The sequence below is a fragment of the Carettochelys insculpta genome, chromosome 2 (genome assembly GCF_033958435.1).
Source record: "Carettochelys insculpta isolate YL-2023 chromosome 2, ASM3395843v1, whole genome shotgun sequence".
Classification (NCBI taxonomy): domain Eukaryota; kingdom Metazoa; phylum Chordata; order Testudines; family Carettochelyidae; genus Carettochelys; species Carettochelys insculpta.
In genome coordinates this window covers 141,726,640-141,798,728 of record NC_134138.1, presented here as the reverse complement: position 1 = coordinate 141,798,728, position 72,089 = coordinate 141,726,640, and positions in this window count along the sequence as shown.

Genomic DNA, 72,089 nt, shown 5'->3' with positions numbered 1-72,089 from the left:
ACCAGGCCATAAGCTCTAAATAGCACAACTATAGAGTCCTATCTTCAAATTGGATAACATTTTCTATTAATAAATTATCAAAATTAAAGGATGCAGTATGTATAGATGAAGAAAACAGTAATGTTACATCTTAAAATTACAAAAACAAGGATGCTAAGAACTAACATAATATCCAAGAAAATCCATGCATATCTATATTAGCACACAGAATTTGGGTAACTGAAGAGATTAATATACCATCAGTGGTGTCATGAAGGAGAATGCCATTTTGAAGTGTGTGCCATTCTGCCTCCAACTGCATGATCTTGCACATCATTCGTGTGAAGTCACACTGGTGGGAACAGAGAGGTGCTCTCTTCATAACTGTGTACTCCGTCATGTGTAATTTTGCGCGTACCATGCCTGTGAAGTTCTACCAGTTGGACAAGGTGATCTTCAACAGCGTACATGCAAGGTCATGCCATTTTACCCAGAAATACAGGCATATCCAATATACTAGAGATGCGTCTGCAGCAACACTAACATGCAAGTCTGAAGTTGCAAACATGGTATCCAGGCCCACAACTCACTACCCTTCATTCTTAACTGATCCCACTGTGCAGTTCCATTGTACAATGTCACTTTCTTTGGCTCATATTTCATATTTCAGTATTTTATCAAAAATGCCATTCCTCACGGCTGCTGACAGGGAGTGGGCAAAGGGGGCACAATGATACAAAAGGGCCTGGAGCTCCCAGCCATTACTGGAGCCTCAGACCATTTATATCACAGCTGGAGTGCCATGCCATAAGCTTCAGGCAGTACTCAAGACTGCCTTGGGGAGGTGCAATGCTCTCTGGGCAGTGCCAAGGGCTGCCTGATACGATCCCTTTTGGGGGTACGCAGCAGGCCCTCCCCCACCTTTCTCAGGGGCCCAGTGAGGCTGTTGGCCCAACTGGCCTTAGGGCAAGTGACTTAGCGGAGATAAAAGCCTAGTGTAACAATGAATGTTGCATTACAGTTATGTCAGACTAGTCAGATTATAGGGAATATCTCATTCCAGAACAGGCTGATAGGCCTTTTTCAGTGTGAAGTCATGCAGACAGGATCACTGATTTTTAGATAAATCCGAACTCTGGACACTGTAACAGTAACTGACCAAGATTATCAGAAATTACTTGTGATTTCAGATGTCTCAATTTTCACTTGCTCAACCTGATACAATTATAGGGAGCCTAATTTTAAGTAACCAGGGCTACGTCTACACGTGCACGCTACATTGAAATAGTCTATTTCGATGAATAACGTCTACACGTCCTCCAGGGCTGGCAATGTCGACATTCAACTTCGACGTTGGGCAGCGCCATATCGAAATAGGCGCTGCGAGGGAACGTCTACACACCAAAGTAGCACACATCGAAATAAGGGTGCCAGGAACAGCTGCAGACAGGGTCACAGGGCAGACTCAACAGCAAGCCGCTCCCTTAAAGGGCCCCTCCCAGACACAGTTGCACTAAACAACACAAGATCCACAGAGCCTACAACTGGTTGCAGACCCTGTGCATGCAGCATGGATCCCCAGCTGCAGCAGCAGCAGCCAGAAGCCCTGGGCTAAGGGCTGCTGCACACGGTGACCATAGAGGCCCGCAGGGGCTGGAGAGAGAGCATCTCTCAACCCCTCAGCTGATGGCCACCATGGCGGACCCCGCTATTTCGATGTTGCAGGACGCGGATCGTCTACACGTGCCCTACTTTGACATTCAACTTCGAAGTAGGGCGCTATTCCCATCCCCTCATGGGGTTAGCGACTTCGACATCTCGCCACCTAACGTTGATTTCAACTTCGAAATAGCACCCAACACGTGTAGCCGTGACGGGCGCTATTTTGAAGTTGGTGCCGCTACTTCGAAGTAGCGTGCACGTGTAGACGCAGCCCAGGGGTGACTGCTCAGCACCTTCCATATTGAGTCTCTTCTGATATGGCTACGGTCTGAAGAAGTGGGTCTATCCCACAAAAGTTCACCACATAATACATTGTTTTGTTCTTCTTTAAAGTGCTACTGCACTGCTTTTTTGTTTTGTTAGTATATAGACTAACACAGCTCTCCCGCTGTTACTATTCACCTTCCAGCAGTTCGAACAACGTAAGGTGTACCAAAACTCAGTTGCTTTTTAAAAATCTTGGCCTTCACTTTGCCTTTTAATTTTTATACACTTAAATATTTTATTCTGGACAAATATATGTGCCATACAGTGGTGGATTGCCATGTAAACCATCCTCCCAACAAGCTTAAACAGCTTACTTTTGTTGAAAAGCTTTTCAAAAAATTCAACCAATACTTGTCTGAACTTCTATATTGGGATGCTTTCTTTAGCTAGTGAGATCCTCAGCCACTGTAATGCAGAGATTTACACCAACTGAAGATCATACAGTGCGATTAGTAGCCCATGTATTTCAAAGTGGATATAGCACAATGTTTCTGCAGCCATTGATTTTAAGTTCTGAATGTCCTTGGTTTTTGGTGCATGCGCACGCACGCACACACACAATATCAGCTTACGATTGTATGTATTTAATTTCCTCTTTTGGTTTATGGTTTCTCAGAGATAAAAATACATTTTATTTAGAAATAAAATAGAGATGACAGATAGCCCATATCTTCTACAATAATCATTTGACAATTTTATGTCTCTATTTTTCCATAAAGTTTTATTACTATTTTTATAGCATGTACTATATACCCAGTGAACCACAGCAGTCTGAATCCTTATAATAGTTCATTTTGATAATGAATATTTAAATAACTCTTAAAAGCACATAATGTTCAGTGATTGAAAACCTAGGTCCTGACCTTGCAAACAGTTGTATTTTTGGTGAATAGTCCCATCAATTCCAACAAGCTCAGCAAGTATGAATCAAGGTTACTTATGTGAGTAAGGCTCAGGCTATACAGGGCTCCTCCACTATCGATGTCAGTTAAAATAAGTCCAGTGTTGCCAAGTTTTCATATGCAAGCCTATTTCACTGATTACAAAGTGGTAGAACTATAGAAAACAGCATTTACTCTTTCAAAAGCTTGAACAATGAATAGAATATTTAAGCTACACTTAGGAATGCTGCAGATGATACAAGTTTACATGAAATGCAGCATAACCATAGCAAATCACTTTATTTACATGGCACCAGTTTATGGTAGCTTCTACACTGACAAGTCCTTCTGGAAAATCAGGCCCTCTTCAGAAAGAACATGTGGAGCATCCACACACAAAATGCACTCTTTAGATCAGGAATTGAAAGAACACGAATCTTCTTCTCAAAGCCATCTTCTTCTCCAGGATCAGGAAGAGCACCCTTTTTTTAATGATTCTTTTGGGAAAAAGCCTGTGTAGACTCTCTGGGGGCCCTGTTTGTGAAAGAGCAGTCCTCATGGTGCTGGAGTTTTTGATCCCTGGTCTCTGCTCTCAAAAGAGCGGGGTCTGTGTGGACGCTCTCTTTCGAAAGAGTTGATTGCTTTTTCAACTTGCTTTTTTGTGTGAGGATGTGATCTGTGGCTGTGTCTACACATGCTGCTTCTTCCAGAAGCAGCATGGTAATAAGCTATTCAGAAGATGCTAATGAGGCATGGATGCAAATTTTCCATGCCTCATTAGCATATTGGCATGTGGTTTGGGGTCCAGAAGAAGCTGTTCTGGAATCCCAACTACACATGCAGATGCACAGCCTGCAAGGATCTTCTGGAAGGTAACCCTTCTTCCGGAAGTCCCTTCTTCCCCAAAATTTTGAGGATGTCCTACTTCAACTGGTCATCTGCATTGGGGACCTTGACATTGTCTTTGTGGGGTTCAAGGAGCTTGGCTTATTGAGCTGCTTTGGGGCTCAGTATGGAACCCACATTGCCATCTATGCCCCAGAGCACAGCAAAGGCACCTTCATAAATCATAAGGGGTACCACTCCTTGGTGCTCCAGGCTCTTGTAGATGCCAAGGGGCAGTTTATGGACATTTGTGTGGGGTGGTCTGGGCAAGCCCATGACACCCTAATATTCTGCAACTCATGGCTCGGCTGCAGGATGCAGAAGGGAACATACATCCCACTGCAGGAGCTCCCTATTTGAGATGCCACCATGCACCCTGTGTTGTGGATGACGTTGCATACCCCCAGCACCCATGGTTGATGCATCCTTACTTGGGACAGATTGGGCCCAGCCAGGACATTTTTTAATGAGTGCCTAAACCAGGCCCGCAAAGCCATCGAGCGAACATTAGGGTGGCTGAAGGGGTGCTTCTGCTGCCTCCTCTCAAGGCTGGAGGTCGGCCTCCCCAACATGCCAGATGTGGTGGGTGCATGCTGCATGCTCCACAATGTTGTGGAAGAGAAGCACAAGACCTTCATGCTGGGGTGTGCAGCCAAAGCTGGCCAGGGTTATAAGCAGCTGGCTGCTGCACTGTACTAACAGGCACAGTGGGATGGGTTGCAGGTCAGGAGGTACTTTGAGAGGCCTTTGCCCAGGGGCCACTGTGACCCCTCACACACACGCAACCACCACCACAATCACTCTACCGCACACCCACCCCTCGCTGCTTTCCCAGCACGAACCCCCTTCCACCTCCCACCACCCGCAACATACACTGGGGACATGGGAGTGGTGACAAATAAATTATTTGCTAGAATATTGTCAAAGATTACAAACTGTTTAAACTGAATAATAAACTATTTAAAAGGGGGTTGGGGGTGACTACATACAATGGGGTCCTGGGAAGGGGCTGGGGACCACAGAACTTGGAGGGGGTCCAGGGGAGGGGTGGGGGGAGCATACTGTTCCACGAGGGTGGAGGGCCAGGATCCATGCTGGGTACAGGAGCCCCAAGAGCCCCAGGTCTGGGGTCCCCGATGGGGCTGGGATGGGGCCAGGAGCACAGGGAGGTAGGGGCATTGGAGGGATCCAGCAGCCCCCAGCAAGGGCTTGCTGGTGGCCACAGAGAAGGAGGAAGGGGTGGGTGTAGAAGAAGGGGCCATCTTGCCCTGGCCAGGGCTGGCTGTCAGCCACTGGGCCACTGCTAGCTAAAGGTGGGTGGGAGGTTGGGCAGGAGCAGGGCAGCAAGGCCTTGGACTGCAGGGGGAAAGTTGCAGGGGTGAGCTTCAGAGGGATCTGCAGGAGTGGCCGGCAAAGGAGCAGGAGGCTGGGCCAGGTGGGGGGTCACAGTCTGGGTGAGACTGTCCAGGCTGCCTGCCACCTGATCCCAGGCCTCCTGTTCCTTCACCAGTCAGTTCTGCTTGGTGGCTGTCATGTCCCACAGGCCAGTGGTGTCGGTGGTAGCAGTGGCCACCTCCTCCTCCATGTGGTGGTGCCAGCACACACCCCACAGCAACCCTACATGGGCACCCAGGGAGGTGTGGTCACAGCCCCTTCATCCTCTGGTGTGGTGCTCCCTGGCCCTTGTACAGAGTTTAGCCAGTCCCTGGATGGTGGACTTGTGGAGTCAGAAGGTGACAGATGGATGGGCCATCAGTACCGTGACCTGGCCCTGGAGGCCATGCCCACCCTTCCCCATCTGATGGCTCCAGGTGGCTGGGGTTCCCTGCACAGGCGGGGCACATGCAAGCATCAGTCAGCCCCCATCAGGTGCACTGTCAGCAGTGCTGTCTATGGGGGTGGGTGCTAAGCTTTGTGTGTGGTCCCCACCAAGGGCCAAGGAGTGCAGCCAGCCAGGGCATATCTGGACTGGAGTTGGTGGCTATTTGTCTGGCCTGCTGCTGGTTGTGGCAGAGATGGGCACTCCCTCCCCATGTGCCAGGATGTCTGACATGCACAAGACCTACCTGGGTGTCTATCCAGAAAATCAGGGGAGGACCAGGTGAATGGGGCCTGGCTGGAGACTTCTGAGGACAGAGCAATGACGAGGGTCCCATCACTGGAACCCCATCATCACTCTGGGATTTTGTCTTGGTGCCTGTCAGGTGGGCGCTACTGCCTGCTGCTGTTCCTGGCATCTCCTTGGGCCTGCTGTCTGGCTCTTTGTCCAACCTGGACATGTTGACGATGTGGGTCAGTGATGCTACCTCCTTGGGCCCCAGGAGGCAGTTGAGCTCCTGGAAGTGGGGGCAGGTGTGGGCCACTGCCTCTGAGTGGCTGGCCACATCATGGGCCTGACAGCAGGTCTGATGTAATTCTTTAAATTTCCTCTGCACTTGGTCTTCTGTGCGGGCAGGGTGGCCCTGGAAGCCAGCTCTTCATCCTCCCATAGAGCCAGCAGCTCCTTTACCTCCACCTCAGTCCAGGAGGAGGCCCTCTTTCTTGGCCCCTGGATGGGGTCCTGGGAGCCCTTGGAAACCTGGGGGACCGTGAGGTCTGGGGTCTGTGGGGCTCTTGGCTGCTGGACATGCTGCCGCAGGTTTGCTCATGGAGCTCTGCTGTCTTCTGGAGGCCATGCTGGTGGGAGGTCATGCTCCCCTGCTGACAGAATGTTCTCAACTTCATGCCACAGGGTTTCTGGGTTCATGCATCTTTAAGTGCAGGGGGATGTGCCAACCATAAAGCTCTGCCTGCGCTGCTCCGCAGACAACACCTTCTTTCAAAGAGCAACATGTGGGACATCTACATATGTTCTCTTTTGAAAGAGCCATTTGAAAGGAGGTGCTCTTCCTGCAATGGGAAGGGAAGAGTGTTTTCGAAATAAGCATCACATTCTTTCAAAATTCCTTTAGACGGAGCACATTTTGTGTGTAGACACTCTGTTGGATATTTCGAAAGGACATCTCCTTTTGAAAACTATTTTTCACTAGTTCACAATTTTCCAGGACAACAGTCTAAATGACATAGCTGGCATGATGATTTTCTTAAGCACAGAACCATGCCAAGGTACAATTTGTGCTTCAGGGAAAAGTTTAAAGAGAGTTAATGATGGAAGACCTATGCCATTGGTTTGAATCCTGTGGAGGCCAGGGACTGTCACCAGCCTTCTCCTGTATCTTCATTCCCTTCCAGACCCTATTCCTGCACCTTACCAATGACCCAGACTCCCCATTCCCCGACTACTCTTGCCCTCTACCTCCTGCACAGATCCCACAACCCCACCCCAGCCCACTCCCTGACAGCTCCCTCACTTGCTTTGAACCCTTCATTTTTAGCTCCACCCCAGAGCCTGCGGGGGCACAAAATATATTACCCTCAGTTGCCTTAGGCTCTGGAGTAGAGATTGAATGTAGTGAGGTCCCCTTAACTTTGCCTAGACAGTACTTGCTCCTCTCATGAGTGCAGGGACAGAACTTGATGTTCTTTCCACTTCAGTGATTCTATGGGCCTATAATTATTAATCACCATATTTTAAAAGACTTTGTTGAACATTTTCACACACAAATCTTTTCCCCCATGAAAAAGGCCATAAAAAACACTGAAAATGTTCATCCCAGAATCGTCAATATCTTCAATTTTTGTTTCCATTTTTCCCCAATTTTTCCACATTCTATCAATTTCTTTAATTGACTTTTTAATCAACATGGTTATGAAACATTTTTATGTAGTGGGGTAAGTGAAAATATTTACTAAGTATTTCAAATGGTTTTTTGTTATCAAAAATAGAGGTTTTTTTCAGTATCTATAAAGATCCATTTATAGTGTCAAAGAATTCCAATAAAAAACATGTAAACACAGACAAAATGTTACAATTTCTCACAAATATTGGGTCCAATTAAACCCTGAAAAGTACACATATGCAAATTTTTTTGTGAAACTGGTTTATCATTTTCTGTCCGTCTTTGAGAGTGTATAGAAAAGTTTTGACAAAAAGTGTCAATTTTTGCAAACCACAACCTAAAATTACAATAGTTTCAAAAAATGGAAATGCAGTGGCCTAAATTTTCAGAAGTGACTAGAAATGTTCAGATAGTCTAAGTCTCTAAAATTCAAAAAGTGAGAGCAGCAACATTCTGTAAATGACTTCTTTAAAGCATCTGAAGTTAGATCCTCAAGATTTAAGGAACTCCAAACCATTATCTACTTTTTTTTTGGAATGTGTGTATGTATACTACTTAACTCAGCCTTAGCTCTGGCCCTGTAACTAGTGCCCCAGTATTGCACATGCACACATACATATCTAACCAGTGCTAAATGCATATTTTAAATCCATCAGAAGTGTTAAAGTTACTGTTTGCAACATATCTACAAACAGTGCTTTTTTTTCTGCTGGAATGCAACAGAATGGAGTTTCAGCACCTTTTCTTCCAGTGCAGCCATTTTTTAAGGTGCCCCTCCCTTCACTCCATACATGCACTGCTCCAGCTGGGGGCCGCTCAGCTCCTTTGATCCCAGTGCATCACCTGCAGCTCCATCAGCAGCTGCATGGTTCCTGCTGCCCCAGCGCATGCGGCTCAGAGTGGCCCCGGAATGGCCCTGATGGCCCAGCGCAGCTGTAGTCAGCATGGCCCCTGCAGAGGCAGGGAGGTAAGTCATTGACATTCAGTTGGGGGGGTGGGGGGCTGGAGGTACCTGGCTCTGGGGAATGGGGGAATATTCACTGGGGAGGTTGGGGTATCTGGATTTGGGGAAGGGGCAGGGCATTCAGTTGGGGGCCTGGGGAGCCTGGCTTCATGGAAGGGGGAGGACATTTATGGGGGAGGGCTGTGGTGAATGTGCAAAGATGACAACCACAAGTGTGGCAATCTTTGATTCACTATTGGACGCTACTGCTCTAAGGAGCCATTTGCAGTTCCTGCCACTGCTGCTGCTACTCTCTTCCAGCTCCCTGCCTGTTGCACTGAAAGAGGACTCTTTAATTTGTTTAAGTTGAGTCCTATTCTTTCAGCGTGACAGACTACTGGGAACTGCCCCTGCTGTGCTGAACATGGCAGAGAGGGAGCTGAGCCTCTGTGAGGGAAGGTGAGTGACTCCTGGGTTTGCAGGGGTGTTAAGCTGGTGGATGGCGGTTTGGGACTGTAGGGGATGGCTAACCCAGTGGGGGCAGCTTGGGCCCCCCTGGGGGGCAGGTAAGCCACTTGGGGAGGCAGCTCAGGACTGACCTGGGGGGTGGTTAAGCCACCAGGGGGTAATTAAGCCAGGGTGGCTTGGACCCTAACAGGTGGCAGATAAGCCACCCGGAGGTGGGAGCAGTTCAGCTGCCAGGGGATGGGTTGGGCCCCACCAGGGACAGTTAAGCCACTGGGAGTGGTTTGTCCCTGCTGGGAGGGCCAGCTTGGTTAAGCTGCAAGGGTGTGGTTAAGCTACAGCAGGAGGGCAGCTTGGGCCCGGTGCGGGGGTGTTAAGCTGCTGGAGGAGGGGTTGGGCTTGGGGTGCGGGGGATGGTTTGGGGCTTGAGTTCTGCCACATTTTTTCCTCGAAAGAAAGCACTCTACGGCTACGTCTACACGTGCACCCAACTTCGAAATAGCTTATTTCGATGTTGCGACATCGAAATAGGCTATTTCGATGAATAACGTCTACACGTCCTCCAGGGCTGGCAACGTCGATGTTCAACTTCGACGTTGCTCAGCCCAACATCGAAATAGGCACAGCGAGGGAACGTCTACACGCCAAAGTAGCACACATCGAAATAAGGGAGCCAGGCACAGCTGCAGACAGGGTCACGGGGCGGACTCAACAGCAAGTCGCTCCCTTAAAGGGCCCCTCCCAGACACACTTTCATTAAACAGTGCAAGATACACAGAGCCAACAACTAGTTGCAGACCCTGTATATGCAGCACGGACCCCCAGCTGCAGCAGCAGCAGCCAGAAGCCCTGGGCTAAGGGCTGCTGCCCACGGTGACCACAGAGCCCCGCAAGGGCTGGAGAGAGAGTATCTCTCAACCCCCCAGCTGATGGCCGCCATGGAGGACCCCGCTATTTCGATGTTGCGGGACGCGGATCGTCTACACGTCCCTACTTCGATGTTGAACGTCGAAGTAGGGCGCTATTCCCATCCCCTCATGGGGTTAGCGACTTCGACGTCTCGCCGCCTAACGTCGATTTCAACTTCGAAATAGCGCCCAACACGTGTAGACGTGACGGGCGCTATTTCGAAGTTACTGCCGCTACTTCGAAGTAGCGTGCACGTGTAGACGCAGCTTACATGTCTAACTTTTCATGAGGCACTGCAAAGGAAAGGTAAACCAGCAGAGGGAGCACAAGTTAACTAACACTGACCTGAAGATGAGCTCTGTCCTCTGTCTCAGCTTTTTTCTTACCACCAGAAGTTCATTCAATAAAAGATATACCTCACTCACCTCATCTCTCTAATCTAGTTCACGAATTATGCAGTCATAACTGATGATATAATGGTGATAGCAAACAAGGTAACAAAAGAGTCACAGAAACCTTAGCCTGTACTCTGTATGAGTGAGAGAAGTTGTATACAGTGTTGTACACAAGAAAGGAGAATATTCATAGGGAAAATATTAAGTTTGTAAGAACACACTTCCAATCATATAACTTAAAAAAATATAAATAAATTAAAAATGCATAAAAAGATACAGTGTTTTAGCCTGTCTTTAAGTCCATCATTGCTGTCTAACCTTCCCAGGTACACAAAGAACCATCCACATTCATTGTCTCAGTAATCGAACATGTACCCAATCAAATAGCAGTATCCTAGGAGAATACTGGCATTTAAGTTATTATCTATATATTCAGAGGAATCAAAGAAATGGTCATCTTTCTCTGGGGAAACATGTAGAAGTAAAATACAATTACTTCATAAATGAGATGAAATTGTTTCATGTGAAACTTTAAAGCCTGGTATTATTTTTCTAACAAGATTCAAACTTGATTGGCTTACAGCTTTTCAGCAAATCAATGCTCTGATTACTGTTATCTTCTGTTTCAAACCCTAGGCTTTCTTTCCACTTCCCCTCTCCCAAATTAAGTCAGCAAAAACATGACCAGTAAATGTTAACCTAATGTAAAATGATGCAAAGATGTCTTCCTGAGCGTGAAGAGAGAATCAACAACAGCCCAGAAAGTTTTGAACAGCCCTTTATTCGTTTAACTGCATTGTTAATGCAGAAGATAAATGATTATGCTTTAAATGTCAGCAGTTAGCTAATACACTGCTGATGAACGTAAACAAGAAAGATGAAAGAGAATGTGGTTTTAAAGATATGCAGTCAGAGAAGTTTCTTTCTGGATGGATTTTAGGAAAGCACCACTGCTCCCTCTTCCCTGCGTCCACACCCAAACTGTTGATAACTTCAACAATTTATATTATTTTCCCAGAATGAAGCTCAGCATGTCACCCTATTCAGAATCATCAAGCTGTGCACACAGCTAGTTTATGCTGCCAGTAAACTCCATTACCCTGTCTTGGCCCCATCCCTTCTACTGCACATTATACATTTATTATTTATTGTATTAATCTGTAGGCTCTTTAACACCAGGAACTGGTGAAAACTTCTGGAATTGTACAAAGACCTTTTTTTCCTCTCCTGAAAATATTAGGGAGATTATTTCATATGTTGACTTATTTTCTGCAGCTTTTTAGTGTTGGTGTGTGTCTTTTCTTTTTTCTAATATACAAAATAAGGAGAAGGACTTTCCCCCCTTTTTGCTCTCAGTCAACATAAATTAAAATGGGAAGGGGGAGCAATGAAGAGGGGGAAAAAGGAAAAGGAGAATAGGGAAGAATAAAAGTGAAATAATGAGGGGAAAAATAACAGGTATGTCTACTATAAATGATGTGTGTGATTGCTGCCCATCTAGGCATCTTGGTAGATCAAGTACTGCTACCAAAAGAGTTGCCAGATTACAGCATTCAATATGGGATGCCCACCAAGGACCTGAAGTGCAAATGCACTCAGAAAGATTGTGCTGAAGTGCTGAAGCTTCATTTTTATTAGTACCTAAACTAGCTAGATTACAGATTGCTTGGATATGCAGCATATGTAGAGAATCACACCTCCAACTGCAGAGTAGGTGGAGGGAAAAATATTTAAGGCAGTCACTAATTTTTTGAACAAATAGTGACAGAGAGGTAGCCATGTTAGTCTGTATCCTATCAAAACAAAACAGCAGTCATGTAGTGCTTTAAAGACTAACAAAATTATTTATTAGGTGATGAGCTTTTGTGGTGTTTATCACCTCATACATTATTTTGTTAGTCTTCAAAGTGCTACATGACTACTTTTTTGTTCTGTTTGACCAAATAAAGCATATATTTTTGACCAGCTCTAATAGGTACCCCATCTTTTTATGTGTTTGTATGGAAGAGGACATATGGGGGTCCCCTTACTCCATGAAATGCCTGAGAGCACTCCTGTAACCCACACACCTTCTGGCTTTTAGTTCATGCTTATGCATGAAGCTCCAGTGGTCTCAGGTTCAATTCTGCCCGATTCTTACACTACCTCAATAAAAATGTTAAATAAACCTGCTGTCCATTTAAAGATCTTCAGAAGGAAAAACATTTTATGGATTGATTCTCTGTAATAAAGAGTAAAGTGGAGGATCATATCCTCCTAGCAGGGAAGTGGTGCTGCAGTGCCCAGTCCCTTTTCAATATGACCTGTTAATCCTTTTAGTGGAAATCTATTACCAAATCAGAAAAACACAAAAGAGTGAAATAAACAATAACAACAATTGATTAACTTTCAGGATAGACTGAGATCTGACATGGGGTTGTGGAGAAGATGACTCATGAAACATAAATCCATAACAATAAAATAAAATAAAATAAAAATACCCTGAAGAAAGCTGAACCAATTCTATGTGCAACAGGGAAAAAAAAGGATCTCTCTGTTTGCTCACATATAACCATTTTCTATATATTTGACTGATAGATAGGACAAGATTTTCACAATGGATGCCTCACACATTATTTGGAAGTTTTAAGTGGTCAGAATTTCAAAAGTGCAGAGCACTAGCAAGCTACCAGTGATTTCAATGGCGCTACACCAGGAAGTAAATTGTCCATTGTGTTAGCTCAGGGGTGTCCAACCTTCATTCATCGGGGATATGACAATATTTTACATGTTCTGGGGGGCTAAACACAAAATAGCTCCAAACTCACCCCCACATTCCCAGGCTTAATCCTACGCAGCCCCAAATCATGCCCACGCCCCCAGGCTTAACACGCCTCAGCCATTAAACCAATTAAATTGAGTGTTATGCTTCCAGTGCAGCAGGCAGAAAAAGTCAGATGGCAACAGTGTGAGCCACATGCAGCTCAGAACAGCTCTGCCACCTTTTAAAATGTTACCACTGCTGACTCCATAGGCCAGATAAAAAGGCTACGCAGGCCATATTCTGGCCTGGGGGATGCTCCTGTGTTAGCCCAAGCTGTTGGCTCACACTGTTTGAGGTGTTTCAAGTTCTGGATGTCTATATTTAAAGTTATTGAGACATCTATAAGTATATCTATATAGCTATTATTGCTTTCAAACATTTGGTCCTCCTACGCCTAATGTGGCTATTTTAAAAAAAAAGCTCTGGTTTATCATTCCCAGAGGAACATCATTTATGATGGGCCCCCATCCTCCTTTTGATTTATGATTCAGATTTTGCAATCACAGGTCATGATGAGGTATCCCCTGAATTCCAGAAAATCACACAGGAGGCTTTGGGGCTTAAACAACATTATCAAGCAGTATGAGTGACATAGTTGTGTCACCCAAATGATAAATGACCTTACAAATAACACCCAAATTTGTTACTCCCATACCCAACTTTCTTTATCAGTTTTGGCACTACAAGACCTTCCTGAGGACTCTAGCGACCTTAACAAGAAAACTCCAAAGCCTCCTTCCTAAAGGACTTGAGGGAAAGAAGAGGAGGAAATGCACTCTCAGGAGACATTTGATAAGACACACATGAAGGTTTACTTCCAGGGCTGCCCCTACTAATATACAAAATACACAGCTGCATAAGGCACCACTAAATTTGGGGCACCAAATTTTCCCGAATTTTCCCTAGGCAACTGTGTGCTACAAATGTGGCAAAGACAGCTCTTGAGCCAGCACCCGTGCAAGGCTATCCCCAGCAGTCTGGGACAACTGCCTGCTCTACACCACTCTGCCCCTTCCTGATCTGTTCCCCGCCCCACCTGCTGACTCCCATTCTGCTCTTTCCTCCAAGCCTTGTCCCCCCGAGTGAGGAGGTTCTGGTGTCAGCAGTAGAAGTAGCAGCCCCAGGCCCTTTGAATTGCTGGGCCTCAGAACAATTGCCCATAGTCCCCCGCACCACCCAACAGTGGGCCTGGCATTCACACAGAGGGAGGAAATACCTGCATCTTGGACTGGGGGCTGCTCTGAGGAGACAGAGGATACTAATGCAAGTATCTCCACTGAAACCATTAGAAACCGAGAAAAAAATGAGTGGTCAATTCAAGCTGAGGAAATGGTGGTGGCAGAGGAAGCAAGAGTGAGATGAAGCGGTGTCAGACTTCCTATTAGTTTAACATGAAACGTCTCCATCAGTTAAACATGTAAAAAGGGACTCTGACAACTTATAACAAACACATTTATTTTGACCATTCAAAAAATAAGATGAACGAAAACAAGATAATTGGAGGCTATTTACATCCTCGGGCTAATATTTGCAGATTTTAATTTCATATTTAAGGACCTAAATATGTCACTTGACTTTCCAAAGAGCCAGGCATCAGCCACGGAATGACTTCAATGGGTGCTGCTGAAATCCAACAGTGATGTTGGGTGGTCAACACTTTCAGAAATGAGACCAAATAACTTAGAAGGCTAAATAGGGAATTAGGAGGCTAACCAGGAACTATAAATCTCGACTTTTAAGAGTTAAAAGTGCACCTTTATCCTGTGAAGGATTTCCAGCTTACAGGATGAAACCTAACGAATAATACTGAATACCTGTGAAGAGGAGATACAAATCCTACAGGACAAGAGAACTCAGGGACAATAACATGTGAATCTTTCTTTTGCTAAACTTCTTCTACGTTACATCTACCTTTCAGACATATTCACAAAAGGAAATAAAAGAGTAAATGCCAGTATAGCTTAATGGGAAAGCTATCATCAACTCCAGAATTCCCTTACAGGATTTTTTCCCCCTTTATAGAGCGTGCTCTTATTAAGTATTCTTTTCATAGGTAGGAACTCCTATTAAATCAACTTTTAAATTATTTTTTCCCACTCTCTTCCTCGAAGGCACATGCCAGTGCTAATTGAGAGAAGCTCTTTAAAAAAATTGATACCCTTCATCCCAGAACAAAGATTATATACACAGTAAGTTGTAATCCTTGGCTTTGCAATATTGTTTTACAAGGTTAAGAAGATGAATGTTCATTGCTTTTAATCCCCACCATGATTTACGAGGCTCTGGGTATCCTTTCCCCAGAGCATCTACAACTGTGTGGTTGTTCAGCCTGCTGCTTAAATTACAGCGACATCTGCAAAGTAAATTATGGATTGTTGTCTTACAGCCAAGCTGCCTCTCCATCTCTCCTGTAGTATTTCTTTGATTGTAACAAGAGAATTTTACATTTTTACTTGTTCAGTCACTCTTTTTCTGCCAGACTGGATGATATTATGATGACCTGGATTACTGCTTGTCATGATAACTTTTAAACAATGCTATTTCTGCTGGAAAAGTCTGGGAGGATAGTAAATGGGTAGGAGCTGAAATCACACTGCATTTTTTAAGCTTTTCAAACTTCACAAATCTAAGGTTTATGTTCCTAAACGCAACAGAGAATTCTATATTAAAATAAACACTGCAGCTGTGTCTATACTACATTCCCCTTTTGAAATGGGAATGCAAATGAGGGAGATTGAAAATGCAAATGAAGTTTTGGTTTACAAATCTCATGCTTTATTTGCATAATATTGCATGATCACACTTCTGGAAGAGACTCTTTTGAAAGCAAAAACAGTCATGTAGACAGAGTTCCTTCGAAAATTAATCCTGTTTTCAAAAGAACTCTTCTTCCTATTTTGTTTCAGAAAGAAGGGTTCTTTCGAAAAAGGGGTTTATTTTTGAAGAAACCCTGTCTACATGGCTGTTTTCGCTTTCAAAATGTCTCCTCCGACAATGCAGTTGCATGAGATTATACAAATGAAGTGTGAGATTTGTAAATCAGCACTTCATTTGCTTTTTCGATCTCCCTCATTCACATTCCCCTTTCGAAAGGGGAATGGAGTGTAGATGCAGCCTGCACCTATAATATGCACCCAAAGCTTTCTGTTGCCTTGACTGATCTCATTTGTAATTTCATGATTAGAATTACACACATGAACCATTATAGCCCCACTAATAAACTCGTCCAGCAATGCATATACACATATTATATGTTTGTGTATGTTTATGTGAATATATATGTATATAAGTGAATGTATAACATATGGTGAATAGTTGAAAACATGCTATTGACTTTTAGGTATCTACAAGTCACATTTGGACACCTAAATAATTGACTTACTTTGGCAAGATGCTGAGCACCTGCACCCCTTCTATATGACAATTGTGGGTACTCAATATCTGCCAACCAACTTATTTCAATTCATAAATATTGATTTATAGCTTAATTTTAGGAATAAAAACATTATACATTTGTTGTGATGAATAGACAAATTTGATTAACTTCTCCTAGCAGGCTTAAGTGGACTGAAGTACACAATGATTCCAATCTCTAGTGCTAGCAATCTCCGTACTGAAACAGTTAATTGCTCTCCCCATTCCCATTTATTCTTTATTTGTGTTATCCGTTGTGGAAGATGAATGATTCCTGATAGTAAGCATGCACTATCAAGACTTGACAAAAACAGCACTAGAAAATGTCTAGTGCCATGTCCTCTGCCAACATTTCCTAAGAGGTATGATTTGTATTTCCAACTCTAATCCCACTGTCAAAAAAACTAAGCAGGCAAAGTAAAGCTACATAGTAATAGGTTATTGAGTGCAGTTTCATGTGGCAGGAAATGTATTTTCAACAACAGAGCATGCTCCTGGAAAACAAATACCAAAGAAACTAATCAAGATGTTGATGGCACTAAAAATCAGAGGCTCAAATTATGCTTCAGGAAAGAGAAACATCAAGGTCTGAGACCTTTGTATCATATCACCAGGTCTCTTTTGATTTGTAAAAAACCGTACTGTTCCATGGGGAGATACAAATGGTAGGGACACTTTCCAATTGTATTATAGTCATTTGCCAAAGGATTCTAAATGGAAAATGGGCCAGAACCAAAATCAGAGTTCCAGGGCATCCCAAATTTGGAGCGTCTGGGATTTTTCATCAAAATTTTGTTACCCAGACTCACCTGTGAATTCAAATATTTTACATACCAAATACAGTAAATGCAAAAGAATATTGAAATGCAGCTGCCTCAGTGGCTGAGCATGGCATCAGTAACACAATTACCACGGAACTATTTTAGAGAGAATGTGAAGTACTTCCTAAAGACTGACAGTTGCAAGAATTATACAAGATATACAAAATGGCACCGCACAAGAAGGAATTTGGACAAGCCACCATGACAGATATCTTACTATGAACACAGTTACAGGGATTATTTAATTACAACCATCAGGACCTTAATTTTGCATCCCCTATGAACAGTGGAACATCCATTATCACTTTGAATCATGAATATTACTTCCCTCTGCATGTAGGTTTTTCTTGACTATAGTCCATAGACTGCTGACCTGGTTCAACTTTACTCATTACGTTGAATAGAAGCACAAACCAAGGGGGTATGACTTCACATTTCTAATGTTAAAAATTTCATTCAACTACATTTCCCCCACTCCTTTTGCAGAATGAACTGTTTGCTAGACCAAATGGCTAGTCTAAATTGATTATTATCTCCTGGGGATTGAAAAGCAGATGCTAAACTTATTTTGATTTCATGGTCAAAGCTATTATATAACTTATGATAGCAGTTCTTAAAATCAGCTATCACTATCTGATCTGAACTTTAAATAGGTTGGGAACATTATCAATGGTTCTTGTTCCCAAGGATTAGATTCCTGACATCAATACAGGAAGAAAAGCTTGGAGCTGGATTCCCTAAGCAACAATTGATCTAGACAGAAGCATATTAATATTAATAAACATGAGCAAGCCTGTGACATTGTCTTCCCTTCTGAAAGAGTTTTTACTGAGGTATGACTATGAAATGAGACATATCACATTTGACAAAAGTAATACCCTGCTATTATGAGAAAGAAAAGCATTATAAAAGCAGAGAACAAAAAGAGAAAATGAATTTCTGGCCTTTAAGAGGCACCGAGTAGGCTGTAAAAGATCTTTCATTTCCTCCGATCTGCATATAAATTGAAACACAATCTGAAATTCATGATATCAAATACAGACATCTGTAAATATAGTTCCATGAGCAAAACTGGTCACTTGTACAAGACTCATGTTTGCACTGAAAATTTCTTTTGAGACTTCCACCAAACACACTGTTATTTCTGCATTCTTCCTCCTTGATTTTATGTGGCAAACATTGTCTTGATTTTATATAAAAAGAAATTTGAAAGCAATTGCATTTTATACTACAAGTTAAATGGATTTGTTTTAGAAAGGATAATTTCATTCAGCTCACATTTGCAGCATATGAAGCTGAGACCTATGAAACAGAAAAACCTACCTGTGATTATGGCATCACATCACCCAAGATCTTAGAAAAGTACTGTTCAATCATTGGCAGGCCTAATTCTTCAAAGACTTCACTTGTTTGGTCACTAAAATCTGTCAAAGCAAACATACCAGAGTAAAATATTTAATGTCAACAGTTTAGGCTCACAATTTTAACACATCAAGAAAATATAAAGTATTTGATTGGAAAACTCAGTCCTCAAGAGAGTGAACACAAACAACATACAGAAGCGTTTGTCTTTTAGCTCTTGATGTATGATATAAGCATGAGGGCAGTGTCTCCTTCAGGCATACAGCTGAGAAAACATGCAGAAGCATTGACATGCCCATGTTTCCAGCAAGCTGCCTAAAACCCCATTGGATTTCTGTTGTCAATGCCCATTTCTGAAGATCATAATTCTAGGAAACCTGTGATAATTTGGATTCACTATTATGTCTCCATTTCCCTCATGCCAAATATCATTCATCTCAGCAAGAAAATAAACATACAGGCTGCGTCTACACTAGCCGGCTACCTCGAAGTAGCCAGTACAACGTCGAAATAGCATGCGTTGTGTCTACATGCACTGTGTGCTATTTCAATGTTCAAATCGATGTTAAGCGGCGAGACGTCGAAATCGCTATTCCCATCAGAAGATGGGACTAGCGCCCTACTTCGACTTTGAACGTCGAACTAGGGTGTGTGTAGATGATCTGCGTCCCGCTACTTTGAAATAGCGGGGTCCGCCATGGCGGCAATCAGCTGAGGGGTTGAGACGTGCTGGCCAGCCCCTGCGGGGCTCTATGATCTCTGCACCCAGCAGTTCTTAAAGCCGCACGGACCCGGAAACCCCATAGCAGGAAGCTGACAGCGTGCGCGCAGCAGCCATGCCACGAGGTGTCCCTGCACAGCCCAGAGGGACACCATGGCACCCAGCCACCCTCCTAAGTACCCCCAGAGCTCCCCCTCTGGGCCATCCCAGGGCTCCCAGGCCTCCATCCGGCGGGGTAGGAAGCAGGGCCCCTCCTGGACTGACCCTGAGCTCCGTGACCTGCTGGGGCTCTGGGGGAAGGAGGAGGTGCTGCACATCATTGGGAGCAAGCGGCGGAATGCGGAGGTGTTTGCCCAGCTGCCCAAGGGCCTGGCTGCTGGGGTCACCCTGTCCGCACTCCTGACCATGTCAGGAGTAAGGTCAAGGAGTTGCAGCAGGGTTACGCCCGGGCCTGGGACTCAGCCAGCCGGTCTGGGGCTGCCACCGCCGCTTGCCCCTATTACTGAGAGCTCAGGGCTATCCTGGGCCCCCAGGGCACCTCCTCCCCCTCATCCACCCTTGCCACCATGGCCAACGAGCCCCAGCCAGCCTCGGAGCCAGGGTCAGGTCCGGAGGCCAGCCCTGCCCCCCCAGGGCTAGAGACGGGACCCTCCACCCCAGCCAGTGAGTGGTCCAGGGAGGAGGGGGAGCTTGTGCTGGACATCCCATCCCGCAGCTCCACCCGGGTGTCTGCTAGATGGGCATCTACTGATCCTGGCAGTGCACCGTCAGGTACGTACCCCACAGGGCACAGACCCCCCTGAGCATGGAGCAGGGGCACCACATGACCGGGGGCCCACACATCCCCACAACACCCCAGCCTGCCATGGCCCGGGCACACCATGGCACAGGGATGGTGCCATAGCCACCAGTGCCCAGAAGCACCTCCACCCATGGACAGCGCCGTGCCCCACCCCCGGTGGCAGGGGAAAGGGGCGGACCACTGGAAGGGGCCACCCACAGGATCACTGCCAGCACCAATGGGAGATGGATGGGGGGAAACACAGGCCCTTGGGGATTGGGGGGTGGGCCACCGGTCAAGGCTGTGTACTCACGGCCTCCCTTCCCCCTTTCGCCCTATTTCTGCAGTCGCACCATCTGTGGTCCCAGACAGCCCTCCGAGACCACTGGAACACCAACGCCCGGGGTCACCGCCTGGCCCAGGACGGGCCCACCCCAGCTGGGGCCACCGCCGCACTACATATGATCCTGAGGTGCCTGCGGCCCTCCGGTGCCAGGCGGACCTCAGGGAGTGGAGGCTCCAATTCAAGGAGCAGGAGGCTGCCTGGTGCCGGGAGGCCTGGCGGGAGTTTATGGCCACCTTTGAGGAGCCTTTGAGGAGCTGCTGGCCCATCTGCCCCCCCGATGTCCTCCATTCTGCCCTCCCCGCCGCCCCGCCTGCTGATGTCCTGCCTGCTGCCCCACCTGATGTCCCGCCTGCTGCCCCACCCACCAGCTCCTCAGGGCAGGAGCCACCCAAGGCTGAGGACCTGCCTCAGCCATACCACCCCATCCTCCTGGCCCCCAGCTGGCCTTGCCGAGGACCCCTGCTGAGAGGGGGACCGGCCAGCCGAACGTGGCGGGCCTCGCACCCTTCTACCCCCACCCCAGAATGATGGGCCAATGTGTGGCCTGCCCACGTCTCCCTCCTGTACATAGTTGTCCCCACCCTGTATATAGTTATTTATAGTTGACTCCCCATCCATAGTTTATTAGAGATGTCCCCACTTGTACATAGTTATTTCATTGAATCTGTTTTATTTGCTAATATTATATGCCAAAAAGAGGCGACATTTTTGTTTCTATGTGCTTTTGGTGAGGGTGGGGTGTGGGTGCTGGGGCGGGGTGCAGGGATGGCTGGGGGGTAGCTCACTGGGCCCCCTGGTCAAAGTACTCCCTTAGGGCCTCCCGAACCTGGACCCCATCCTGGTGGGCCTGGAGGCTCAGGGTGGCAGCTGGCTGGGGGTAGGCTGTTGCAGCCTCCTGTGCCCAGCCCTGCACGAAGGCCTTCCCCGTGCTTTCCACCAGGTTGTGGAGTGTGCAGCAGGCCCCCACAACCTGGGGGATGTTTGGGAGGCCCAGGTCTAGGCGTGCCAGGAGGCAATGCCAACGGCCTTTCAGGCACCCAAAGGCTCGCTCGACCACTTGTCGGGCATGGTTGAGTCGGGTGTTGTAGCACTCCTGGCTATCAGTGAGATGGCCTGTATAGGGCCGTATAAGCCAGGGCTGGAGGGGGTATGCTGCATCCCCCACAAGGCAGAGGGGTATGTATCTGGGGGATGTAGGTCCCCACCTGCAGTCGGTGGCATAGTCCCGAATTCTGGAAAATGCGGGCGTTGTGGGTGGAGCTGGGCCATCCCACGTATATGTCCTGGAATCGGTCATGGTTGTCCACCATGGCCTGCAGGACCACAGAGTGGTAGCCCTTCCTGTTGATGTAGCGGTCACCACTGTGGTCTGGGGCACGGATGAGGATGTGGGTCCCATAAAGGGCTCCAAAGCAGTTGGGGAATCCCATGGCGGCGAATCCCTCAACGGCCGCGTCCAGGTCCCCAGCTCGGATGACCCTCTTCAGCAGCAGGGCATTGAGTGCACGCACCACCTGTGGGGGGGGAACATTGGTGCCTGTGAGGGTTAGCAGAGTGTGACCCTCTCACCCAGGCCCCCCTCACTCAGGCCCCCCTCACCCAGGCCCCCCTCCCCAGGGGGTTCAGCCCCAGGCCTCCTTACCTGCATAAGGACAGCGACTGTGGCCTTTCCCACTCCAAACTGCTGTCCCACGGAGCGGTAGCTGTCTGGAGTGGCCAGCTTCCAGACAGCTATTGCGACGCTCTTCTCGAAGGGGAGGGCACACCGCATCCAGGTGTCCTGGTGCCTCAGTGCAGGGGTGAGCCACTGGCAGAGCTCCATGAAGTCTGCCAGCTCATGTGGAAGTTCCGCAGCCACTGGTCATCATTCCATTCCCCCATAACCAGGTGCTCCCACCCCTCAGTGCTAGAGGGGTAGCTCCAGAGTCAGCAGGGCAGCAGGTGGCGGGGGGAGAGGAGGGCCCAATGGTCAGGGGCGTCTCCTGGTGCTCCTCGGGAGGGCTCCCACTCCAGAAGCTGCTGGGCGGCAGCCCAGGCAGCATCTAGAAGGGCGCCTGCTCCACAGGAGGTAGCTTGTAGGGCTTCCAGCTGCTGCTGGACGTGCATGTCTGCGGGCTTGAGGTCTGCGAGGCTTGTCTCACCAATGCAGGGCTGCTCATGCAGTGCAGCTGAGTGTGTCTGGGAGGGGCCCTTTAAGGGAGCAGCTTGCAGGTGCCCCGGAAGGGCTAGTGTGCTCTGTGACCTGGTCTGTGGGCTTTCCTGGCCCCTTATGTCGAAAGAGGGGGGTTGTGCGTGTGGACACTCTGCGTTTCCTTCCGGGGCAGCTCTTTTCAATGTTTCCTGGTGCTACTTCGACGTTGAACATCGACGTTGCCAGCCCTGGAGGACGTGTAGACGATAATCATCGAAGTAGCCTATTTCAATGTTCTTACTTCGAAATAGGCTACTTCAACATAGTGTCCTAGTGTAGATGTAGCCACAATGTTTTCTCTAATGGGTGGCACAGTTATGACATGAGTTAACTGTATACCTTGTGCAAAATGCTGTTACAGTCTGATTGTTTTGAAATTAAACTATGCAACCGCAATGGTTTAACTCAGAATCACATACTGACCTAACAAGTGTACCACTAGACTGAACGTACTATTAAAAACCAGTAATTGAGTAAGTAATGCACCCAGGCCATGCAAATGATTATCTCATTTTTTGTAGCTCTGGCTTCAAAGCTGTGAAAAAAAATGACGAGATCACAAATTAAATATTTTAGGTAGAGGTTCATGACTAACCAAACTATTACCAGATTGTTACTCCTACCAAATTCATGGTCCATTTTGGTCAATTTCATGGTGATAGGTGGACTGGGACAAAAGAAATCTGATGAGGTTCAACAAGGACAAGAGAAGAGTTGTGCACTTAAGATAGAATACTCCTGAGCACTGTTGCAGTCTGGGAGCTGACTGATTAGGCAGCAGTTGTACAGAAAAGGACTTGGGGATGACAGTGGATGAGAGCCTGGAAATAAGTCAACAACGTACCCTTGTAGCCAAGAAGGCTAAAGACATATTGGGGTGCATTAGTAGGATGATTGCCAGCAAATTGAGGGGAGTGATTATGTATTTATTGCATCCAATTTTGGGCCCTAACTACAGAAGGGATGTGGACAAATGGAGAGAGTCCAATAGCAGGCAATGAAAATAATTAGGTGGGTGGACTGCATGACTTATGAGGAGAGACTGAAGGAATTGGGTTTATTTAGTCTGCAGAAGAGAAGAGTGAGGGAGGGGATTTGACAGCAAACTTCAGCTACCTGAAGCGGGGTTCCAAAGCAGAGGGAGCCAGGATGTTCGCAATGGTGGCAGATGACAGAACAAGGACCAATGGTCTCTAGTCGTGGCAGCGAAGATCTAGGTTGGATATTAGGAAAAAATGTTTCACTAGGAGGTAGGTAAAGCACTGGAATAGGTTACCTAGGGCAGTGGTTCCTACCTTTTTCAGTAACACAGTATACTTCAATAAGACAAACAATTCCATGGTGCACCCCTTTGAATTCATTGTTGAAGTGATTGCATATAAACCCCACATTTACTTACATTTACTACGGTTACAGTCTTACTAAAGAGATTTGCAACATAGTAATGCATCCAATGAGCTAAACAAGTATCAAATGCAGTAACATTTCAAATCCACCACAGAATACACTGTCTTAAACAGCGAGCACAGACAGATTCTGAAAATCTGCTCTCAATGCCATACTTGGGATGTGGAGTAAATGAGTAACCACTGAAAGCAGGCTGCCCTACCTGGCAGCCTGTTGGTGTCTGGATGCAGGATTTAAACTGCATCTCAACTTCAACAGACTCCAGCCCTACCTCCCTCCCCCTTGCCACAGTCGGTAGTTGGGGAATACTCCTTGCCAGCTCATTCAGGCTGGGAAGCAGCATTTCAGCTTCCTCCTGACAAAAACAGGGTCAGGATTTCCACTAATGGTGGCTCTCCAAAGAGCCACCAGATGCAGGCAAGGAGGTTACAAGATTTCACAGCACACTTTGACAGCTTTGTTGACCTCTCTGAAAACTGATGATAGGGGAAGGCCCAGTGGGGCCCTGTTGTTGCTATCCTGACAGCTTCTGGTAAATTGGTCCAGAGTCACACAGCGGAAGGAGGAGTCATCCCACAAAGCCCCAAACTGAAATCCTCCCCTGCTCCAAAAGCAGTGCCTACTGCATGAATGAAGCAGAAAGGTTTTGGAATGGTAAAAAGAAGAGAGAGAGAGAGCATCTAAGCACTTTCCAGCGGATACCATCAAACACCTAACTGAAATCAATGAATTTAAACAAACTCCTGAAAGGCAGGAAAGTATTATTACTATCTCTTTTTTTGGGGGGTGGGCATGCAGAAACTGTGGCACAGTCTAATTAAGTCCCACATCCGCTGTCTTTTTAAACCAGTGGAAAGACTTCCCTTAAGATCTAGCCTTAAATAATGTGTCCAATGTCATACTGGATGCCTGGGACAGGTAAGCTATTAAGAAATCCTCAGATCTTCGCATATCCAGCAGTGGGGACCATAGGGCACTGGCTGCATTGAGGTAGGAATAGCATCCTGAAGCCTGTATCTCCCGCAGTACAGGAGCTCAGAAATGAAGTTACACTTGATCCTGACACAGAGCTAGGGATGGCCCTGACCCAGAAACAGCAGGTAGCCCAGCCTCTCTGTGCCAGACATACCAGCTCTGACTGGACAGTCTCAGGAAAGCATGATCCAAGTGTGGAGAGACTTAGCATGGGGGGATCCAGGTGTGGGGCAGTCTGTGTGTGTGCAGCTCAGTGAGAGATCTGGATGCAGAGGGGCTCATTGTGGGGTCCTGTGTGCAGAAGCAATAGGACTCTAGTTGGGCTGAGTGAAGGGCTCTTGGTGTAGGGAAATGGGAGATTGTGGGGGATGCAGGTGCTGGGGAAGTGGGGCTTGAGGGGTCCGGTTCATGGAGGTCCAGGTGCACCTTGCTGGGGCCAATGGGATAGAGTTCTGGATGTGGGTGGACTAGTTGGATAGGCCCAGATATAGTGGGGCACTGCTTGTCAGGGTGTGGGCAGCCCCAGCTCCTCATGAGGGGATACTGCATGCACAACTCCCACTTCACTGTGTGCTAACATAAAGGGGAAAGGAATTCAGGAGAACAGGCACTATTTAAAGCAGTTTGATTGAAGGCATATGTAGGGAATGTGGCAGAAGGAATGCAGTGCTGCTGAAGGCTGGGAGGAATGAGTCTCCCAGAGGTCATCTGCATGAGAATGCAAAAGGTGTGCATGTGTGATACCTTTTCAGGCAAAGCCTAATGGGTAGCAAGTAAGCCATAAGATTTGGTCTATTGTAAACATGTAGTTGTACAATCACAATTTAAGCTGACACTTAATGTGGGAGTTGTGAGATCTCACCAATGCTCTGGGTTGTTGTGGGGGACAGGGCAGTCGCCTTAGCTGTGTAAGACATTGATTACACAGGGCTCCCTGGTTTAAAGCATTGTGAGAGAGAAGGGGAGGGGTACTGGTTGAGCCAGCTTGCTGAGTGCCTTGGCCCTGACTGTCCCTTGGCCATATAGTTATAAACCTGGCTTGACCAACCCTCCCCACCTGTTAAAAGAGAGAGCTGGATATTATGGTGTTTGCGAACCCCCCACTAGAGATACTGAGAGCTGAAATCACAGAGTGGCAGCTGAGGCCACACAGAGCTGAAATCAGTGGGTTCTGCCTTAGGGCAGTCCCAAGCAGTGGAGTTAGGTCTGGTAGAAAACAGCAGGACCAGGGGGTGGCCGGTAGGAGCAGCGGTAGACGACGGCGACTGGCAGACGGCTGGTGACAGCAAGGGGAGGCTACAGACAAGTGTACAGCTAGTATTGCCCTGGTGCTGTATCTGTGGGCTTTGAGTTTGGGACTGCACCGCAGAGGGTACACCCTGTAACTGTGTGTGTGTGGAAAAGGGCCAACACAGGCAGTGGGTGCAGTGGAGATGATCTTCCCTTATACAGCACCTTCGAGAGTGATTCTGAAGAGAATGAGATTCCCATGGAACACCCTAGAGTGGGAACCAGATCCCAGAGTCTATTGCAGGAACCTGGGGAAAGGGCAACACCTTTGGCGCTGAATCCCAGAGCAGAAGTGTTTAGGCCCTGGCCTGGGGACCATCCTTCCACAACAAGACTAGTCTGGGATGATGAACCTGCCCCAACTACCGACAGTTTGGAGGAGAACCAGGCATGTGCAGATACACCTTCATTAGCTGATGGAGACATTTTTGTCCAGGATATCCCAGTCTGTGAGCAAGAGACACAAGGACCAACGCGGGTGGAGGGGGAGTCCCCAGGTGGATGCTCCTTGCCCCTGCTGCTAGAGGAGGACCCTGCCCCTGTTATCCTCAATAGGCAAGATAGAGCCATAAAGCCCATAAAGAGACTAACTTATGAGGCACCTGGAGTAGTTGGGGAGGATGTAATACATCTGGCACACAGACTTGTAGAAGCCATAGGCTATGTCTACACGTGCCCCAAACTTCGAAATGGCCATGCAAATGGCCATTTCGAAGTTTACTAATGAAGCGCTGAAATGCATATTCAGCGCTTCATTAGCATGCGGGCGGCAGTCGCGCTTCAAAATTGACGCTCCTCGCCGCCGCGCAGTGCGTCCAGAAGGGGCTCCTTTTCGAAAGGATGCCGCCTACTTCGAAGTCCCCTTATTCCCATGAGCTCATTGGAATAAGGGGACTTCGAAGTAGGCAGCGTCCTTTCGAAAAGGAGGCCCGTCTGGACGCGCCGCGTGGCGGCAAGGCGCATCAATTCGAAGCACGGCTGCCGCCCACATGCTAATGAAGCGCTGAATATGCATTTCAGCGCTTCATTAGTAAACTTCGAAATGGCCATTTGCATGGCCATTTCGAAGTTTGGGGCACGTGTAGACACAGCCATAGTGAGCTTTCTCAGGCCATTAGAGGGGAATTCATGTGGATGTTATAATCGAAACAGTGTTTTGCTGGGATGTCAAATTCTCAGCTGGGGGGAGGATGTAGGGAATGTGGCAGAAGGAATGCAGTGCTGCTGAAGGCTGGGAGGAATGAGTCTCCCAGAGGTCATCTGCATAAGAATGCAAAACGTGTGCATGTGTGATACCTTTTCAGGCAAAGCCTAATGGGTAGCAAGTAAGCCATGAGATTTGGTCTATTGTAAACATGTAGTTGTAAAATCACAATTTAAGCTGACACTTAATGCGGGAGTTGTGAGATCTCACCAATGCTCTGGGTTGTTGTGGGGGACAGGGCAGTCGCCTTAGCTGTGTAAGACATTGACTACACAGGGCTGCCTGGTTTAAAGCATTGTGAGAGAAAAGAGGAGGGGTACTGACTGAGCCAGATTGCTGAGTGCCTTGGCCCTGTCTATGCCTTGGCCATATAGCTATAAGTCTGGCTTGACTAATTCTCCCCACCTGTTAAAAGATAGAGCTGGATACTAGGGTGTTTGTAAAACCCCCCACTAGAGATACTGAGAACTGAAATCACAGAGTGGTAGCTGAGGCCACACAGAGCTGAAATCACTGGGTTCTGCCTTAGGGCATTCCCAAGCAGTACGGTTAGGACTGGCAGACAACAGCAGGACCAGTGGGTGGCCTGTAGGAGCGGCGGTAGATGATGGCGACTGGCAGGTGGCTGGTAGGAGTGGCGGTAGACGACGGCGAGTGGCAGATGGCTGGTGACAGCAAGGGGAGGCTACAGACAAGTGGACAGCTAGTATTGCCTTGGTGCTGTATCTGTGGGATTTGAGTTTGGGACTGCATGGCAGAGGGTACACCCTGTAACTGTGTGTGTGGGGAAAAGGGCCAAGAGCCCCAGCAAGAGACTGGGTTCTACTGCATATGGGGATGGTATCTGGGTAAAAGGGGTTTTGTCTCTTCTGTGCTGAGATATGCTGCATCTGTCGCTGTAACCTTGGGGTAGGTTATGGTCATTAAACAAGCCATTTCTATCTCAGACTCTGTGCTTGCGAGGCGGGGGGAGAACCACCTTACAGGCACCCAGCACGGGGGTGAAATTGTCCCAGGCCACTGGGTGGGGGCTCGAGCCGGTTGGTTGTATCCTTGATAGGAAAACCCCACAAGAGTTGAACCCGGCCCTTCTGGCAGGCATCTGGCGTTAACAGAAGGGTTACACATAGGAACCAGCTATCTGGATGCGCAGTAAGAAAAGCAAATTTGGTAAGCAATCAGCTTAGCTTACCAGAGAACTCTTTGGTGAGCCTAAACACAAAAAGGACTCTTATAAGAAGTGAAATCTTGGGAAGATGATGGAGGAGGAGTAAAAATATATTTCTCTAGAATGCAGGGGCATAATCAGGAAGGTGAAATTGGAATTTCAGGTAGCTAAGAAAGTGAAGAGTAACAAGAAAGTTTTCCTCAGTTTAAAATTAAGAGGGTATGGGGCCCTTACTGGATGAGGGAGGTAACCCAGTGACAGATGATATAGGAAAGGCTGAAGTAGTCAATGCTTGTTTTGCCTCTGTCTTTGCAGACAAGGTCAGCTCCCAGACTAGTGTACTAGACAATGCAGTATGCGAAGGAAGTGGGGAGGCCTCCACGTGGAAAGATAGGTTAAGAATTATTTAGAGAAGCAAGATACAAAGGCTGTTTCTACACACGCCACTTTCCTTCAAAAATGGCATGCTAATGAACAGCCCGAAATATGCTAATGAGGTGCAGATGCAAATTCCTGGTGCCTCATTAGCATAAGGTCACGTGACTTGGAATCCAGAAGACGATCTTCCGGACTCCAAAACAATGTGTAGAAGCGCGGCCCCCCCAGGGGATCTTCTGGAAGGCAGTCCTCCTTCCGGAGGCCCCTTCCTCCTGAAAATTTTGAAGCACTTGGAAGTGGGGAAATGGAAAGGAATAGTCAACATGTTTTTACAAATGGCATGTCATGCCTGACCAAACTGATTAGCTTCTATGATGAGGTAACTGTCTCTGTGGACAAGGGGACGTCAATAGATGTGATATACTTTGACTTTAGCTAAGCTTTTGATACAGTCTTCCACAATGTTGGGGACTGCAAGTTAAAGAAGTAATAAATGGATACATGGTCTGTAGGGGGAAAGAAAGCTGGCTAGATTGTCAGGCCCAATGGGTAGTGATCAATGGCTCAATGTCTGGCAGGTGGTTGGTTTAATTAATGACTTGGATGAGGGAATGAATTCCACCCTCAGGAAATTCACACACTACACTAAGCAACGGGGAGAGGTAGATATGTTGGAGGGTAGGGATATGGTCCAGAGTGACCAAGATGAACTGGAGGATTGGGCCATAAGAAATCTGATGAAGTTTGAGTACAACTGCAGAGTCCTGCACTGGGGATGGAAGAATCCCAAGCATTGTTACAGGCTGGGATCCAACTGACTAGGTAGCAGTGCAGCTAAAAAGGACCTGGGGATTACAGTGTATGAGAGCTGGATATGAGTCAACAGTGCACCCTTGAATCCAAGAAGTCTAGTGGCATATTGGGGTTCATTAGGAGGAGCATTTCCAGCAGGTCTAGAGAAGCTGTCATTTCTCTTTATTTGGCACTGGTGAGGCCATATCTGGAGTACTGTGTCCAGTTCTGCCCCATCTCCCCAGTACAGAAAGTATGTGGATGCATTGGAGACTGTCCAGCAAAGAGCAACAAAAATGATCAGGGCACTGGAGCACATAACCTATGAGGAGAGGCTGAGGGATTTGGGCTTATTTAGTTAGCAGAAGAGAAGACTGGGTTTGATAGCAGCCTTCAGCTTCCTGGGGTGGGGGCTTTAAATAAGAAGGAGAGAGGCTGATCTCAGCGGTGACAGATGGCAGAACAAGGAGCAATGGTCTGAAGTTACAGAGCAGGAAGTGTAGGTTGGGTATTAGGAAAAACTATTTCACTAGGCTGGTGATGAATCACTGAAATGTGTTACCTAAAAAAAGTGGTGGAATCTCCATTCCTAGATGTTTTTAAGTCCAGCTTGAAAAAATCCTGTCTGGGATGATTGAATTGGGGTTGACCCTGCTTTGGGCAGGGAGCTGGACTAGATGACCTACTGGAGTCCTTTCCAGCTCTAGGAGTCCATGATTTCCTATTGCCTTTTCTTCTCCATCCCCTTCCCCTCACTCCCCTCCATCTGCCCAACTCCACTCCCCATTCCTCCCACACTGCCTCTTCCCCACCCCATCACCTCCTCAACCCACTTCCCTCATTTTCCCCCGGGACATGCCCATCCCATCCCCATCCCCACCACCAGACCGGAAAACAGGAAGGCTTCCTTCCCAGCACACACATATGGGAGAAAGATGAGCATTAGGACCCAGCCAGCAGGGTTCCTTCAGCTGCTGAGGACATAGAAGCCCTGACACAGTCTTCCAGCTGGGCAGCTCAATGTTTGCAGAGACGGTGTCCTTGAGCAGCTCCACTGCAAACTTCACATGTGGTTCCCTCTCCTCCCTCCCTTCTTTCCCCTTTGCTTCTCTTCAGGTGCTTATATGTGGTCCATGCAGGTTCCAGGGCAGGCAGCTGAAGAGGTTCTCTGCTATTCAGCCTTCCTTGCTACACTGGAACCCGCCTGAACCATAATAAAAAGATCAGAAGCCTGGAATTAGGCATGGATTTTTGCTGTACTTCTGTGGCCCTATGTGGGAAGGCAGAGCTTCCTTTGGTCTTACTGACCTGCCACCCTGCACCCACTGCACTGATCTTACGAGTTATTGTGGCTGATAATGTGGAACAGGGACACGTGTATTATTATTATTATTAGACTTGAATTCTGAAAGCCAGAAAGTACCTGGATTTTTAGTATTAACATTGAAAGCTTCCATTGTTTTAAATACTCTGTGTGCATTGTCTGCTTAGTTACACTGTAAAATACTCATGATCAGAGGAACATACAGAAAAACATTTACAAGACAAAATTAATGCTATCAAGATTGTTATCACCCAAGAAATTGAAGGAAAACCCCTTTTGAATCAAATGATATAGAACTTGCATGTTTTGCAAATATTGTGATATTTGAGTTAGAGCTATGTTTCAAAATAAGATAGTTAACTGTGGGTCATCTACCTTAGACGAGTGGTGTGTGTACGCTAGGAACTAACTTCAAAGTTAACTTAGAAGTTAGGCACTACATCGAAGTAGCCAGCAGAGAGTCTACACACGTTTTCACTTACTTCAAAGTTAACTTCCTACTGGAATTAGTTTTGGAGTAGGGAGTTAACTCTGAAGTAAGGGAATTTGTATTCCAGTAGGGAGCCCAACTTAGAAGTCCTTACTACATTGCCAGGAATGAAGTAGTGCCCTAATTAAAGTTTAACTTTGAAGTAGGGTATGTGTAGATGCTCAGCTTTGCAACTTCGACATTATTTTTGCGGAGTAGACACAGACTAGATTAAATTACATTTTTGTAATCTATCCTTTTTGCTTGACATATCTTGAACGCTACTAAAGCTTAAAGTTTTCTCTTCTTGCTGTTAACAAGAGCTGGAATGTAATCAGGGTACATACTACAACAGAATAAATAGCAAGTAATTAGGTAGTAGCAAAATTTGAATCTCTGATAAGCACCTTTTAAAATGGTATCAGTTGGATTCCTTAATATACACCAACTATGATTGTTAGAGTGCAACTGAAATTGCAAGAAGACTGTTTCTTTATTTGAATGAATACCAAACCTTATGTAAACTACTTTTTAAAAAATGTAATGCTTCAGAATGACCTGCAACACAGTAGAACTCGTGATCATGTATGTCTGGCATGAGCCCTGGGGAGATCGATGTCTGACATAATGGCCTGGTGTTGGATATCTACTCCCCAGTTTCTGTTGTTTCCTTCACTTCAAGATAAAACAAACAAAAACAGTGGCACTGGCATTTGTATTCCAGTAATTGTTTCAAAACAGCCACAGCATGGTGCATTAATGAAGAAAATCTTCAAACATGACTAGCCTGCCAGGCGTCAGGGGAAGCAAGGTGGCCATATGTTTCAGACTATTAAGAACCAACAAAAATAGGCCTTACTAATTGGTGTTCAGAATGATTCTCAGAAGGAAGATGTAATACAGGGTGCGTCTACACTACAGCTCCATTTAGAAAAGACGGTGTTTGAAATTGAATGTCAAAAGATGGTTTTTCGAAATGGACCATCTACACATGCTAATGGGAACCAAAGGTTCGACCTGTCCTTTCGAAAGACCCAAGTGCACTTTCTAAAGAGAGCACCCACACTTCCCAGCATTGTCTTTCAAAAGAACAGGGGCAGGAAGTGCCACGGAAGGGTTGCATGGCAGATGAGCCCTTCCAGGGCCGCCGTCCACCATCCCTTTAAAAGCTCCCCAACCCCAAAACCCTGGCCTGCACATGCTGAGGTCCAGCTTCCCGTCCCCAAGCACATAGGGAGAGGCAGTGGAGGAGCATTCTGGGCCCCCATTGACCCCATGCAGAGCCCCCCACACCATCAAGGACATGGCTGGTGCACTGGCCATTGTCCTGGCCATTGTGCACCAGCGGCTCTGGGTGGTCACCCTAATAGCCACCCTCACAGAGGCCATCCTCAGGGCATGATGTCCCTTCCTGGTCCCCGGGGTCATCTGCTGCTTGTGGGACTTCCCCATAAGCAGCAACTGGTGGGGCTAGCTGGTGCTGGAGGATTGGAGTGACAACCGGTGGCTACAGGACGTCAGAATGACCAAGGTGACATTCCTGGAGCTGTGCCACTGGCTCACCCCAGTCCTCCAGCACCGTGACAGCCACCTGACGCTGGTGCTCCCTCATCAGAAAAGGGTGGTCATTGCCCTGTGGAAGATGGACACCCTGGATGGTTACCGATCTGTTGGCGAGCAGTTCAGGGTGAGCAGAGACACTGCCAGGGACGTCCTCAATGAGGTAAGCTGTGCCCCAGTCACAACTAGACTGCATGCGGGGGGAGACACCCGGGCAAGAAGCATCGTTGGGAACTGTGGCAACAGCCCCTACCAGGCACATGGGCAGGGATGGGCAGGCAAACCACACCCCACTCACACTCAGAAGTGCCCCCCCATGCCCTGCAAGTCATCTGGGCCATTAACGAGGTGCTCCTGGTGCAGCTGGTCTGCATCAGGAACCTAGACAATGCCATCTGGGGCTTCAAGGAGTTGGGCTTCCCAAACTGCTTTGCGGCCCTGGACAGCACACACATTGCCATCTGAGCCCCAGAGCACAGCCACGGGACCTAGGTAAACCACAAGGGCTACTACTTAGTGGTCCTGCAGACGCTCATCAACATCAATGGTCACTTCCAAGACATTTGCGTGGGCTGGTCTGGACACACCCACAATGCCAGGGTGTTCTGGAACTCAGGGCTGGGGCACCACATGGTGGAAGGGACTGCCATCCCCTGGCGGGAGCTCCCTCCTGGGGACAGGACAATGCCGCCCCGCAGGCCTGGCTGATGAGGCCATACACAGGGCACACACAACCTAGCTAGGACCTTTTTAATGAGCGGCTGAACTGGGCCTAGAATATGGTAGAGCAGGCGTTCAGCTGGGGAGTTTTAGAAGCCTCCCCACCTGGCTGGAGGTGGGCCTCCCCAGTGTCTCAGCAGTGCTTGGGGCTTGCTTCACTCTGCAAAACCTGGTGGAGGCAAAACATGGAAACATCAGACCTTCATGCAGGGGTGGGCCACTGAGGCAGGGAAGAGGTACGAACAGCCACCTGCCACCCCATGCCAACAGGCCCAGCAGGCTGGGGTGTGGGTATGGGATGCCCTGCGCCAGGCCTTCAAGTGGGGGCCATGGTGACACCCCACCCTTCACACACACACACACACACACACACACACACACACACACCATTCTTACCCCGCACACACCTCTTTCCCCACCAGCACCCTGCACACCTGAACACCCACCACCACACATGCAGAGGGGACACATGGTAAAATTGAACAATAAACTTTTTACTGACTTAACTGTGCTCCTCCATGACTGAGGGAACTATTTGCAGGTAGGCGAGGGAACAGTTAACAGGGCCAGGGGAACTATGTATAGGAGGGAGGGGGAACAGCTAACAGGAGGCTGAAGGAAAATATTTACAAAGATATTGTGGCCCTGGGTGGGCACCCTGCAGGCCCTAGGGGGCTGGGCTCAAAATGGGGGCCTTACCCCTCAACGTGGCTCAATGGCCAGGATCCTCACTGCCCGTACCTGCCCCTTCCTCCCCATATCCGGGGGCTTCATCTGGGCCAGGCCGGGGCAAGTGGCAAAGGGAGGTAGGGCTTCAGCTGGGGTGTGGTCCCCACGTCCTTGCCGGGATCAGCATTCAGGGAGCAGGGGGTGGGGGGGTGAGGCTTCCAGCTGGCCAGCCCTGGCCAGTAACCTGTGGCTATTTTGATGGCACATTAAGCTGGCTGAATTCTTAAAGTTAAAATCTATTTTGAAAAAAAATGGTATGCAGTGCTCCATATCATACATTTCAGAACTGTAAAGTAAGGTTAGATAGGATGATCCAAAAGAAAGTTGAACTCCTACTGGGATATTGTCAGTCTTAGTGCAATCAAAGGGGAAAATGCACATGTGCAAACACCCACAGAGTACCTATCCCAATACTCTTGGAAGTTTAGGAGACCATACCTATTACTGTATAAAATTCAAATAAATCAAATAAAAATCATTATTGGTGGATGAGTGGCTAAGCAATACAACTTCATACAAAGCTATGGAGCCTATGAATAATGTAGATTAAAAGGATCTTGCACTGCTTGATTATAGATACATATAAATATATTGCACTCTGGCTGGATTAATTATTTATCAAGAAATTCCTGGTCTAACTCTTAGTTGCATACATGTCTGCTGCATTATTTGTGGTTCTGAGATTCCATATTGCTTTTCTTGTCAAGTCCATTGTGCAACAGCATTTACTTCACACTGGAAAGACTTAACTAGGATAAAGATTCTTTTTTAGAGCCCATCACACTTTGCTGCAGACAGACTCTGATCACAGGCTCTTAAGTGAAGTCATGAAATAAGAGGGATTGATAACTGGTTGAAAAAAAATGGCAATCATGTTCCAGGTAAGTGTAGATGCAGCCAAAATTATTATGAAATAAATAAATCCTAGCACTTCAGTCCTTGGCTGCAATTGAGGACAGATTAAAAAGACTGGGACTTCTCATCTTAGAAAACAGGAGACAAAATGGGGACGTGGTAGATGGCTATTAAATCATGGTTGGTGTTGGAAAAGGTAAATAAGGAATAGTTATTTACCTGTTCCCATAACACAAGAGCTAAGGATCACCAAATGAAACCTTGACCCCTTTCTGACAACAAAAATGACTACTTGACCCCTGGAATGGGGACCAAAGCAAGCTCCATTGATGCGGCAGGGGTACAGGAGAGTCCTCTAACTTGAGTCCCAACATGACAGGCTGAAACCCTCAGATTTTGGCCTTAGATTGTGGGGCTTGTTCTTGGGCTTCCTCCCTGGGCACCCACAAGTCAAATCCAGGGGTCACAAAGCACTTTGGGGTCCTGACCCATAGTTTGAGAACTGCAGCTCTAGAGATAGGAGAAGAAATGACATTGCACAAGGAACTGGTGAGGACCCATCTGGAATACTGCAGGCAGTTCTGGTCTCTAGATTTTAGGAAAGGTGAATTCTTACTAGAAGAGGTTCAGAGAAGGGCTACTAGAATGATCAGAGGAATGGAGAACCTACCTCAAGACAGGAGACTTGAGAAGCTCAGCATGTTTACCTTAATCAAAGAAATATGGAGGAGAGATATGGTTTGTCTCTATAAATACATTATAGAAAGAAACACCACGGAGGAAGAGGAATTATTTCAATTAAGGGCCAATGCTTCCATAAGAACAAATGAATATAAACTGGCAAACAATAAGGTTAAGATATGAAATTAAAGGAGGGAAAGATAGTAGCCAGCAGCAAAAACCATCGTTAATTTCAAAACATATCTGAAGAATTTATTGGAGAAGGTGGTATGATGTGATTGCCTACAATGGCATAGGTTATATCTCCAGCTGCTATTAAGAAATATCTCCAACAGCCAGAGTTTGGACATTAGAGCTGTGTCTACACGTGCACGCTACTTCGAAGTAGCGGCACCAACTTCGAAATAGTGCCCGTCGCGGCTACACGCGTAGGGCGCTATTTCAAAGTTAACTTTGACGTTAGGCGGCGAGACGTCGAAGTCGCTAACCTCATGAGGGGATCGGAATAGCGCCCTACTTCAACATTCAATGTCGAAGTAGGGACCGTGTAGACGATCCGCGTCCCGCAACGTCGAAATTGCTGGGTCCTCCATGGCGGCCATCAGCTGGGGGGTTGAGAGATGCTCTCTCTCCAGCCCCTGTGGGGCTCTATGGTCACCGTGGGCAGCAGCCCTTAGCCCAGGGCTTCTGGCTGCTTCTGCGGCAACTGGGGATCTATGCTGCAGGCACAGGGTCTGCAACCAGTTGTCAGCTCTGTGTATCTTGTGTTGTTTAGTGCAACTGTGTCTGGGAGGGGCCCTTTAAGAGAGCGGCTTGCTGTTGAGTCCGCCCTGTGACCCTGTCTGCAGCTGTGCCTGGCACCCTTATTCGATGTGTGCTACTTTGGCGTGTAGACGTACCCTCGCAGCGCCTATTTCGATGTGGTGCCACGCAATGTCGAAGTTGAACATCGACGTTGCCAGCCCTGGAGGACGTGTAGACGTTGCTACATCGAAATAAGCTATTTCGATGTTGGCTTCACGTGTAGACGTAGCCTAGATGACAAGGGATCAGAATTACCACAGAAAATTCTTTCCCAGATGTCAGCCCACATGGTCAAGTTAAACTGATCACCATATTTGGGATTAGGAAAGAATTTCCACCCAGGTCACATTAGCAGAGACTTGGTGAAGGCGGATTCACTTTCTTCTGCAGTAAGAGACATAAGTCACTTGCTTGTTTCAACTAAAACTGTACAGAGCAGGGGTCAGCAACCTTTCAGAGGTGGAGAGCTGAAATTTGACCTTTTGACATCTGTGTACGGTCTGAGTGCTTGTGCTACTTTTTAAAGTCAGTAATAGTCCCACTTACAATAGCTTCATGAATAAAGGAAGATGCAGAGCTCTATCATTTAAATGGTGTTTGGTAGCATTAGTTGAGCTTTTGTTAATCTGCAGGTGGCATGGCTTTCAGCAAGCTCCCGACTGCGTGGGGGAGGAGTGGCTAAGTGCCTGCCTTGTAAGTCCATGAAAATGAGCTTATGTGCCACTCTTGTCACCCAGGCTGGGGGCTGCTACCCCCACTGTAAAGGACAGTGATGTCTTCTTGCCAACATGACACACTGTGAGTAAGAGGTCATTAGTGGCACTATTCCTACACTGTCAGTAGTATTCCCACAAAACACAAAATGGAATTTGATAAGATGCCAAAGTCCTTTAGGGAAAAAAAAATTGGGGACCACTGAACCAGAGCTAATGATGTAATTCCAAGTCTTTAAATCAACATTTGAAGATTTCATTGACTCAGCCAGAGGTTAAGGGCCAACTATAACATTAGATGGGTGAGTTCCTGTGGCTTGTTACATATAGGCAGTGAGACTAGATGATCACGATGGTGCCTTTCAATCTTAATATTTATGAGATTTTACTGTGCTTGTACATCTACAGAAATGTGATTGTTGAATATGTTCAGGAAAAATAATAATTGTAAATGGAAGGAATGTATATTTTGACCATTCAGAATTGTAACATATAACATTGCAAAGAAGGTGGAACTGTTCTAACATAATATTTCATTAAGATGCAGTGAGGAACTGAAAAAATATATTGTTCATCCACAAATCAATATATATATATATATATATATATATATATATATATATATATAAAACATGCACTTCTCTGTCAGGGGACTCCTTTTGTTCCAACCAAAATAAATGGCAAAGCTCACAATGTCTTCTGTGGTGCAAAATCAGGCTCCGAAAGCCCTGCCCAACTACTGGTGTAATCAGGACAACTGCCTTTTATCTACGTGTGCTTGTTAGTTTGATTTTGCGATTTCTTCTGTGAGCAGTTGATGGTAACAGCGCTTTCTGTTATTGTTCCAAATCCTGTGCAGACGTACTTTAGCTAAGTCAGATGATTATTAATCACAGAATCATAAGGTCCTAGGGCTGGAAGGGACTTCACGAGGTCATCGAGTCCAGCCCCCTGCCTAAAGTAGGATCAACCCCAGCTAAATCATCCCAGCCATGACTATGTCAGGCCAGGACTTAAAAACTTCTAGGGACAGAGATTCCACCACCTCTCTTTGTAACACATCCCAGCACTTCACCACCCTCCTGGTAAATAGTTTTTTCCCAACATCCAACCTACACCTCTCCTTCTGTAACTTCAGTAACTCCTTCTGTAACTTGTTCAGACCTTCAGCTCCTTGTTCTGCTGTCTGTCTCCACTGAGAACGGTCTCTCTCCACTCTCTTTAGAGCCCTCTTTCAGAAAGTTGAAGGCTGATATCAAATCTGATATCAAATCAAGTCTTCTGTTCTGCAAACTAAACAAACTCAAATCCCTCAGTCTCTCCTCATAGCTCATGTGCTCCAGCCCCTTAATCATTTTTGTTGCCCTGTGCTGAACCCTCTCCAGTGCTTCCACATCCTTTTTATATTGGGTGGCCCAGAACTGGATGCAATACTCCAGACGTGGCCTCACCAGTGCTGAGTAGGGGGGAATAATAACTTCTTTAGATCTACTGGAAATGCTTCTCTTAGTGCACCCCAATATACCATTAGCCTTCTTGACTGCAAGGCACTCTGTCATCTCATATGCAGCCTCTCATCCACTGTTATCCCCAGGTCCTTTTCTGCTGCTCTGCTACTTAGGCAATCGGTCCCCAGCTGTAACAATGCTTGGGATTCTTCTGTACCAAGTTGAGGACTCTGCACTTCTCCTTGTTGAACCTCATCAAATTTCTTTTGGCCCAATCCTCCAATTTGTCAAGGTCACCCTGAACCCTATCCCTACCCTCCAATGTATCTACCTGATCCCCTAGTTTAGTTTAATCTGCAAATTTGTTGAGCGTATAATCCATCTCCTCATCCAGGTAATTAATAAAGTTGTTGAACAGTACTGCCCTTAGAAGAGATCCTTGAAGCACTGCACTTGAAACCACCCACCAACCAGACATTGAGCCATTGATCACTGACCCTTGGGCCTGTCCATCACGCCAGCTTTCTATCCATCTTACAATCAAAGTTTCCAATCCATACTTCCTTAATTTATGTACAAGAATGTTGTGGGAGACTGTATCAAAAGCTTTGCTAACGTCAAGGTATATCACATCCACTGACTTCCCCATGTCCACAGAACCAGTTATCTTATCATAGAAGCTAATCAGATTGGTCAGGCATGACTTGCCCTTGGTGAATCCATGTTGACTACTCTTGATCATTTTTCCCTCTTCCAAGTACACCAAAATGGATTTCTTCAAGATCCTGTCCATGATTTTTCCAGGGACTCAGGTAAGGCTGATGGGTCTCTAGTTCCCTGGATTGTCCTCCTTTCTTTCTTTCTTTCTTTTTTTTTTTTTTTAAAGATGGGCACTACATCTCTCCTGGTCCTCATGAATTTTCAAAGATAAATGGCCAAAAGCTCTGCAATAACATCTGCCAATTCCCTCAGTACACTGGGATGCATTAAATGTGGACCTATGGATTTGTGTACCACTGGCTTTTCTCAGTATCTCTTAGCCTGTTCTTTCCCCACTGAGGACTGCCCGGCTCCTTCCCATGCTGCACTGCCTATTGCCGTAGGTTGGGGACTGATCTTGTCCATAAAGACTGAGGCAAAAAAAGCATTGAGTACTTCAGCTTTTCCTGCATCATCTGTTACTAGGTTACCTCCCTCATCCAGCAATGGCCCCACACCCTCTCTCATCACCCTCTTATTGTTAGCATGCCTGTAGAAACCCTTCTTGTTACCTTTCACATTCCTTCCATTAAATAAAGGGAAGAAGGATTCTTTCGAAGATGGGTTTACATTTGAAAGAGCAGTGTCTATACTGGCTTTCTTCTTTCGAAAGGAGCTCTTTCAAAATTAGAATATGCAAATGAGGTGCCAAACATTCAAATGTATGCCTCATTTGCATTTTCAATTTACCTCATTTGCATACCACTTTCGAAAGAGGGATGCAAGTGTAGACACACCCTCACTGAATGGATTATATCTTATGTTCACAGAACCTTCATGTCTAATAATTTGGGATCCATTTTCAAATTTACTATTTTCACCCTGTGATAGAGCAATACTCCATACTGGGCTGTCAGTGGTTACTTGGTTATCGAAGGGAATAAGAACAAAACAAACTAATGGACAAGCAACGGTTTTCAAGTAAGTTAAAGGTGTTTCAAAGAAGTCAGTGGCCAGCTGTTCTCCTTATCCTCTGAAGGCAGTGTAAGAAGTAGTGGACATGAGTTCTCTAGGAGCTACAGGGAGACCTAGCATACATCCTGCACAGCAGCTGCAGTGCTTCCAGATAATAATGATTTTCAGTCACTGCTGACATGGCTTGAATTTGAACTACTGACCAAAAGGGCAACAGCATTCTAGCCAATTATCAATCTCCTGAACCACCCAACCCCTTCTACTATCTTGATTTCCTTCACAAAATTAATGCTGTTGTGAAGATTTGACCAAACAAGCTTTTGGGTCAGATGTTTTCTTCACCCCATATTTTCTTCTCCTCAAAGAGGACCTTAACAATACCACTATCCACAATGCTTGTTAAAACATTAGATGATGACTGCTCAGGCTATGTACACAGCATTGAGACAGAAAACAACCTGAATTCACTGTATGGTGCTTTGTGTCCTCTTGCATATGGTAAAATACTTCACATCATGTTTCCAGAGGAGAATGGTGATTTTCTTTTCATATACTGGGTGCCCAACTTGGAACATATACAGTGGTTTGGCATATAATAAGCAGGTACTCATCACTTTCTTAAAAAAAAATGGCCATGTTAATATGTACCTAGTTGGACATCAAAGTACTGAAATATTAAAATAATCATTGCCCTTTTTAAAATTGAACCCACAACATTATCATGGTACTCAAAGTATGTTCAAAACCGCCAGATACAGATAAAATTTCTTTCATCTAAGAAGGGAACTTGTTTCTATACAGGTGCACTAACACCTGCCAGTTTTATAACGGGATCTTCCAATCAAGACTGCTACTGGTTTTTTAGTCTGGGTCAACCTCCATCCACTTTTTATGCATATACTAGAGGGAGACGGAAGGATAAATTTAAAAAAAAAATCCATAACCAAAAGGAAGAATTCACTCTGAACACTACTAAGTGATCTCTGATAAAGGTGATTTTAGAAGACTTTCATCTCTGGAACTGATCACTTTGTACCAAGTGTAAGGTAAAATAAAACTAAATAACAAGTGAAGAGGATCATCTACAAGGCTGCCCTGGCATGATCATCACGCATACACACACACACACACACACACACACATACACACACTCCCCCACCCATACATTTAATTTGAAATTTTAAAAAAGTTGAACTCTGTACCATATTTAATAAGTTTTTCAGGAGCACCATAAACAACTTAAGAGTGAACATACTCTAGATATGTCTCTTTGTCAGACGATGTCACCTTCCTTCTTGGCTAATGGTTATGAGAGCATGGTTTTATTTAAATTTGAGAACAAATTACAGACATCTCTACTCTTTGACATCTCTCACTTCATATGTGCTTAAATAATACTGGGACATAGGTTTATCCTGGGTTAATTAAGGGATAGAGAATTTCTGTGAGAGTTGATTCTTTAAATATGTGTATTCCTGTTGTCAGAATCCCTGTTAGTTTGAATTGAGACTGTATAGTAATAAATCACAGGATAAGGCAGCAGATTAGTGCCACAAAATAAGTAAATTGGTAATTTTACCAGAATTCCCATCTATTGCATATAATGAATAAAAAAGAAGACACAGAATTTACCGTGCCAGAATTATCTATTATCATTCTATAGTGGAACTGACCAATACTATAGATACTGTACATAATTTCTTGAATAGAATATACTCATGTTGAAATGATTTATTCAAAAAAGCCATTATCTATCATTTTCCAATATTCATAGAACTCTCCCTCCTCCCAGAAAAAAAACTCTGTTATAAGGACATTTAGCTGCCTTGAACACTGGGTTTAAAACAGTGCCAACTGAAACGTATTCACCAGCTTAATTCATAACTTTCAAATGAGATTTAACCACTTTCTCATTGGTAATGATCCATTTACAATTATGTGGGGAAGGGAGAAGAAAAAGATCTCAGGAGTTATTGTGAAATCACAATTTGATTAACCTGTGACCTGTAAGTCATTTATTTCAGAAAAACAGATTTCTATAGATATGTACCTGTGAACAAATCATTTTACTTTTGCACACAACTGGAAAAGATAAGCAATTGGGCATAATGTTAGAATATTATCTTGAATATCTCTTAGGATGCTTCATAATTGATTTACTCACTACTAAATTGTAAACATAGATACAGAGAGAACTGCTTTAGCAGTTAGCAAATCAATCATGAAATAATTTGTTTCAGAAACTGAGTTTATAATTCATAATTACTCTACAAAGAACTGACTTGAGGAACTCTCATCCTACAGTTTGTTTGCAAAGATTTTGCTTCACCCATTGTGTAAAGAATGTGATTACACACTTGATTTTTTCTCATTTAATGGATGACAAATAACTTGAACAGAACAAAAAAAAATTCTATGCGAATTTTCAGGCAATGATATTGCGTTAAAATTTTTGAAACTGCCGAGATCTGAGAAAATTTTCATTACCCATTGTGTTGCCAGGGTACTGCTTTTTTTTCCTTTTACTTCTGAAAATATTTGCACAGCTTTTTTTCTTCACCAGTATTCAATAGCTTTTACTTCATATTAATTAAAGGATTTAAATTTACAAATACACTTACAGGTTATCTCTCTTTCAGCTAAATGACACAGTGGAATCAATTTTTTCCTGAACATGAAACTTGAAAAATCATGTGGCAAATCATATGATTAAATCTCGTTCCTCACATATTTTCTTTGTGAGGTTTAAAATTGGATTTCACAACAACAACAAAAATAAACTGAAAGGTCAAACAGTTGCATTTATCTACCAAAGGCTTCACTGTGTTAATATAAGTAATGTTGAATAGACTCCAAAGTTATGATGATAGATGTCAATACAAAAGTTGCAGATAGATAACGTGCACTATGCCCGCTGCAAGTGCATCAAGGCCCTGATGTGATGTATTTGTTAAGATAAGTAGCTAAGGTGATCAGAAGGAAAGTGTAAAAAATGAGGATGTAGGATAATAGAGGCCTGTATTCAAAAAAGTCCTGAATATCTGTGACATCTGGTCACACTACATGTAACCTATGTTAAGGAGAGACTGCACGAGTAACATTCAAATATTGGCATTATTGGCATGGTTTGGTAAGAATGTGCTCATATTGCTAGCATCAACAGGAGCTGGAGGTGATAATCACTTTTAAAATCAGACCATGCATATTTAGTAACGTGTCTAATTAATTCAATAGATGAAATTTAATTTTTTTGCTTACATACGAGTAGGATTAGATATCCACAGTTAGTATATTCTGAAGTCAGTACAGAAAATAATGTATGAGGTATGCATACAATATAGGGGTTGTCATAAAAAGTCAGTATGTTTCCATACTTAAAACTTACCACAGCAATCTCCTATTTTAATTGCCTTAATTTAAATTTAAATTTTCAATTTTTCTGTTAAAACACTGTAATATTACATCTACCACTGAAGAACAATGATAGTACAAACATAACTCTTACAATATGGCCATTGAATTGTCATTTGTTTATAACATTCTCAAACACCTCTTTTTTGCATTTGGCAAAGATTACATATATTGTCTTCATTGCGAAATACCAGTCAGTATTTTTGAGTTACCTGAATACAAACAAGTTGAATAATTTATTTTTAAATATTGAAAAACACTGTTAAAACAAATGTTTGGTTAATCTGTATATTGTTGACTGTATTTCATTATATGTATTCCTGCAAACCAAATCATAACTGTGTTAAAGAACTGATAAAATACTTTTTTTCTTTTTTCTGAAAAACAGCAATGGTCTTACAAATACTATTTTCTTTTTAAATATACAGTTTCCACAGCTATCATATTTTTCTGAGAATTTGTAGTAAGTTGCCACAGGTGTTTGTTTTGTAAGTATTTCCCTCCGAGTGGAATTTGCAGGTGAAAACATCCAACTGCTCCAGTTAGCAAGTAGATTTTGAAACAAAAAATAAATATTTTGGTATCCTGTTTCCTGGAGCTCCTCTCATGGAAATCAAGAGTAATCATCTGACATGTTTACAGGAATGACCATTTGGGCTGCCCATTGCTATATTCTACAGTAAAACACAGTACTGACCAAAAGCTGAATGGGACATGATATTTTAACGTTTCCTGTCTAAATACAAGTAAATCAAAGTATAGTTGAAGCTCACTTTCTACAATAATAGAACTACTATTTCCTAGAAAAGCAGATTTTGCATGGCCCAAGTCATCAGCTCTGCTGCTGGCAGAGCCATGCTAAGCAGGTTTCTGGAAATTGCAAATGGCCTGCCATCTGCATACTCATGCAGTTAATTAGCATAGCCACGTGAGATTTTGCTCTCAGCAGAGGGATCTGGTGACAGAGGGGGGTTTGGCTGGCAGAGGCACACTACATGGCCTCTTTTCTGCTGGCAGACCCCTCTGCCGAGAGCAAAATCTCACGAAGCTATGCTAATTGGCCACATGAGTATGCAAATGGCAGGCCATTTGCAATTTCCAGAAATTTGTTTAGCATGGCTCTGCCGGCAGTGGAGCTGATGACCCAGGCTGTGTAGACATAGCCTTACAGTGGCTCAGGATCTTGAATCCTTTTTAAACCACATAGCTAAGGCTGGAGTGCACAAAAATTATTTTCAGTTATATCAGAAAATACAATTAGACAGTCTTTACCCTGTCCAAACAGTGTGAATTACAATTCCAGAGTCCTCAATTATGCTAAAAGGTTTATGACATCATACATGTTTTAAGGAAAGTATATTTCAGGATACTTTAATTTTGACAAGTCATGTTGGAGTCAAAATAAAATTATCACCACAGTTGTCCACTTTAATTACAATTATTTTAAATTTTTATATCCTGCAATAGCATACTTGCCTATATAATCTTCCCTTGATATCCAAATGCCAGTCACCAGCTACCAAGATGTAAAAAATGCCACCTATGTTTATGTAGCATCACCAATAAGCTCTTATTAACACAATTGTCTGCAAAGCAACTAATTTACTATGAAGTAAAAATGACATAGCATGAAAATAAAATATAAGCTGACAACAGCTATGTACTGTAAAGCAAATTAGTATATATATTTTATATTGAAATTCACTAACATTCACTAGAAACTGTTTAACATCAGCTCTCAAACAATGTACAAAGGGTATTATTCACACAGGACCTCATTTTGCAAGTGTTTGTACAAAATTATGTCATGGAGCTAGACTCCTTCGAAATAGTACAGAAGAATAGAGGAGAAAGCAGACAGGGTAAGTGAAGAAGACGTTGTCCAGGGGAAAAGAAATTACGCAGATTCAATTCTCAAAGGTTGATTTATAAGACATCTAAACCTTACAGAATAAAGTAGCTGCTGTGGACAGGATAGAGGATTGCCCAAGGGTCAAAACTGGATTCTGAACTCTCAGGATATGTCTACACTATGATATAAATTCAATATTATTAAAATTGCTTTTATAACACTGGGTTTTATAAATTCGAATTTGAGTATTGTTACCTCCCCACAAAGTCCCCACAAAATCAACTTGGTTCTGCCACACAGAACTGCCAAACATCAACTGTTGCAGCAGTGAATTGTGGGAACCTATCTCACAGTTCCTTCAGCATTGTGGGTTTTTTTGCTGGTGCAGTGTGGGAAAAAAAATTTTCCTCAAGTGGTTGTGGGTATGTGATGTCATCTTCCCACATCGCCTGTGGAAAGCCAGCCATTTTTTCAGAATGAAAAAAGAAAAAGTAGGGAATCTCAGGCAAAGGAAAACCAAGTAGGTTGGCTTCAGAAGGTGACTGAAACAAGTAAACCGGTTGCTCGGCTGCTTCCCCCACTTCCCCCGGTAGAAAGAGCACCTTTAGGTACAGCTTTCACATTATCAACCAAATAATGCACCAGGCAGGGAACAGTCATACTGTCCTGGGATCACCCAGGTGACTATGGCATCTCAACTGCTCACCCCAGAGACCATTTTTCCAAAGCCCCCAGAAATTTTTTCCACCTTAGGAGCCCTTACTGAACGCAAGCCAGGACATGGTGCTGTCTGGCAGCATGGCCTGAACTGCACTGCAGGCACATTGAGTTTTATTGAGTTGGGGGCTAGCCACGTGATGTAGATGGGCATGGGATAGACCCCAACTGCATGGTGCCTGCGAGGGAGGGTGAGGCTGCCCCTGTATGAATGTGAATCACAGAAAAAGAAGTTTATCAGACTCTCATAGAAGCACAATCCCAACAGCCTAACCTAATGTGGTGTGGTAGGGCAGCGGCTGGTGCCAGGGCTAAAAAAAAGTCTCAGCTTCTCCTGCTGTATTCTGTGCAAAGAAGAAGACACCAAAAGTGATCACCACCCTGATAATAAACAAAGACGTTTCTTGGCCTCTCATACAAGCATGACCCCCACAGTCTAGTCACCATAAGCCTCCTGGTGCCGAATTCAAATTTGTGGGTTTCTTGTTACCTGATTTCTGCACACCTGGAGAGCAACAGACATGGAAGCAGTCAGAGCTGACAACTATGAGGCATTATGTGATACATAACAATAAGGACTGAAATTAAGAAATTGAGATTTTGCTATTACTACACCGAACTCCAGAAAACAGTCTATTATGCGGAAATATACAGTGGTGGTTGCATGGTAGACATGAAAACCTTCTACGCTTGCTTCTCCAGGCCCCTGTGAAGTCCCTTGTAGTTACTGACTACATAACTAACTATAACAATTGCACAGCCAATGGCTAAAGCCTTGGTCCAGCCTGTTTTACTTTGTCTTGTACACATCCCAACCCTGCTATGGACATTAGGTACAGAGTTCCCACTTCCTGCTCTCCTCCAGCAAACTATCAGGGATTATAGAGCTTTCTGTGGCCCTTTCCATATGAGGTGAAGTACATTCTTGATGACGATTTCCAGAGACCTGTTTTAACACTGGGATTTAGAACTGTAATTATTTGGCTTTGTGAGCAGAGATAAATAGCATATAAGGTGGATATCATAGAATCATAGAACTGGAAGGGACCTCAGGAGGTCACCGAGTCCAGCCCCCTTCCCCAACCTGGATCAACCCCAACTAAGTCATCCCAGCCATGACTACGTTAAGCCGGGACTTAAAAACCTCCAGCAATGGAGATTCCACCACCTCCGTAGGCAACACATTCCATTGCTTCACCACTCTCCTGGTGAAGTAGTTTTTCCTAATATCCAGCCTACTCCTCTCCTTCTGTAACTTAAGACCATTACCCCTTGTTCTGCTGTCTGTCACCACTGAGAACAGTTTGTCTGCATCCCTTCTAGAGCTCTCCTTCAGGAAGTTGAAAGCTGCTATTAAATCACCACTCAGTCTTCTATTCTGCAAACTAAACAAGCCCAAATCCCTCAGTCTCTCCACATTGGTTACCCGCTCCAGCCACTTAATCATTTTTGTTGCCCTCCACTGAACCTGCTCCAGCACATCCACATCCTTTCTGTACTGGGGGACCCAAAACTGGAAGTAATACTCCAGGTGTGGCCACACCAATGCCAAATAAAGGGGAACAACAGCCTTTCTAGATCTTCTCAAAATGCTCTTCCTAATACACCCCAATATGCCACTGGCCTTCTAGGCTACAAGGGCACACTGTTTACTCATATCCATCCTTTCAACAACTACAATTCCCAGGTCACTTTCTGCTGCACTGCTGCTTAACTAGTTGGCCCCCAGCCTGTAACGATGCTTGGGATTCTTTCATCCCAAGATCAGGACTCTAAGCGTCTCCTTGTTGATCCTCATCAGATTTCTTTTGACCCAATCCTTCAGTTTATCCAGGTCACTCTGGATCCTATCTCTACCTTCCAATATATCTACCTCTCCCCCATCTTGGTGTCATCCTCAGACTTGCTGAGGGTGGAAGCCAGTCCTTGATCCAGATCATTAATAAAGATGTTGAACATCACCGGCCCCAGAACCGAGCCTTGGGGCATTCTACTTCAAACCGATCGCCATCCAGCTATTGAGCCATTGACCACTATCCATTGGGCCCGACCATCAAGCCAGCTTTCTATCCATCTTACAATGCATGGATCCAATCCATACTTCTTTAACTTATGGGCAAGAATGTTGTGGGTGTCTGCATAAAAATTACTGAAGTCAAGGTATATGACATCCACTGACTTCCCCATGTCCACAGAGCCAGTTACCTCATCATAGAAGCTAATCAGATTGATCAGGCAGGACTTTCCCTTGGTGAATCCATGTTGATGACTTTTGATCACTTTCCCCTCTTCCAAGTGCTCCAAAATGGATTCCTTGAAAATACCTTCCATTATTTCCCAGGGATTGAGGTAAGGCTGACTGGAATGTCCTTCTTTCCTTTTTTAAAGATGGGCACTATATTTGCTTTTTTCCAATCATCTGGAATATATGCCAATCTCCAAGAGTCTTCAAAGATAATGGGCAAAGGCTGTGCAATGATATCTGCCAATTCCCTCAGTACGCTTGGGTGCATTAAATCCAGACCCATGGATTTGTGTACAACTAGTTTTTCTAAGTAGCTCTTAACTCATTCCTTTCCCACCAAGGTCTGCCCTCCAACTTCCCATACTGCAGTGTCTAGCACCTTAGCGTGGGAGCTGTCCTTGCTCATGAAGACTGAGCCAAAAGCATCAAGTACTTCAGCTTCTCTTACAACATGTCACTAGGTTACCTCTTATCCAGTAATGGCCCCACACCTTCCCTGCTAACCCCCTTATCGTTAACATGCCTATAGAAACCTTTCTTGTTGTCCTTCACATCCCTTGCCACCGGCAGTTCCATTTGTGCCTTTGCTGTCCTGATTATTGCCTGGCATTTTCCAGCCATATATTTATACTCATCCTTAGTCATCTGTCCACATTTCCATTTCTTATACACACCACTTTTGAGTTTAAGCTGACCAAGGATTTCCCTGTTAAGCAAGCTGGTTGCCTACCATATTTGCACTTCTTAATATGCAGCAGGACGGTTTGTTCGTGTGCCTTCAGCAGGAGTTCTTTAAAATATTGCATGAACTCCTTCCCCTTCATTTTCTTTTCCCAAGGGATTCTGCCCATCAGTACCCTCAGGGAGTCAAAGTCTGCTGTTTTGAAATCAAGGGTCTGTATATTACTGCTCACCTTTCTTCCTTTTCTAAGGATCCTGAAATCCACCATCTCATGATCCCTGCAGCCCAGGTTGCCACCCACTTCTATTTCTTCTACTAGTGCTTCCCTGTTTGTGAGCAGCAAGTCAAGTTGTGCACAACCCCTGATCAGTTCCATCAGCACTTGTACTGGGAAGTTATCCCCAACATTCTCCAAAAACTTCCTGGATTGTCTGTGTGTTGTTGTATTGGTGTCCCAATAAATGTCTGGATAATTAAAGTCTCCCATGAGAACCAGGGTCTGTGATTTGAAAGCCTCTCTTAGTTGTCTGAAGACATCCTCCTCTACCTCACCTCCCTGATCTGGCGGTCTATAGCAGACACCAACTACAATATCACCTCTGTTGTTTCCGCCTCTAAGCTTAACCCAAAGACACCCAACTGGCTTTTCTCCCTCCTTATACTGGAGCTCTGTGCAATCATACTGCTCCCTGACATGGAGCACAACTCCTCCTTTTCTCCCCTGCCTGTCCTTCCTAAACAGTTTATCCCCTTCCATGACCATGCTCCAGTTATGCAAACTATCCCATCAAGTTTCCGTTATTCTAGTCACTTAATGGCAACATTTTGTAGTGAACCAATCCCATCCCTTCTGATGTGGGCAATGGTATGCTTCTGTTGAGAACTTATTTTAGGAAGGAAGGCAGGCAGGGAAGGAGACACTAGGCGGTGCTACAGCATCACAAATCTGTTTTTGCCTGGGGAGAGCAAAGCAGATGGTGAGCTGAAGCATCTTCATCCCTGACCCCAGCAAGAGTTCCAACACTGTGGAATGGGTAGGGAGGTTTTGGGCAGTGTAACACTGGGGAGAGGAGCTGCAGCTCAGATGCCAGTTTTCCACCAGTAGTTCTCAGAGGTACTGAGATGCACTGTATTTCTCCCTACGACTGCTCTGCACAGTCCCTTTCCAGCTCCCTTTTTTCAGTTCTGCAGGCCTCAGTGTCCTCATTCCCTGCTTCAGATCCCTTCTTTGTGGAAGGTCCCGGCATCCTGTCTGTAGCACACATCTCTGTTGCTGTCCTCCTCACAGAGAGGTTTGCAGAGCTGCAGCCTGGTAAATCCCAGCAGTTCAGTCCCTGGCTGCAATCCCACAAACCTGTCTTCCATGCACTGGCACCTACCAAAGAATGGTAGGTTTTAGCCATCAACCTCGCGTAGCTAATCACCTGAATCTACAGGATATTATTTGTCCCTGGGGGGAAAGTTTTTCAATCTTTTCTTTATTTAAAAAATAGAACTTGAAGGTCTTGATCACAGGCTGACGTTGTTTATATTCACAGGCAAATAACTGTAACCAGCCAGGAATTACTGTTCAACTATATGAATGCTTTGCTTAGGATTTTATAGATTTTTCCATTAATTTCAGCTATGAAAGATCTCATGACCAGTTTGTGAATTTATCATTTTTATCCCTGTAGTTCAGGGGGCCTTATTTATTATCTATTTTGCTTATGCATAATACATATTCACTTGAAACCGACTAACATGATGAAAAGGGACTAGGAAAATTTATACGTGTTTACAAAAAAACGATGTTCCTCCCCCAAGTAGTGAGATTAACTAACCCTGTGTCTTCAGTCTTTGCAAAGAGAATTCAGACCCATTAATCTCTGGCTCAGTCCCACTGCTGAAGAGTATGCCAGCGGAGGTTTTTTCCTTTTCCATTTTTTTAAATTTTTAAATTTTTTTGAGGGGGTGTTAATTAAACAGATTTGTCCTTATGACAAAACTATGAATAACTTCCAATATGCATATGCCCACTGGATGGCAGGAAAACTTTGTGATTCACTTAGCCATTAAAAAGGGTTCCCTTATCCTACTTAGAGAAGGTCACATATGTGAATTACATTTGAAGAAAAAAATGTTGGGGAAAGGGGAAGTAAATGTTCTGTTCTTCAACATGGCAAAAGCCACGGATCCTACAGTGAGATCATCTCAGCAGTGAGCAAATAGGGTGGGGACAATTTCATCTTGTGCAACTAACAGTGAAATAACTATGCACACATATGGAGTACTAATTTACTGAGGTAAAAATAATTCAGCCACAAACAACAACAGTCTAGCTGGCCAATCTGGAAGCATTTTATGAAAGACTGTGTGGACGATAGGGTTTATCCCTTTCATCTTTCATAAGGAACGTGTGCATCCACCCAAGATTTTCTTACTGCTCACAGGGACAGGACCTGAGTGCAGAAAGATAAGTCGTTTGTCCTTTTCAACTGGGTTCTACCCAAGTATCAATGACAGAGTATGATGGAGCTTGACCCTGTAGTTTTATATCTAGATATACTGTTAGTACCGTCTTGAAATCTCAGCTGAACCACAGTTTTCTCATGTCTACAATGGCTTGGGACAGAAGGATACTAGTGCTTTGCTCTGTGATTTACAGGATACATAGTTGGCTTTAGGGACAAATACTAGGTTCATTCCAAAAGCCATTTTGTCAGCAAGAAAAACACAGAAGAAATACTCTAGGAGAATAACTTCTACTCCCAATACTTGTATGCCTACAGTAAATTCTAGTTTTATGAGGGTATATATTGGGATATTTCACAGGAAATCCTAAAATTTCCCTCTGGTATGTTGTGATATTTTCAATACTTATTTTTCTTCCCTCTGAGAAAAATCATTTTCATCATTTCAGTGTTAAAATAGCAAAGTTTATTTTCTATCTTTTTAATTTAAATTCATGGTTGTAGGAAAACATGGGGATGGGTTAAGCAACAGGGTAGATCAAACAACAATTTTTTATTGACAGTAGACAGATACAAAAAGCTAAAACTTTGTGTCAACTTATAAATTTCCAATCACATTAAAATATACCAACTAAGTATCCATAAAATGAACTCAGGAACGTCTGTCTTACTCTGCCTATCTGTAGGTTTTTTAAATATTGTTTTGTGTGTGTGGCCAGTGAAATTAACTTTTTCCAACACTTAGTGATAGAAGTCCTGTTCTCATATGCATTGCCCCTTCCCCACCTGAGGAATACAACCACTTGTACTTTCATTGGTAGTAAGAGTCCTGCTTGAGAAATGCAAAATATTTAAAGGGGTTTCTGAAAATAAATAATACAGTTAGTGATATCTTCCAAAGTACAGCTGTCCTCCTGACATTTTTCACTTGCCGAGGAAGACAACTCATAATCAACAACCATGTCCGTGCCAGGATTACTGATGTAGATCACAGCCATGGAGGTCCATAGTGTTGGTGATGGTGCCATCTAGTTCCTTGGAGATTATTTCATTCACATCTGTTAGTTTTGTGGGATATGAATCCACAAAATTTGAAATACACGTTCATACTCCTTAGCAGGAAAATACTGAGATCAGAGGTTCTCAAACTAGGAACCCATCAGAAGTTTACAATATTACTATCTGTGGGGTTGTGAGCTGTCAGCTGCATAATAGGTGGGGTGCGAGCTGCCAGCTCCATGCTCACATAAAATTAACTTAATTTTAAAATCCCTATTTTAATGCACACTCAGAGGCTTGCTGTGTATTAGAGGTTTGAGACCCTCTGACTGAGAGGGATATAATGGCCTAATTTTGATCTAGAGGGAAAATCTCTCATTTTATTGCTTGTGGGTGTGGTTTTCAAATGTGTCCAAATGATTGAAGAACATGAGTGTAACCAATTTACAGGGTCTGGAGAATCTCTGTCTATAGCATTTATTGCATTTAATAAAAGGTTCCTTGAGGTTAAGATTGACTGCTTCAATTGCCCTCCTTAGTTTCGAAGTATACCTGAGGGAACATCTTTCCTTCCGATGGCTCTGAAGAGGATGGCAATGGAGTTCTTTGCTTGTTCTCCTTTTAAATTTAGACCATGCTTTGGATTGAAATCCTAGAACACTCTCACCTCATCTACACTGCACCACCCTTCCAGAAGGGCTATGCTAATGAGTGAAGGGGGATATTCAAATGAGGCTCATATTTAAATATCTCATGCCTCATTTGCATATTTCCGCAAGATCTCGCTTCCAAAAGAGCCTTTTCTGGAAGCAAAAGCAGCTGTATAAATGGTGTTCCTTTGGAAGGAAACTCCCCTTCTGGAAGACTCCTTATTCCTCAAACGTTTTCCACGTGCAGTGTAGACAAGGCCTCTTGGTCACAATCTTAATGATAAATCTAACTCACCTAAAAATGGACAGCCTCCCTCTCCTAATAGTGGAGTTTCTTTTTCAAGCTATGCACAAGATAAAGCTGTAAGTGTGTGAAAAATAAATCTCACTGACACAAAACAACCCATGAAACCTATGTTCTTGCACATTTCTGAAATCCCACAGCAGTTTTCACCAACAGAAAATATTTGTTTTCTGCACATTAATCCTTACCATATTAAAATGATTGGTCTTCAAACCCATAGCAAACATATAAAGAAAAGGCTAATTCAGGTCAGCTTGTGCGTTATTTTTTGTTGGTCTAATAAAAATTATGTCCTGATACTTACTTGGGCAATGCACTGTTGTCACAGGAGCTGCATCTACACTAGGCATTATTCTGAAAGCGCAGGTCCTTTTTGGAAAGAGTGCACGGTGCATCTACACACGCCATGAGCTCTTTTGAAAATGAAATCAAAGGAACGCGCCCCAGCATGCGAAATCACTCTTCCAAACATGAAACAGGAAAAGCCACCCCTTTGGAAAGCTTATTTCAAAAGAAGCTGTGTGTAGACATTCCGTGACATGCTCTTTTGAAAGAGCGGGGTTCACCATGGCAGTGGTCAGCTGTTAGGCAGAGATGTGCTGTACAGAGTCTGTGGAGCTCTGTAGTCTGTGTGTGAAGCAGCCCTTAAAACTGCAGGCACCCAGAAACCCTGTTGCAGGAAGCTAAGAGTGTGCAGGCAGCAGCCACCACACGTGGTGCCTATGCACACCTCAGCCAGACCCACGGAAGCTACCAGCACAACATGGCCAGAAGCCAGCAAGGAGAGAGGCCCCAGAATCCCACCCCCACACCTCTGAGTGTGTCCAGGGCTCCCAGTGGGCCAGTCATTGGGGGGCGGAACAAGCTGCCCCTGGATGAATCATTACTTGATGGGCCTATGACAGGACTAGAAGGTCCTGCATGAGATGGGCACAAAGTGGTGGAATTTGGACACTTTTGCCAGGCTGGCTGAGGGCCTGACTACCCATGACCACCCTGCCCACGCTATGAACCAGGTATTCATCAAAGTGAAGGAGTTGCAGCAGAGGTATGCCTGGGCTTGGGACTCAGCCAGACAGTCAGGAGCTGCCCCCACTCCATGCTCACTTTACCACGAGCTCCAAAGCCTCCTGGGCCCATGGAACACTGTCTCCCCACCCTCCATCCTTCCTCTCTCCATGGAGGAGCCCCAACCAGAGAAGCCTGACAAGCTAGGACTGTTGGACAGCCCAAAGCCAGCAGGGCCAGAGCCAGAGGCTGCAGCAGTGATGGAGTGGTCCAGCGAAGAGGGGACCTTGTCACAGATCTCCCCTCCTGCACCTCCAGCCATGAGTCAGCCAGCTGGACATCCCCCAACCTCAGTGGTGGACCATCATAGAATCATAAAATACTAGGACTGGAAGGGACCTCGAGAGGCCATCAAGTCCAGTCCTCTGCCCTCATGGCAGGACCAAGTACTGTCTAAACCATCTCTGACAGACATCTATCTAACCTTTTCTTAAGTATCTCCAGCAATGGAGATTCCACAACCTCCCTTGGCAATTTATTCCAGTTTGACCACCCTGTCGTTTAGGAACTTTTTCCTAATGTTCAACCTAAACCTCCCTTGCTGCAGCTTAAGTCCATTGCTTCTTGTTCTATCCTCAGAGGCCAAGAAGAACAAGTTTATTCCCTTCTCCTTATGACACCCTTTTAGAAACTTGAGAACTGCTATCATGTTCCTCCTCAATCTTCTCTTTTCCAAACTAAACAAGCCCAGTTCTTTCAGCCTTTCTTCAAAGGTCACGTTCTCTAGACTTTTAGTCATTCTTGTTGCTCTATTCTGGACCCTCTCTAATTTCTCCACATCTTTCTTGAACTGCCATGCACAGAACTGGACACAATACTCCAGCTGAGGCCTAACCAGCACAGAGTAGAGCAGAAGAATGACTTCTCGTGTCTTGTTCACAACACACCCGACAGGGCACACACTCTGGAACACAGGGTGGGGGCAGCATGCTCACTAGAGTTCCCACCACACTCCCAGAAGTCCCTGTGGCCCTTGGGATGGTGGCATGGCCACCAGTGGCCTTCAGCACCCACTCCTATGGACAATGCCACAGACTGCTGCCAGTGAGAGAGGATGGCCAGGGCCAGACTGCACAAGGGGAGTGCCCTCAGGGAGACAGCGACCCCCACCACCACCGTGAGCCTCCAGGGCCACCCCATTGTTGGACAGGGGCTGGGGACCCACCACCCACCAAGGAACAGGGAGTGTGGGCCATGGGGCAGGGGTTGGTACTTATGGCCTGTCTATCTCTTCCCTCCTATCTCTGAAGCTGCACCATCTGATGGCTGGGAGAGCCTTGCACCCTCCGTAATGCCCAACAACCCCGCAGAGGCAAGGGATCAGGACTGTGCAGTGCCACTGGCCAAAACAAAGTGATCCCGCTCCCAGGGGAGCCAAAGGTGGGAGGCAGAGGACCACCTCGCTGCCTCTGTCTGCTGGCAGGTGGAGGTGGCAAAGCGGCACCGCCCCTCAAGGAGAGTGAGACCACCTGGTGCTGGGCAGCCTAGGCAGAACTCATGGGCAGCCTGAGGGATGTGGTGGGCACCATCAGGGAGCCCCTGGTCTGGATGCCCCCTTCCACCTCCTCCCCACAGTCCCCCGGCAGCCCCCCACTGCCCCCCAGCAGTCCCTCCCACCCCCCGACAGCCCCTCCTGCCATCCCCCGATAGCCTCCCCTGCTGTGCCCCTACAGGCCCTCCTACCGATCCCCCTGCAGCCCCTCCATTCTTCCCCCCAACACCCTCTCCTGCTGGAGCCCCACCTGCCAGCCCCCCTGGAGAGGCCCCTGCTGGGGCTGATTGACCGTCTGGGGCAAACCCCCAGCCAATCGCCCATCTAGGGTGGACCCCCAGCCGAGTGCCCATCTGGAGCAGACCCCCAGCCCTACCTCCCCATCCTCCCAGCCCCATTGGGGACCCCAGACTGCGGGGGCAGGGGTCCTGGGGTTGGCATGGGTCGAGGCCCTCCACCCCTGCTCCGCAGTAAGGGCTCCCCATGCAGGCCACCCATGTCATCTGTCTCCTGTATATAGTTCACCCCCCACAACCTGTACATAGGTTTATGACAATGTTTGGCATACTTTGACAAAATGTGTTTGTTGTGTTGAATAACAGTGTATTTCACCCATATCCCTGTGTACTGTGTGCCCATTGGGGAGGGGGTTATGTGGGAGGTTGGAGGCAGTGTGTGACAGCATGGGGGGTGCTGCATGAGGGAGGTGGTGAAGGGGGTGCACAGGGTGAGGGGTCATGCATGGTGGACCTGCTAAAGGTGGCTGGGGAAGTGCTTACCAGGGCCCCTGGTTGAAGTATTGGTGCAGGGGCTTCCAGACACAGACCCCATCCTGGTGGGCCTGGTAGCTGCAGGCGGTGACCAGGTGGGGGTAACCCATGCTGGCATCAGCCTCCCACCCCTGTACAAAGGCCTCCACCTTGTTCTCCATGATATTATGAAGCGTGCAGCAGGCTCCCACTATCTGGGGTGCATTTAGGATGTCCACCTCCAGGCGAGTTAGGAGGCAGCGCCACCAGCCCTTGAGATGGCCGAAGGCTTGCTCAACCACTTTGCAGCTTAGCCATAAAGGTGAAGTTTTAGAATCTGATCTGGAAAGCTTGAGTGTCTCTCTCACAAGTTTTTAATTCACTTCAAATACTCTTTTATTCTTATTTTTTATTATTATTCAGGTACCTTACATCTTTTGGTGAGGGAAGAGGCTTACAGACAGCTAACTCTAGTGGAGTCAAGGGTATATGTCGGTTTAGCTTTAGCTTAGGAGATACAAATCAAAATTTTAACTACAAAAATATTTGCCTTTGGTAGTTGATGAAAAAGGCTCCAGTGGACTGGCCAAGCACAGCAACAATTGGTTTCATTTGAATTGTTTATAAATTATCATGTCCATCCCTACACATTAATTTCCTTTAAATTCTAAAGAAGATGTGAAAGGACAAAGGTTACCAGTTTTGTACTCTACCTCAAAGTCCATTCAGACATAGGAGGCAGCTACCAGGGGAAAAAATAAACTGCAATTGTTATTCTGACAACAGAGTATAAACATTTATCCTTTTAAATCCTCTGTTTCTTAGAACCTTGGATTACAGGAACCACACAATCCAAATCAGTTACAGAACAGACTGGCTACGCCTCCACGCGCACGCTACATCGAAGTAGCTAATTTCGAAGTAGAGACATCGAAATAGGCTATTTCGATGAATAGTGTCTACACGTCCTCCAGGGCCGGCAATGTCGATGTTCAACTTCGACGTTGCGCAGCACAACATCAAAATAGGCGCAGCGAGGGAACGTCTACACGCCAAAGTAGCACACATAGAAATAGGGATGCCAGGCACAGCTGCAGACAGGGTCACAGGGCAGACTAGCGCTTCCGGAGCAACAGCTAGCCGCTCCCTTAAAGGGCCCCTCCCAGACACACTCAGCCTGCACAGCATGCGGTCTGAGGAGCCATAGGCACACAGACCCCGGGCGCCGCAGTCATGGACCCCCAGCAGCAGCAGCAGCAGCAGCAGCAGCAGCCAGAGGTCCACCCAGCCCTCCTGGCAGAAGCAGGGCTTGCCCTGCTCTGTGCCATGTGGGAGGCAGCTGAGCACCTCCTTGGTACACCGGAGGAGGAGATGCCCCCAGGGCAGCAGGGCTCAACCCCTAACCCTGCAGCACCCCGCCCCCCCGCTCCGCCTCACACACCGGCGGCTGTGGAGCTACCCCACCAGCACCAACTGGTGGGAGCGGCTGGTGCTTGGGGAGTGGGACGACGACTGCTGGCTCAGGAACTTCAGGACGAGCCGGCAGACATTTCTGGAGCTGTGCCAGTGGCTCACCCCGACACTCAGGCACCAGGACACCACCATGCGGCATGCTCTCACAGTGCAGAAACGGGTCGGCATCGCTGTCTGGAAGCTGGCCACTCCCGACAGCTACCGATCCGTGGGGCAGCAGTTTGGTGTCAGCAAGGCCACCGTCGGGGCTGTGTTCATGGAGGTAAGAGAACCCACGGGAGGAGGGCAGGGCAGGGGAGGGGGGCCCAGGCAGAGGAGGGCAGGGGAGGAGGAGAGGAGGAGAGGCCAGGGCAGGGGAGGGCAGAGGAGGGCAGGGCAGGGGAGGGGGGCCCGGGCAGAGGAGGGCAGGGCAGGGCAGGGCCATGCACACCCTGCTCACCCCTCATTGATGCTGTCCCATGTGCTTTCTCTGCAGGTTGTGCGTGCCATCAACGCCATGCTCCTCCACAGGCTTGTGAGGCTGGGGGACCCACATGCCACCATCGCGGCCTTTGCCACCCTGGGCTTCCCCAACTGCTTCGGGCCTCTGGATGGGACTCACATCCCCATCCGCGCCCCGCATCACAGTGGAGGACGCTACATGAATCGAAAGGGCTACCATTCTGTCGTCCTCCAGGCCTTGGTGGACAGCCAGGGACGTTTCCAGGACATTTATGTGGGCTGGCCTGGCAGCACCCACGACGCCCGGGTTTTCCGGAACTCGGGCCTGTGCCACCGGCTGGAGGCGGGGACCTACATCTCCCAGCGGGAGATCCCTCTGGGGGACACCACCATGCCCTTCTGCGTCATCGCAGATGTGGTGTACCCCCTCCGGCCGTGGCTCATGCACCCCTACATGGGCCATCTCTCCGCTAGCCAGGAGCGCTTCAATGAGCGCCTGAACCATGTGCGCCAGGTGGTGAAGCGCTCATTTGGCCGCCTGAAGGGACGCTGGAGATGTCTCCTCACCCGCCTGGATGCGGGCCCCAACAACAACATCCCCCAGATTGTGGGTGCCTGCTGCGCCCTGCACAATTTGGTGGAGAGCAAGGGGGACACCTTTTTCCAGGGCTGGGCTGCGGAGGCCGGCAGGGCAGACGTCCAGCCACCTGCTGCCCCCAGTCGGCAGGTGGACCCCGAGGGGACCCGGGTCTGGGAGGCCCTGCGGGCCCACTTTGATGAAGAGGCCGCGGGGTGAACTCTGCCCAGGCCCCCTACTGCCCGCCCCTTCCTCCACCACACTCCTGTCCCAACGCCTACACCATGGAGCACCCCACTGCACCCCCCTCCCACTTTTCCTGGACAAATGACAGCACGCACTGGTGGCTGAACTTAAACGTCTTTTTGCTTCAGAACCTTTTTTTTTAACTGTAAATATTTGAACCAAAAACAAAGTATGTACAAACATGTTGAAAAAAACAAATATGTACCAAAATAAAACAATACAAAGAAACCAGCGTCCTCAATAATAAAAAGAAAACCAGGGAGGATAAAGGGGAGAACTATTTACATGGGGGGGACGGGGCAAATGGGGGGCAACAAATAATAACTGTAAACTATATACAAGGGGGGGGGCCACGTCCCGGGCCCCTCGCTCCTATAGCCCGGCACTGGGCGTTGGCGGCCGGGAGCCCCGCTGCGGTCGCAGCCCTGTCCGGGGCTGGGTGGCGGTGGGCCAGACTGGAAGGTAGGACGCCCAGCGAGGCTCAGGTGGCTCCAGGGGTGCCTCGGCGCTCCAGCCCTCGGCGGTAGGTGGCGGGGCAACGGCGGACGGGACGGCGACGGGCGGAGCAGCTGGTGGTTGGGCTGGTGGAGCAGGCAGGGCGGGCGATGCGGCAGCCGGCGCGGCATGGGTGGCCAAGTAGTCCACCAAGCGGTTAAAAGTGTCCATGTAGGCCCCCCATGCCTCCTGGCGCCAGGCCAGCGCCCGCTCCTGCAACTGCAGGTGCTGCTCCGCGACCTCCAGCTGCCGACGGTGGATGGCCAGCAGCTGGGGGTCTGTCGCCGTCGGCGGGTGGTAGCACGGGGTCCGCTGTCTAGCCCGCCGCGGGGCTGGTCGGTCCTCGGCCAAGGGGCTGGCCTGGAGCGATAGTCCCGGAGGGCAATCCAGGACGACTGAAGCCTCGCCGGCGCTCTCTTCCAGTCCTTCTGATGGGGCAGGTGCGGGACACAGGAGAGGAGGGGGGAAGAAGAATGGAGACAGGCGTTAGTATGGGCCCCGAGCCGTGGCCTTTGTCCCCCCAGCCCTGTGCTGCAGGTTCCCCATCCCCGTCCCTGGGAGATGCTGCTGTGATGGATGGGGTTCAGGGGTCCCCCTGCCCTGCACCCTGTCCCCTGGTGGGAGCGAATCTCACTTCACCCCGCAGGGTCTGACAGCAGGAGAGGTTTCTTAGGCCACAGATGCCCAGTTTCTCCCAGGAGTGACAGCACCAGCTGTCAGAAGAGACAGTCCTTCCAACCCGTCGTAGGGAGAAGACCCCAAGGGGTGCCCCTCTGGGATGCAGCTTTCCCCCTCCTCAGGCTGGCTGCCTTCCAGCTCTCCCTTCCCCTAGCCTCTACCTGTGGCCCCCGCCCTCGCCCCCCTATTCCAAGCCACCTCAGCTCCTCCCTCCTGTTTGTTCAGGGCAGAGGTGTCACCTGCCAGCTGTAGCCCCAGGATCCTCCTTTGCCCCTGGGAGCTATTCTGCTCTTGTTGCTCATATGTGGCCTGAGTCTCCCTTTTGCACTCCCCCAACTCCATCACATGCTGCTGCTGCGGGGTGTCTCAGCCCCTCCTCCCGGGGGCCCCTCGAGGTTCCGCTCCCCCCTGGCCCGGGGATGGGGCATGGCACTGTCATGCGGGGTGGAGGGGGGCAGGGGCTGATGCAGTGCTGTGAGGGCCATGGCCCTGGTGTCCTTGGGGCCATGGCCATGTGAGCATGTGGGGGGCCCTGGACACATATCTCTTACCCCCGCCCCTCAAGCCCAGGGGTGTCCACCAGAGGGGGGTACCTACCTGTCGGTCCGCTCCCACGGTCCGGAGATCCCCGGGGGGCAGAGGCCCTGCTGCTGCTCCGGGATGGCAGGAGGAGGATCTGCAGCCCAGATTCTGCAGAGGAGGAGCCCCCCTCCTCCTCCTCCTCCTCCTGCCGCGATGTCCCGGGGGTGGCCTCCGGGGGGGGGCACCTGGGGTGCGGGACTTGCCTCTGGGGCGGACTCCGGCTGCAGGGCCTGCTGGGGCTCGTCGGCCGAGGTGTCAAGGGTGGCCGGAGGGGAGGAGGTGTGCCGGGGGCCCAGGATGTCCCTGAGCTCCCTGTAAAAGGGAAAAGTGATGTGGGCGGCCCCAGATCAGCTGGCCGCATCCCGGGCCCGGGAGTAACCCTGCCGCAGCTCCTTCACCTTACTCCTGACATGGTCAGGAGTGCGGGCAGGGTGACCCCGGGCAGCCAGGCTGTCGGCCAGCCGAGCAAACGCATCCGTGTTCCGCCTCTTGCTCCCCATTACCTGGAGCACCTCCTCCTCGCTCCAGAGCTCCAGCAGGTCCCGCGGCTCGGCCTCTGTCCAGGAGGGGTCCCGCTGCCACTTCCCAGCCTGGCTGCCCTTCTGGCTGGGCTGTGAGCCCTGGCTCCCCTTGGGGGGGGTCCCCTGGGGTCACTGGGGGGGGCTGCTGGGCAGCCATCGCAGCTGGGTGGGGGGCTGAGGTAGGTGCAGGCTGGCCACGTGTGCAGGCTGCTGCCTGCACGATCCCTCAGCTTCCTGCACGGGAGGGGACCTTTAAGGGGCCGCTCCATGCGGCCACCAGTGAGCTGAGGGGCTGGAGAGAGCGTCTCTCAACCCCCCAGCTGATGGCCACCATGGAGGACCCGGCAATTTTGACGTTGCGGGACGTGCAACGACTACACAGTCCCTATTTCGACGTTGAACGTCGAAGTAGGGCGCTATTCCTATCCCCTCATGAGGTTAGCAACTTCGATGTCTCGCCGCCTAACATCGAAGTTAACTTCGAAATAGCGCCCGACGCGTGTAGCCGCGACGGGCGCTATTTCGAAGTTAGTGCCGCTACTTTGAAGTAGCGTGCACGTGTAGACGTGGCTACTATGATGCTGGGACTCATTGTCTTCAATAGTTTAACTGATGTACCTTAAAATGAGCTGGATTTGGCACTCGTGCATAAAATGATCATGAAACCTAAGTAAAAAGCAAAGACCACAACAGACCAGCTTTGGACATTTCTTTAGCACCTCAAGTCAGTTCATTCATGCAGAAGAACCTCCAGCAGATACAAACAAAAATCTAAAAGAGTTTGACTTAGAGCTAGGGATTTGAATTTTCCTTTGGCTTATTTTCATTGCTAGAAGAAAGAGACAGATGCATGAAAATAAGATGTGCTGGCAAACTGACAAAGCCCTGCACCAGCTGCACTGCCAGGTGGGACATTATGTTGTTTGACAGAAAAACTGTCACTCAAGTGCCTAACACTATTGTTTGCTTGCAGCAGGAGATGTGATTTTGAAGTGTTAGTGGGTAAGTTTACAGCAATTAATCTGTGTGTGAGGTAAGGATTTAGTTGCAGACATTTTTAGTAGTTGTTAAAAATATGTACCTGAGTTTAACATTCTGAAAGATAATGATTGTCAATGCACTTTTCCACTCCAGTATTAAAATTCTCTGTCTGGCAAAAGCCAACTAATTTTGAGATCCATGCTGAGAAGTCTATAAAGTAGGGGCATGAAAGAGTATTAAACAGATGTGCTAATACACTAGCTATCCTTAAAAGAGTAACTCTGATTATATAGTTACACTTGAGATTCAGTAGATCTGTATGATAGAATTTACTTCTCAAGATTTCAAACAGATTCTACTTAATCATTTACCACTTTTCTAGCTGACCCAGGACCCATATGAATTGAAGCAGGCATATTTAAACAGGTTTGTGAAAAAATGCATCTTTATAGAATTATTTGAAGATGCACATCATAAACTGATTTCACAGTTTTAAGAAAGAGAATGAAAGAAAGCATGAGAAGAAAATGAGAAAGCACAGAATTAGTCACTATGCTTCTGTCTCTGGTGAGGTTTCTGATTTCAGTGCATTACCAAAAAAGTAAAGATAATTTGCCAATTTACTTTTCCATGCTTTGATAGAAATTATACTATGAAGTTTTCAAACAGCAAACCTTTAGGCTATGTCTACACAGCATGCAGCTGCTGGCAGGGTCATGTGGGTGAGACCACTTGACAATGCAGATAAGGTACTCACTTACAAATCATGTTCTTCATTTGCATACTCTCACGTGATCGCTGTCCTGGCAGAGGCTTCTGTCACACCAGAACAAACCATGTAGATGGGGTCTGTCGACAAAAACCCTCCATGTCAAAGCCCCTTACCCCTCATTTTTGTCAGGGACAATGGGCTGTAGACAAGGAGGGGTTCGGTCCTCATCTACACGTCTTGTTTTGTGGCAACAGAAGCCTCTGTTGGGACAGCGATCACACAAGAGTATGCAAATGAGGCATGCAATTTGTAATTTAGTGACTCTTTTGCATTGTCCAGTATCCTCATTTGCATGACCCTGCCAGCAGCATCACACCGTGTAGAGGTAGCCTCATTGTTCCAACAGGCTTTTTTTACATTTGTATGGCCTTTACTGCTTCCTGGTTTTGTTTTCAAGCAAAGCAAGATGTTTGAAGGTAGGAAACTCACACTGTAGGCCTTTGTTTCTCATCACATGGATGTATCTTCCTCATTTAAAGAATTTTGCTGCCTCCAAACACAACTGATTTGTTCCCTAGAAAGGATTACTACAGTTTTAATGTGTAAGGCTTCAATATTAAAAGAAATGGAATCTAGCACTAATGGCAGAGAGTTAGATGAGATAAACACATACTACTTAGGATGGGTATGAAAGTCCTTGTCCACTTAAACCCATTTGTAATTCAGCTGGCAAGATTAAAACAAAGGAACCACATTGAAATCTCATTAGTATTCAAAAGGAAATCATTATTCACAGAATGTTGCAAGAACTATTGTAGATTTAGGCCAAGAGAGTAAATAAAAAAGAAACCATTATGATAGCAGTCTTCATATTTTACAAGCCAAGCAATGTGATGAAGATCTTCAACTGACATCCTAACATCCTATGAAACTTGAGATTGGGTTCTGTTTTGGCTATATATTTAAATAAGCCATATACTTCAGTGAAACTGAGCAGCTCTTAAATTCTAGCAACAGGAGGGGGCAGACAGCACAAACACAGCTTAATCTCCAAGGCCTTCTAGCTTCAAAGAGAACCTGTGAAAATTTCCAGAATTAGAAAGAAGTCTTCTGGAGTGGCTGAATGGATATTTTCATGGTGGTTTGTCTGCAAGTTTTCTCCACTGATTTTCCCTTGGATGGAGAGTCACTTTAAAATTCTATTAGACTTCTTCCCTTGCATAATCGATACATGCCTGGCTTTCCAAATGACCTCCCACAATAATGAAAATGGTGGCACTGTAGCAGCTGGGCAAGGATATTATGCAGTTGAATACAAATGTGACTTTAAGAACAAGATCTGGGTGTTAAAATGTAAATACAATACACATCATAGACTGTTGCCAATTTAAAGGAGAAGTTAATATATATTTTTTTCCTTTTCAATGGATTTTATCTGCCGCTGAAGACCGGTGAAGTTGACTTGCATGAATATACACACACACTCACACACATACAGGCTCATGCACACACACACAACATTTATTTTGTTAGCAATTATTTGAAACACTGCTGTCTGGGATGGTCACACAGTTGCATAAAAATATCAAATTCCTTCTATGTGTATAATTAACAAGCATCAGGCCTCATGCTTCATTGTATCATTAGTAAAACATGTATAGGACTAAAAGCAAATTTTGTCTTAGATTGTTTAGAGCCATGTAGCCTTGGGACACTGCAAAACTCATGTTCTCCCATGCTGGGCTATGATAAGATGGGAAATACTTTGATTGTCAAGTACATAAAGTGAAAGACAATATCTTCCTATATCTGGACAGACAATGTAATTAAGATAAAAATATTTAATTTTATTCAATATAGATTAAGTGGGTTTAATAACTTTGGGGTCTATGACATGTAAAAATGCAAATGTGTGTGTTATTGTTGACTTGTATGTTACTTTTTCCTCCATTAGTAGCCTTTTGACTACATGCTCTTGTGGAACTGTGTATTTATTAGGTCTCATTGGAATCTTCAGGGACTACCAGACAGATAACAGATTTCTGAATAAATAGTCTTGTTTTAAACAGACTCATGGACTTCTTCCAGATCTGGCAGATGGATGGAGGATCCTATTTCTTAGGGAAAAGTTACGAAAATGGGGCTTGCAGAAGCCTTTAAGACTGAATGCTTATTCTGAGCTGAAAGTGTGATGAATGAAACATAAGTAGCTACAATATCTCATTCTATGTTTTTGTAGCTTAATGTCAAGATCTACCACACAGGTTCCGGAAGAAAAAAAAAACAGGGTGTTGGTAAGATGGTGATGGTCAGACAACTGGAATTCATACATCTCCTGGAGCAGCAATTTGGTGTTTAAGACCACCTTATCCCCTTGTGAATGCATGGGAAGTGAAGATAAGCCAAAAGGTTGCTACAATAGAGAAATGCTGGGGGGGGGGAACAAAAGAAAATAAAAAAAAAGGAAGACCCAATCTTTCTCCTAAACATTAGATTACTATCCCACAAACTTGTGGATACTGCTTCTTAAAATTATTTTAAAGAAATGTGAAAGAAAACAGATACCCCTTCCAGAAGAACATGAATGAAAATACAGACAGGCCAATAACATTTCATCAAGAGTAGCAGGTATTCTAAGGTAACAGGAACCATAAAATTCTATTTTGTCTCATCTGCTCCCCACCCAGTGAAGACAGAGAACCTGCATCTGTGCTCAGAATGTTTTTATTTCCATCTCTAATTTCCTAAAAGTAATACATACCTCTACTGGAACACAATTGCATGATAAACTAAAACTTCAGCTGTGCTTTCACTGATGCTTTGGCAGCATAATGTTGCAAACGTATAGCATATGGGATAAATGAGGTGTGCTGATGTATGATCTAATTGATATAGGAGAAACATTTGGGTAGATAGGTCATGCCCTAAGGTGGCATTTAAAAAGTCAAATAATAGGGTTTCAGACATACAGGACTAGTGACAGAGAGGCGGGGTTAAGCCAGCAGAGGTATGTCCACACAGCCTCTGCAGTGCTGGAGCCTCCTTCTGCCAGCACTGAACTCTCGTGTGGCTATGGTAATGAGCTTCAGGAGTATGCAAATAAGCGGCCATTTGCAATCCTGAGAAGCTCATTTTGCATAGCTCTCCTAGCAGCAATGCTGAGCAGAGGTCTGTGTAGACCCAGTCTGACTATGCACCAGTTCTAGGGGCCTTGAATTTTCTTCATTCCATTTTTAGCATCCACTTGAAAAATCTCATTCAGTGACTATATGATTGAGAAACTAAGTATTTATAAACAACAAATAAATGACTAAGATAAGTGCTCCAATTACTGAACATCCTTTGTTTAAAATAACACTGTGAAATAATGGCCCGACTTTTAGAATGTGTAGTTTGCCAATCAAAATCAAGTGCACTACACACACTATCATCATTAGCCCCATGAACTAAGGGGCAGACTGCTGCTAACTAATTTACAACATTTTGAAGGAATAGAGAAGATTGGGAGATTAGATTGTAGAGTAGAATGTAATTTGGCCATCTAACCCTCACCCTGAAGAGCTCTGCTCCCCTACACCTGGACCCATCCAACAAGCCCCCAACTTCCAGACCCCCATCTCATTGAGCCCCAGCAAGCTGCACCTGGACCCCTCAGCTCATCAAGCCCCACTTCCCCAGCACCTGGACCCCCATAAAGCCTCACCTGCCTCCACCATCTCCACTCAGCCCTACCAGAGTCCCATTGCCCCTATAACAACCTCCCCTCTGTAGTGAGCCTCAGTGCCTCCAGATCTCTCACTGAACTGCCTACACCCCGACTGCCCCACACCTGGATCCCCTCCCACAACACTAAGCCCCTCCAGACTTAGATTATGCTGAGACAGAGCACAAAGGGACAGAGCCAACCCTTGCATCTGTCAGGATCCCATTCAGCCTCACTGCTGAGTTCCTTTACAGTTCTGATCTCCCCACCTCTATGCAGACAGTAACCTGTGCTCCCCACTGCTGGAAATGTGAAGATCTTGAGGGGAGTTTAATAGCCCTCCTGTCACAGATTTCCAGTACGATATTGGACTCTTCATGTAAGGCTTGACCTCAAGGGGAACTTTTCTACTGCTTTTTTCAAAAAAAAACATGGATAAGAAATTGAATTATTTTGTGCCTCAGTTTCTTTATCTGAAAAAAGATGATAATAATAATAATAATAATAATATTTTCCTGCCTCACAGGCGTTTGTATAAATGTATTGGTTTTGGTTAGGTGCTTTGAGGTCTGTGGATGAAAAGTGCTGAGAAGTGCAATTTTAAAAAGTGCTTTTACAATTCCCAGTGCTTTCTGTTTCATTCAGTAGGCACCACTCCTGGGTAATAGGAGAATTTCAATTTGGGGCTGTATGAGCTGACTCCTCCTCCCATTGTGTGATGCTGGAGAAATTTCCATTAGAGGCAGGGACAGTGAGAGCAGGGCTCCAGCTGGCCTCACCCATGGTCACTTTTCAAAGAGCTAGACCAGGGTTTCCAAAACTTTGGTTGCAATTTGATTTGAAAAGGGTCACCGTCTGGGCTGGGCAGCTCTGCAGGTGGCTTTTAAGGAGACATTCACAATGAACTGGTACTCAACTTCTTAATTGGTTTAACAGCCGTCAGGCCATTAAACCAATCAATCAAACAGTATCATTGCAGCGCTGCAGGGCAGGGAAACCCCTACCTGTGTGGGAAAAAGATATAAGGCAGAGAGCTAGGGAGCCAAAAAAGGAGCAGCGCTAAGATGAGATAGGTGAGGGGGAGGGGCACGGGTTAGGAGGCTTAAGGCTGGTGGGGAGCTGCAAGCCACTGATGGCTCTGTGTCCCAGCCAGCTTGCAGCCTCGGCAGGAGCTCGGGGTTCCCCTGCTCCCAGCTTTTGTTCCTGCACTCCCGGCCGGGTTCCTGCAGCTGGTGCTTACTGGCCAGGGTTATGCCCTGGTCAGTGTCCAGCCAATGGGGAGTTGGGGTCCCCTCATCCATGGCTAGGCTTCTCGTAGCTGGCAATCACTGGCCAGGGCTCTACCACAGACAGCTTCCAGCCCCCCCCAGATGGGGTTCCCCCAGGCCTTCTGAGTGTGACTCTCCAAGACCCCTCCAGCCCCTGAGTTTAATTCCCAGCCCCTGAGTGTGACTCCCCTAACCCTTCCAGCCCATTCCACCCCCTGAATGTATCTCCACCTCCAGCCTCCGAGCGAGGGGTTTAAGCTGGGAGCAGTTTGGGGATGAGTGTCGCTCCCCCACCACAGTTCAGATTAACTATAGTAAATGTAGTGTTATTATTTTGTTATTAATACATTTTCCCCTTTTCTATGAAATAAGTACTATGAATACATAAGCATTAGGGGGTGCAATTTTATATTCTTACCTCAAGCACAAAATTAGCTAGTTACGGCACTGCCCTCTACCTCCCACCCCTTCCCGTTGCATTTTTGAATTGCCTTGAACCATCAAGTCTTCCTGAATTGTTAAAATGAGTCCCCATCTGGAAACGACTGGGAACTGCTGAGCAAAACAAAGACACAAGTAGGCCAGCCAGCCTTATGCTACATGTGTGCTGCAGGGAAAGCTGGATCTTTGTGGCCAGCTAAGTGGGAACAGACAAAGCAATAAATGGCCAGAAGAATGGCTCCCCTTCCAGGGTCCATCAGTACATTCCCACAGGTAAGCAGCGGCCTTGGTCTGGGCAATTAGGTTTTTTCACTTTTTCACATTCTGACAAAGAGGTAGCCATGGTAGTCTGTATTCTACCAAAACAAAGCAGCAGTTATGCAGCACTGTAAAGACTAACAGAATAATTTATTAGGTGATAAGCTTTTGTGGGACAGACCCACTTCTTCAGATCAAAAATAATTCTGTGATGGGCTTGAGCATAGGAGGAGGGAGCCTGGAGAGAGAGGGGCATGGGTGGAAGGAAGGTGGAGCAGAGGGAAGAGGAACATGGTGTCGGGGAGGAGTGGCAGTATTGGTGGGATAGGTCTCAGTGCTTTCCTGTGGATGAAAACTACATTTGCCTGGTTGCTTGGTGAGGAAAGGGCTGGGGATTTGATTCCTTCGCTCCTGGGGACAAAGGGTCTGCTGGTCTGGTACATAAAGCTAGCATCATCATGCTGCCTCAATGGGACTTTTGTCTTTTTGGTTCTGCGAGCAGAATGGGTGTTATTGTTGTTAAAGCAGCAACCAGATTGCATTTTACTGACAGGAACCATGTCCTTTGGCAATTCTTATCCATCATCTGAGGTGCTCCTTGGTGTTGAAACAATAAACATAGAAAGTCCTCAACTTATTTGTCTGAAGAAGTGAAAATGAAGTAGTAACTTTTGCACTCTGATTCCAACCATTTTCTTCCCCTTGGGAGGCAAATGTCAACTGAGGGTGAGCCCTGACATCTCTCTGTTACCTTGTTTTAATGCATGAAGAAAGGACAGAGATCCTCAATTAGCTTTAACGGGTGTTTGCCATTATAGGTTGCCCAGGATCAGTGAGACAGATTTGATGAATCTGCAAGCTGCCTGCATGTCAGGACCGACATTTCTCATTTGCAAATTCAGTTCTTTTAATTAGGTACCTTCTTCATGGTACAAAATGTGCTCCATTTTGTTGAGGAAAAAATTGCAGAAAAGGGGAGTTTTATTTGGGTTCTTTTGTTTTATTAAAGATAAGTTGATTGGACTCGGGGAATGGGCTGGAAGAGGACAAGCACACAGTGAGCAGGAGCACACAGGATGTGCAGGGAAGGGAAAGGAAGAGAGGGAGGAGACAGAGGGAAGAGGGTGTGGCCTGGGCAGGGGCATGCCCTGGGAAGGGGAGCTACTGCATCCCCAAGTGGAAGCTTCACTAACTGCCGATGAGGTAGAGTGCGTAAGTTAATGTATTAATCCTTTAATTAGAGTATATCTAAGTCACTGGTAACAAAAGATATACCACGAGCTTACTGCAACTCTGAAAATGGATTGCAGTACATCTTATAATGATGTACATGCATACTGTGGAAATGGTTGCATTTTCATGGTTTTCATGGTTTCTGATGCACAAGACAATCATTTGCACCAGAGCTCAAACAACGTGTTTACTCACAGCTGAACTATACTTTATATCATGAATATTTTATATTATTATATCAATTAATATTGATAAAGTACACATTTTATTGATTGTGGGATTAAAATGGCTTATCTGAGCAGCTGTTCATAGGATAAGTGTATGTAACATTAGGATATCACTACAGAAGAGATCACTGTTGGATAAAATGCAGAACCATATGATCAATTGCTTTTTTCATGTGCCTCTTTCAGTTGCCTTCTGCCAACCCACTTTTATTAGCTTTACATCTAACACAGAACTTGAAAGCTAAATACACACAGTTCTGCAGTTTATGTCAGCGGTCTCTGGTAACATTTGGATCCACGCTGAAACTAAATAGATCAAGGCAGTATGGAGTATTTGTGAAAAGCTATATAAAAAGCACTATTATTTGCTAACGAGGAAAACTTCTTTGGGTATGCTTTAAGTGATTCAAGTTTTGCTCTTTTTCACAGTCAGACAGTGAGTTCTGAAAAATAAAAGAGCAAACTATATGGAATACCAATTCCAGAATATACAGGAGTTTCTTCTTGTCAGTGTAATTTTCCCCACATACCACAGAAACATGGTTTAATAACAATAGTCTTGCCAACCAAAGAGATACAAATCATGAGCTGATCCAGGGCTCAGCAACCTTTCTTGGGCAGAGTGCCAAAATTTTAACTTTTGACCTCTATGTACTGTCCGAGTGCCAGTGGTATTTTTAAAGTCACTAATAATCCTACTGACAACAGCTTCATTATTAAATAAATTAAGATGCAGAGCTTTATCGTTTAGGTGGTTGTTGGTAGCATCAGGTGGTCTTTTGTTAATCCACAGGCAGCGTGGCTTTCAGCAAGCTCCCAGCTGCATGAGGGAGGAA